Below are 55,096 nucleotides of genomic sequence, written 5' to 3' on the forward strand. Positions count from 1 at the left end.
TCCTGGCCACAGCAGTGTATTTCACTTCCCAGCTTCTATAGGGAAATAAATGTATATTGGACACCTTCTAGAATAACCTTAAACATTACTGTCAGCATTGCAAGTGTAAAAATACTGTGTGTGCTCAGTAAGTGATTTTCAAAGGCTTTGACCTTCCATAAATGAAATCCATATTCCTCAGAACTAAGCAGAGATAGGAAACCAGGCCTGTGACACATATTTGTGTTCAACCTTGCCTGTTTCAGCATCAGACCAACCCTAAGAAAGTGCAGAATAGATTTTTTTTGTCATAGAAAAAAACTTTATACCCCTTTTTTTTTAAATTTTATTCCACATGAAAAACAGGTATTTGTCCCCTTGATGAACTTCAGAGACCATGAAGAATTTCATCCCTGCATGTCCAGTTGAGGAAGTTACACCTGAAAACCTTGAATTTGGTGAATTCTGTGAAGAAAGAAGCCAAATTCTCTGGTGAAACACCAGCTACCATTTGGAGCTTCTGTGGAGGTGAGTAATGGGCCTGCGACGGGCCTCTCTGTTCCCCTGGAGGTAAGTCTCTTGTGAAGAATATAGCAAACAGTGGCACAAATCAGAGGAGACCATAGTTTTTTTTTCTCTCTAGAGCCTTTATTGTCATGGAAAATCCACACTCTAGAGTACAGCTTCCTCTAAGATGCAGGGTAGCAGCTAAGACATGTCTGAGGTGTACATGGGTGAACATTGGCTGAGGCCATCAGAAAAATCTCCCACTTTGGTACTGGTTTTATATTGCTAGGTCCTTACTACACACACTGAACAGATAACCCTGATTATTTTGAAGCCTGATCTACCAAACAGTAAAGGGGACAAATTAAGGGAAGAAGTTACATAGTGTTTAAAACTGATGGAAGAGATTGACTCAGCCTTTCTGCTGCAAATAAATAATTCCAAATAACATTCAAAATACTGTGTACAAATAATCAGGGTAGCATGGAGTTATGCTGTAAAATTCTTTCAGAGTAATTAAAATCAGAGTTAGAATTCAAAGCTAATATTGACCATTTTTTAGAGGTGAATACACAAGCAGATTGGCTTGGGATTTAAGAGTTGTTTTGCCTCAGTTTCTCCATCATTAAATTCAAATAGTGGTATCTTCCCCTTTTCATTTTTGAAAGATTCACAAATAAAATGTCTGTTTGAATAGTAGAGGAAAAGTTTTCACTCTGAGGACAGTCAGACATTGGAATGGCCTCCCAGGGGAAGTGGTGTATTGCCCTATTCTGGAAAGTTTAAAGTCTCAACTTGATGGGGTGCTGGGATATTTCATATAAACAATAATATTAGAAGGGTTGGACCCTTGAGGTCCCTTCCAACTTGACACTCTGTGGAAAAGCACTGCTCCAAGAACTACCAACTGTATTGATGGTTGAAATTAATTTGAAATCCCCCTCAATATAAAAATATGTTTAAAAATGTGTTTACCTTAAGGAACCCATGCAAAGGGCCCACCTCTAAGAGGTGCAGACACAGAGGAGCTTGGGCAACATAAAAGTGTGCACCAAGAAGAAATGGAAGCCTTCCCTCCTTCAGGAGCAGCAGGTGAAGGGTCCTCACACCACGATGGCTCTGAGGGAAGGGTGACAGCCCTGCTGCCATCACCCTTCCTGTCACACCCACACCTTTGGCTGCCCTGGTGGCCTGGAAGCACCTCAGCACGGTTACAGCTGGGGTGCCCAAGCACACTGCCTCCTGTCGGGACACCTCAGAACTTCTATTGTTTGTTTGTTTTGGAGTTTTTTTTCGTCTTTGTTTATTTTTTTTATATATTTTCACCTCAGCACAGCCCGCTTTTGAGGCAGGGCCTGTGCGTGCACTCTGCAGCTTCCTTCCCCTGAGGTGCCTGAGCAGCGAGAGGCAAACACCTGCAAAGGGCACGCGGGGCAGCGGCTGCAGCCGCCCTCTCAGGGCAGACTCCTCCGCACCGCCGCCTTTTAAAGCAGGGCCCGTGAGGGGACGCGGCCGCCATTTTGCGTCCCTGGGGGCTACCGGCCGTGCCCTCCCTCCTGTGGCGGCCGCGGCCCGCTCCCCCTCCTCGCCGGTGAGGTAGCGACGGGAAAGGGAGCAGCGTAGAGCGGCTGGCAGCTCGCTTCACCGCCGCGAAGTTTCCCGGGGGGAATCAGGCGAGACAGGAGGCCGGTAAAGAAAGGGGAGGGAAGGCGGCCTCCGCCGCCATCATGCGCACGGTGCTGGGGTTGGTGCGGCTGCTGGCGGCGAGGGGGTGGGGGCGGCGGCCGCCGAACCGTTGCCTCAGCGCCATGTCCCGCTACTGCACGGAGCAGCGGGGGCGGCCCAACTCTCCCGATTATCGCCTTTATTTTAGTAAGTAACAGTCCCCGGGCTCGGGAAACTTTTGCTACCCCACCTCAGGAGGTGAGGGGTGGCTGCGCGAGCGGGAAAGGGGTGAGGCGGCAAGGGCAGCGGGGTGGCCCCTGGGGCTGGCTGCATGGTCACCCCTCAGCCTCCCGCTCCCTCCCCCCTGACAGGAACGCAGTCTGGTATGGAGGACGAGGGGATTTCCTGCCCAAATCCGCTTTTGGGGGGGATGCTTCCAACCCCCTGAAGAGCCCCTGGGGCTAAAGCGGTGCTGGGGGGGTGGTGAAGCGCTGCCGTGGTGCGGCCTTGTGGGAGATGGGGCGCAGAGGCCGCGGGGTGGTGTGGGATCCCGAGGGCAGCCTTAGCAGTGGGTTGCCTCGCCTCACCTCTGCGGTGTGACAGCCCGGTGACTCGTCCCCTGTCACCAGGCCAGCCCTCCCTCCAGAAACGTCACGGTGAGGAGAAGCAGGCATCCAAAACATGGGGCTAGACAGCAGCAAGTTGCAGCAGGAGGGTATGGGAAGTGCTTCCAAGAGGCTTCTCAAAAGCCTGGAAGAGCCGGGGGTATGCAGTATTCGGTATTGGGCACTTTAGTAAGGATAGTTTGTTTGTATGCCATTTCCCTGGCGCTGTTTTTTGTGCATTTTTTTAGTCCGTTGACTTCGAAGCAGTTAATTCTGACGTGCACTGGTGTGAGTAAAACAGAGGCGTCATATGCCCTGTCCTGTACCCTGTCATATACGTCAGTAGTACTCTTGTACCCTGAGCAGTACCCCGAGCCTTGTGCTCAGTCCCTGGGGGCTGCTGGCACGGGATCTCTTCTAGAGAAAGTTGCTTTTAGTTATGGAGAATAAGGAGGCTACCACTAAACTACTGTTTTCTTCGGAAGGCTTCAGTGAGGCTTCCAGGAGCTGCAGTAGCAATTGGCATCTACTCCTCTTTGCTGAGGTTGTCAAAGTACAGTCCAAAGCTAAATGAAGCCCCTTGTCTGCTTCTCCCTTTACTCTGCAAAGGGGTGCTAGCATAGGAGAAGCTCCTCGAGATTTATGTTAGCACCTTAGATTGTTGTTGATGTTTCTGTTTTGATGCAGTACTTGGTTTTGTATGTTGAAAAGTTTCCAAGTAGTCTGAAAAGTTTAAGCACCTGCTATAGTGAAATTTCTTCCTTTCTACAGTGAGAGCAAGGCTGAGGTGCAGACTAAGTTAAGTTAATGTCAATTTCTGCTGGTTTTGAGGTGTGGTTGTTTATTTCTATGTGGTTTTATTTCTCAGCAGTTATCCAATCTCTCAATTATTCTCTTGGTCGGACTTCAGTCTACTGTGTTGGGGGATTTTCTTTTTGTGGTCATGAAACTCAGTTTTTTTGAAATCCAGTGAAGTCACAATTACTAGAAGCCCAGGTGAATTCACTGAACACTCATGAAGTAAGGTTCCCATGGTGTTATTTTTTCTTCATTAATGGTTGTGAATTTCCAGGGAGGAGAAGAAAAGAGGATTAAAAGACCTCATCTTTATGTAGCCTGTATTGCCAGGTAGTCATAAGAGAAGTGTGGTATTGAATCCTAAAGCAATAAATAAATTTGATTATAATGAATCCTTATCAAACAGTCAAATTCCTTGTACTGTCTGTAGGTTTTTAGTCCTTGAAATTAAACTTCAGAATGAGTTTAACAGATGTGCAGTTGTGGCATATCATAGATTTCTGTCATGCATAACAGCAATGCCAACATCCCACAGCCTATCTTCAGATTTGTAATGCTAGTTCGTTTTGGTTTTTTTTCAGAGAATGAAGATGGTAAATATATTTCCCCATTTCATGATATCCCACTGTTTGCTAATTCCAAAGAGGTATGTATTTATGCCTTGAAACAATTGTTTGCAACATGGTAACAACTTTGATCCTATCCTTCTTTTGGTAACAAATTAACAGACAAATGTATAGTACTAGAAAGGACTGATCTAACTCAGGCTCATTTCTTATGGAATAAAGGCACAGAAACTCTGCTAGATTTTCTCTGCTGAATTCAGTAACATGCAGTGAAACATGATTACAGTGTAGAGAAATTCAGGTGCCTCTTAAAGCCTCCCAGTGATTGAGGATGGGAGGAACCCTCACTGTACCTTGGTCTTTGTGTTTAAGGTGTTTATGTGCTCTTCAATTCACTTTCTACTATTACTCTTTTTAAAGTGGCATTTTTCTATACTTAAAAGTCCATTCAGGAGATACACAACACACACTTGTGTAACTTAGGGTGTATTCCTTTAATTCCCAAGAGGAACTTTATAATTGGAAGCCAACAATAATGCCCAAGAGAGAAGTGGTAATCACACCTTTGGAGAATTACAAGGCATGAGGTGCAGCTGAGCACTTTCACATCTTGTTAGCTACACTCCCTGGAGTTTCATTACAGTAATAATGAAATGCCTGTTTTATCTGTCAGTGGTGGGAACTGCCAGCCTTTGGTTTGGAGTTAGTTTTGCTTATTATGGTCTGCTTGTTAGACAAACAGGTGGGAGGGTTTCAGCCATTTTCTTGATTAGTTGCTGGGTCTCGATGAATGATGTGAATGGTGAGAAGTTGTAGCATGTTTGGATTGAGACTTCTGAACTAATGAAACTATCTCTTGAATTGCTTAAAAAGGGAGATCAAAAATCTGCACAAAACCTTTTTGATTGTCAGGCACTAGCTGTGCTTGCCAATGGAAAAGGCAAGTCTCTTTCAGAGAGGCTTTACTAAAATGCTTTGTTTAGTGGATGCGGTTGCTGGAAAAGCATTTTCATCATGTTTTCTCTGGGCCTTGCTGCCACTGGGTCAAGTTTAAGATTTGGAGGGGTAGATTATAGTCTGATTTTCCTGTAGATTATATTCTGGAACAGAGATGTTTGATCAGAGTGGAGAGGATTTCAATTGCATTGAAAACTACTGTTGTCTGTATTTATCTGAATACAGCATTGCTTCTTAATGTTTTTATACAGTTTTTCTCTTCTCTCTTTCCCTACAGGATAAAGGTATTCCTGCAAAGAGGCCAAAGACTACTGGAAGTGAGGTACTGCTAAACATTTCCTTTTCTTTCTTTTTCTTTCTTTCTTTTTTTTTTTACTTTTCCCTCTATTTCTAACATCTCTTCACTCTTCTGCAGAATGAACTTCCTCTTCAAATGCAAATCTTTTAGGATGAGAAAGAATCTTAATGGGATTTAATATTCTCCTCTTTGAAGGGGACAGAAATGTCAAAATTCTTTTATTCATCATGATGTTCTCAAAGGCAAACTCTTTTATACCACTCTGAAGGGTTCATTATGACTATTGCAGCATAGATATGTTATCTTTTTTGCAACTGCATTCAGAAACATTTGCAAAAAACCCTTCATTATTTAAATATTCATTATGCTGTTGACTCTGAGTAATCTTTGGTATATATACAGAACTTCAGAAATCCTAAGTGTGTTAGGGCAGAAATTAGACTTACTATCCTCTTTTTAAGACTGAGGATATATTGTTTCCTGTACTCATTGGGGAAGCCCAGGGAGAGAGAAAAAAAATCATCTACATAGGTTCAGCATGAACCAGCACTGAAGTTAAGCCATGGAAGGTCTGCTCAGGCTTTTTCTGTGAAACAAGGTTTGTTTTTGTGTCTTTCCAGAAATGCTGCATTTTTTGCAGTGTTTTCCCTGGCACAGCAGTACCTAAAAACTAGCAGAAGTGAAACTAAAAAATGAAACAAACTATGCTTTAACACCACTATGGGTCTGTGTGTGTCACAATCTTTATCTTCTCAATACCTGTTTGGCCAGTGATATTGCAAAACTGTAAGTACCCCTCCAGTGTGCAGGAACTGTCTTAACTGTCTGTGTTCTCAGAGTTTTGCAAATATTTTGTGGTACACTGGTGGTTCTGCTGTGCACTGTCTCCCCCCACACTGCTGTACTGTGTACTCCCTCTCTCTTTGGCCTGTGATTCATTTAAGCTACAACCATAAAATAATTTGGGTTGGAAGGGACTGTAAACATCATCCAGTTTTAGATTTCCTGTTGCTTGATGCCCACTTAAGCAAGTTTTAGTGGATGTAGAATCATGCCTGAAAGATTAATTGTTACAGGGAAAGATTATGTGTCAGTAACCTTTCTCAAAGATCATTGTTTTGCAACATGAATTCATAATTACTGCTCTTATTGGAAGTCAAGTATTTTGTTTTTCCTCTACTTGTGAGTACTGTGACAATACCTGCCAGTTGGGAAGGTGCAAAGCCAATTTTACACAGTGTTTAAAGCTGTTCAGAACTGCATTTGTCTGTGTGGAGGAAAGCATAACAGCTTATTAAAAAAGCACATTTCTAGTACCCTTTTTCTGACCTCTGAGTCAGCCCATGGAGCAGGGGGGAAAAGTACAAGGCTGAGTAGCTGTTGCTTCCTGAGCCAGTGTGGACTCCAGAGCTGTTTCAGACAACTACTACTATGAGAGAATTATGGAAAAAGAGTGAAGGTAAATGTACATTCTGATCTTTGTGGGCTTCTGATCCAAGCAAGCAAGCAAACATGCAAGCTGAAAGCTTCCCAAACATGCTTGTTCTTTGTGTAGATGGCGAAATGCAAGAATACAAATCATACAGAAAAACCTTTTCCATCATCACCTTTGGGAGCTGGGGAGAAGAGAGAAAATAGAGGAATCTGTGTTCAGGAAAGCACTTTCATCTTACATTGGCTCTTCTGCAGCATTCCTCACCTTGGCCTGGTGAGAAATGCATCCCTGTGTGCTTGTATGTAGGGAAACATATCTTAATCAGGAGAAAATGAGTAATTTGGTGGCATGTACTGATTTCTGAAGACCCTGGAAGCACTCTACTCCTTGCCTCTGTCTAGAGATGCAAAGGCTACTATTGATACCTGGTGTTCAGTTCATCTTCACACTGAATTTGGCCAGAATTCAAAGCTGATGGCTCCTCTTGCCCTGAAAACATAATGGCATCTTTAAAACTTGTAGTTTTAGAGTAGCAGTTACTTGTTTCTCTCAAAAAGGGTAAGTTCTTAAGAATGTGTATTAAATTATTCTGAACGGGTGTTCATCAAATGTCAGGTTAGCTTTGGAAAATGAAGGTAATTCTGCATGTGTCACTTCAGTCTGTCTAATCTACTTTAAATTGTTCTTGGCATTCCTGATACTAGAAAAGGTCTCAAAATAGAGGAGTTTCAGCTTTCAGCATTCATGGGGTAGGGATTCAAGGGATTCATGCACGTGGTGAGCTATTCTGCAGTCTCAGCTTGTAGTTACAAGGCAAATGCTGTGGTGTTTCCATATGACCTGTTCTCAGTAGTACTGCCATTTCTTGCAATATTTAAGATATTCCCAAATCTCAGTTAAATTTGGCCTTGCACCCACTGTTGACAACTGATGTTTTTGCTTTCACAGATTTTTTTTTTTCTCTTTGAAGAACAGAGAGAAGCTGTTTTGAGGGAGAAACTAAGCTGAAATTAATCATATATTAAGCTTCAGTTTCAACATTTTTACCAGCTTGCAGTCTGAACCTCTTATTTGTCTTAAGCATTGCAAGCACTTAGAATCCACTCCTACTACAGTAAATTTCACTGAAAGGTATTGAAAGTTTCACATCTCTGGCTGGGAGAATGAATGTTCCCACTGTGGTTACAGTCAAAACTGTCAGAGGCTGATTGTTGAATATGGTCCTCCATGTCTAGCAGGAGGAAGATTTGAAGAGGTCATAATTTTCTTTTCAAGACAAATGTGACATGTTGCTACTCTGCTGTAGTGAAAGAGTTTCTAATCTCCTTGTCATTGTATGTCTTTGGTAAAGTACTCACATGTCATTCAGAGGACTGAGGTGTTCTTGGACACAAGGTTTTATTTAAAATGTCAGCCTTGGTAAGGAATCTATCCAAGTGTTAGAGATTATGGTCTTCTGACTTGCAGATGCCTTACAAGAGCATTTGAATCAAACCAAACCACAAAAACAAGAGAAACAAGACAGCTTTTGTTTTGTTGCATCCTGTGGGTTGCAGAAGCCTGGAATGCCCCTATGGACTTCAGCTGAATTTCTTCTGTCAGGCAAAAACTTCTAATAAATTAAATAGTCAGGTGAGATCCAAGGAGTCTTCAGGGTGGTCATGCAGACTGAATAGGTGATCTGAGAGAGGGTCTCATCCTTAGAACAGTGTTCAAAACTGCTGTCAGAATTGTCTTATGATAAAGGCTGTACGTTTTGTAAGAAGGGAAAAGCTGTCATCATTTCCCATGCAATACAGGTGTAGACTTTGTACTGACTTTGTATTATGTCTTAGCTGCAGCCTCTGTCACCTTTTTGGTTATTAGGCATTTCTTTCAGTACACATAACCTGGGCTGTAGGGTCCATTATGTATGTTGAGGGATTTGCGTGTTCTGAATTTTGGATTATCACTGAAGCTTCCATCCTGATGCTTGAACTTGCCCAGCATTTTTGTGTGGATGTGTCCAGTGGCTGCAAGCCTTGTTGTGGGTTCTTGGAGATTAACAAATACTAGAGTAGAACTACCTTCACTCAGGAGTCCAGTTAAAATCCATTGGAATAGAGTTGGTTTACTGAGAAAGTTGTGTCAGTGGCTTGATCAAGCTTAAAATAAATGGTCCCTCAAACTTCAGAAAGTCAGTGTTTCATTTTCATTCCTGTCATGGTTGTACACTGAGGTGAGTGTGTCCAGTTGATCAGACAATATGCCTGATGCCACTTTTGGGATACCAGTGGATAAAAATTTACATAATGTTTGTGATTCCCTTTTCACTCTACCACAAGGGAGGAGCACTATAACGAGTCTGCAGGCACTTTGCATTTATGCTGGGCACTGCATTCCTTTTTTTTTTTTGTTGTGTGGCTTGTTAATCTATATTGGAAAAGTTCCATTGACTTCTCATTTAGATTCAGTATATTTGGTGTCCAGATGTTGCTGACATCTGGTTTGTTGTTTTAATTGGCAAATACCTTGCAGCAAGTATTTAGGAAGGCTTGTAACTTTTATTTGGGTTTTTTTGTGTGTGGTTTTGGGGATTTTTTGTGTGTGCTTTTTTGTTTGGCCTTTTTTTTTCCTTTTAGACACCATCTAGACATTCACACTGCTGCTGGACTGTAGCTCATATTTTTTGTTTTCATTAGTCCTCAGGTGCATGCTACCACATTCACATGATGGCTGATGAGAATCCCTTCAGGTTTGGAAATGAGAAGACAGGAAAGAAATTGAAATGATAGCTGCTTTTTCTTCTCTGTGTATTGTGAGCTCACAGCTTCTCAGTGAGGGTCAGCAGCCCCCAAATTCTGCCACTAGTGCTTTCAGTCTGTGTTTTGTTTTTATCACTCTACTGTAAAAATCACTAAAGTAATTGTAAGCTTTAGCATACCTCTTCTCACTGTTGTGAGAAAGGTGGTGGTAAAAAAGTGGTGGTATTTGTCACTTTACCTCCTGAGTTTCTGCTCCTCTCTGTTTCTGTTCTTTTATGTTTTGTCACTTTCCTCACTCTCCATAAGCTGCTTCACTTCTGCTTCAAATTAATTGGGCCTTCAGAGTTGAGCATGAAGATACAATCCTTGGGCAAAATCCTATTCAGCTTCCCCCTCCTCAAATGCACCACCTGAGGAATTCAGGAGGACTGGGAAAGACAATAATTGCACAAGAAAGAGGAAGTTAGGTAGGGATTGATTGTTCCTGTGAAAGATGCATGGGAGTCCAGAAGGGCAGGTTATAAAAAGTAGTTTTCAAAATTTCTGAGTTCTTTGAGCACTTGTTGCATGAGTAGGTTGAAGAATATTTGTATGTCTTTTTATCTTTCTGTGGTTTTCTTATTTCAGAAAAACCCCAAAACCTGTTCCTTTTCTCCATGTGAGACTTTTTTGCTTGCCTTAGCAAAAGCAATATCACATACTAAAAATGATGGCCAACTGAAATGGAATGTACCAAGTTGACAAGCAGTGTTAAAACCCCTCAAAAAGCAAACACTTATTTACACCCTGTGGGAGTTCCCATGTAATCTTCTTTGCTTGTAGTTCTTAGGAAATAAAGAGAATCATCTATGCATAGTGTTTTTTTCTTGTGATGTCATTTTCTGCTGATTTTCATATCCAGTTTTAGGAATTGGGAAATTCACTTTTGACTTCTTTCTGTTGCGCAAAAGGATTACGATTTTTTTTTTCCACATCCCCTCTGAAAGGTACAACAGAGTGTAAGTACAAACCTCTGTCTCGTGTTCACATTCACCCAAACAAGCTACGTAATACCCTGGCTTGCAGGTCCCTCCGGGCTGTAAGGTCACTTTCCCTAGCTCAGAGAGAGCTCTCATGGGCTCTGTCCTTTTTCTGAATCTAGGAAACCGTTTGCTCGTCTTTTCTTGCATGCTCCAGGAGATTGTCCTGCTGAAGAAACCATCAGCCAGCAGAGTTGGCATGAGGGGAGCCAGTAGGAACTGCTCCATCTGGCCTGTGTGTAGTCTGCTCTCATGAAGTCTCTTCAACATTAAGTGCTTGCAGAGTTGGATTAAATGTGAACTGCAGCAAGCAGGGATCTCACAGGCAGACCAGTTGTCTGCTCTCATGCTAACACAGTTAAATGGTAAACTTCCCAAAGCAATAGTTTTTCTTTCATGAAAGATCTTATTTCTGTTGCTGTCACTTGAAGGTGTGTCAGGTGGGCTTCACCATTGATTGAGGGGGCAGAAGTGCTCCCTTGGGACTTCAGCAAGGTGGAAGTTTCTTTTTCAACTGGTTTAAAATAAAGATAAAACTATCAATTACCAGATGCATTTGCCATCCAAAACTAACAAGTGAATGGCATATGCAGATGATAATCTGTGAAGCCAGGTGGTGTCTGACACTTGCGTTTCTGTTTGCAGCTGAGGCAGAGATGGTTTTGAAGTAAGGGATGAGGTCAGAAGAAAGAGGTGCTTGGTGTTAGAAAATAAGTGATGGAAAAATTCCTGGATGATATTTATGCAAGGAAGGAAGCAAGATAAAAAAGAGGAGCAAAAAGTCCCTAAAAACCCAGGAGTATTTTTCTCTCTTTCTGTCTGTCAAACGAATCTAGTATGAGCTCTCCTTTCCACATGAGTGAGTCCTGTCTCATCACTGTGAAAATGCAAATGCCCTATAAATAAAACTTTTTGGTTTTAAATGTAAGCACTGCATGAAGTTATTAAGCTCTTGTAAATGCTTGTGGCAGCTTAGCATTAAAGAGAGTACTTTTGGTGAATTTTTTTGCATACAAATTAATCTATCAAGTCACATTTAAGACTCTTGACAATTCACAGTTGACTGATACCACAAATTATGAAGGTCTAGTTTCAGAGCTGACCTAAACCTGAGTGATTTTTTTTTTTTGTTTTTGAGAGCAGCACTGTATTAATTTCAGTACAGTTTTTGTCCAGCCCTGAGAGATGTTTGGTGAAGACCTAAAATAACTCTTGACCAAGTTAAAGCCAAGATTTACAGTGTGATGAAGCCATTTTATTAGACAAAGGAAAACATGCAGTGGCACTGAATAACAGAGGATTGTGGTAGAGGGGAAGACATTGTATATTCCAGGAGTAGTTTGTAAGTTTTCTGCCTGTAGCTACCAGTTGGAACAATTCTTTGACCTGCCTGGCAGTTCCCTAAGAGTTTCTTGTCAGCACTGGCTTTCATGCTGTGCATTTCTTTTTTCCAAGTGTTTTTCTGATGTTTTGGCTCCCTTCCAGCCCTTTCCTTACCTGCTTCTGCATGTATGCTCCTTTGTTCTGTTTGCTTCCTTACCATTGCCATCTTCAAGCTCTTTTTCTGATTACTTCTCTGTTTCAGCCATTCTTATGTACATAAGCTGTGTCTTATGAAACTGATATGAAGAGCATTTCTCCTTTTGCTGTTGTTTTATTTGGTTATTATTTCAGAAAAGTGATTCCATCTGACTTGCCACTTACTGCAGTAGGCAAGTGTGGGCACAAATTGGGTGACAAATTTAATTTGCTGGGAAACTGCTGTCAGGATTGTGCATAGCTTGTGATCTCATGGAAGAAATGCTGAATTGGGATTTTCCTTTGCTTTCTACTTTCTAATTCTGGAACAAGATCATAGAACCAATGGAATTAGTCTGGTAATTTTTGCAGCTACAGGATGCAAGGAACAAAATACAAATATCTAAAGTGTATGGTAGAGTATAGTAAAAAAGTCAGTGCAAGTCTTCAGTCTTTGTATCTTTTTTTCGTAAAAATTTATGCAAAAAATAAATTGTCCTCCCTGAACTGTTGCATTTTTTAAAGTATCAATGCACGTTTTCTTTGGCTGCAAAGAGATGTCACAGGCAATGTGATAATTTGGGGTAATTTTAGTAATCTAGGAGGAAACAGGTTGTAGGCATAGCTGGGTGGTTTGGTCTAGTTGCTGATTTACATTAATACTCCTTGGTCATACTTAATTCTGACACCTTCAGAAGAAGAACCTTACAGTATTTACAGAGTTTTTCTCTTCAGAAAATGTCACTTTAACTTCTTCAGTAAGAAGGGCATGGATTACTTATTTTGCTTCTAAAAGGATGACAGTTGACATGTGTAAGGTTTACTTCCCTCCCTTTCTTCAAACAACTTGAATTCTGTTTCTATTAAGAAGAATGCTAATATGAATGTAAGGTTCTTGTGTCCATGTCTTTCTCTGCCATCACTTTGGATTCATTTTATCTGACCTCAGGGAGATTTGTCTGAGAATGATAAACATCTGTCACTGTTGCATTTGCATTGTTTTTTTTAAAAAATGGAGGGCCTGAAGAAATAAATCTTCAGGGGAAAAAAAACCCCCAAATATTGCTTTTTCCAGTGCTACAGGGGAACTGTCTTATAGAAATGTCCTCTTTGACTAGCACACTTAACCACTGCCTTGCAGCAAACTATTCCACGGACTTCGTAACATTTTGTGAAGAGTAATATTGATACTGGAATAAAAAATATTATGTCCATTTTCACTACTTGTAGTTTTTCAGATTGCTAAAGGGGTGGGGTGAGGAAAGGATGAACCAAGGAGATTGAATATTATTGTGCAGAAGTAATTTTTTCTTAATGTAAAAGCAGCTGTAACACAGATGTGTATGTTGCTGATGAATGCAGAGGAGAGAAATTATCTAATTGTAAAATACTAATTGCCAAGTGGATTTTATTTTCAGTTCTGCCATTGTTTTTTGTTTTAGGTCCTGTTTAATATGGTTGTAGAAGTGCCTCGTTGGACAAATGCAAAAATGGAGGTAATTAAGAAAAATACTGTGATTATATAGAAATTCATGGAAGTTATGATAATGCAGTGTCTTCCAATAATTAGAGTCTAATCAGAATGTAGATTACTCTTTACACATAAAATTTGCTCTATTAGATTAATTTGAAGTTGTGCATACAGACACTTTCCTTGCAGTTACAAAGTGTTGAAGTTCTAATTTTGTTGCTTTGTGCAGGTGAGCAGCACTTCTTGGCACCCCTTTGGCTGCAGTTTGCAGCATACCTGCAACAGAGTCCTAAAGTATTGCCTTGCAGGACATTGTCCAGCATTTAGTCTACTCCTGCTTGATCATACAGCATTCCACTCAGAGGATTTAATTCTTTTTGTTTCTGCTGTATAGTGTGCTAGGCCAAATACTGACAAAGGGTGTTGGAAATGAAAAAGTAATTCCTTGTGACAAAAAAAAAAAACCACCAAACCCTCAACAAAAGCCTCATTGAAAACATCCTACAGGGAGATATTTTGAAAGTAAGGGTTGTTCCTCTGCAGTTAGAATATAGAAGCTGAGTAATACTTTATGTGTAGTGTTGGTAAAACAACAGATTTCACCAGGATACATCCTGTCTTCCTGAGCATTGGTAAGACATTTAAGGATGCTCCTCAGATGCTTTAAGAAAGTTAGTGGTTGAGCTGTGAAGTATTTTGATTTTTAAAATTAATACCAAAGGATCTCCCCAGCTGATTCTTTCAGAATTTTGTTTCCTCCTTTCCCTGATGCTGGAAAACCATTGACCTGTGTTAACCACCATATTAATCATTTCCCCTGTTGCTGTCAAAGCCCTTGCTGTCAGAAGAACTTGTGCCATCATTTGTATGTTTGCTGAACTTGTATTATGAAGTGCAAGAGCACCTAACCTAAGTTCCTTTCAGTGTTACATTTGACCATGACAGTTTCCATATAAATTATGACCTGCTCTTCTGGAATAATTTTTTCCTTGCATACTTCACAGTGTTACTTAAAACCTTAATAAGTTGCTTTTTGAATATGACCCTTGAGATTTAGGGTGAGGCCATCAAACTTTTAATACTTCTCAAACCATGAGCAGATGCTCCCAGATGAATCTTTCTAACTGGTTGGGTACAGAATGAATTGCTTTCCATTTCACCATTCTCTACTTCTCTCTTGTTTCTGTCTCTTTTTTTTTTTTTTTTTTTTTTTTCATGATCTGCTTAGATTGCCACTGAGGAGCCATTGAATCCCATTAAACATGATACAAAGAAAGGCAAACTTCGATATGTGGCAAATATCTTTCCTCACAAGGGTTATATATGGAATTATGGTGCCCTCCCACAGGTAACATTTTTGTTATAATGGTGAAAGTTTTCTGTCTTCTGTGGAAATTGCCTTGTAAATCTTGAGTTCTGCTTGAATGCAAATCAGCTGCAAGAGGGGTGTTTCTCTTTGATGCATTTATAAATTAGGATTTTTATTTTTTTTTTCATATTGGGCTTTCGTGTGCCCATAAACTTGGATCAGGATTTAAGTGTGGGTGTAAATATGTGCCAGGTTTCAGGAAGGAGTTAAACCATTAAGAAATCTCAAGTCTTTAGTCTGTGTCTTTGTATTGTGATGAAATTAAACTTCCATGGTCTGCTGTTGAAGAGTGCTCTGTCAAGTAGACCTTTTCTGCATAAACAAAGCATTTTTTAGAGAAGGCTAATTTAGGGTTTTCATGTATTGCAGCATAAATTTTAATTGGGATTTCCTAATATCTTCAACAAAGAGGGATACAAGAGCTGTTCTTTTTTAGATTAAGCCTCAACTGCCTTACTTAACTTTTCTCTGAACTGTGAGACTTTACTGATCATGACACATTCAGAATTTTGAGCTATGAAAAAGCTCAGCTAATCACTGAAATTTTGAGCTTAATGAAAAGTTTTAAACTTTTTTATTTCTGTGAATAATACATTGGACTCAAATTAGGACTGAACACCATGGTGGAGCTAGAAAAGGCTGTTCTCAGAAAGCTGATGTTTTTATTGGTGTTTTTATTAATGATAGTAACTTAGTTGAATTGTAATTTCAGATTAGTTGGTAACAGCTCTTTTTTTTTTTTCTTTGACAGACCTGGGAAGATCCAAACCATGCAGATAATGTCACAGGGTGTTGTGGGGATAATGATCCAATTGATGTTTGTGAAATAGGCTCAAAGGTTTGTCTTTATCAGGATTTATTTAATTTATGAGGGTTAATTTAATGATTAAGTAACAACTTCTGGAAGAGAAGGCCAGATGGAAAGCAAGGCAAGATGGTAGTAATCTCAAGGGATGACAGAAGTATGCATAGGGGATCTGAAGAGGGTATAGATAAAGTAATGCTGGATTTTTAAAAAGGAAAAAAATGCCAGGATTTGGTACAGTCTATCTACTGTATAAAAGGGAAAGTAAGTCAACATTACTCTGATGTTCTGTGCCTGGATGGTGAGTTTTGTGTGAAGGAAGAGAGGGTTAAGATTTTTGGGGAAAGAAAAATTTCTTTTTCCCCACTTAGTAGTACTGGAGCTAGGAACAGGCTTCTGAAAGATGAAGTATGGCAGAGTCATGCACATAAAACTACAGTGTTAGTCTCACAAAGGAGGTAGATTTGAGTTCTTATGGGTGCAAACAGAAGTAGCTCCCAGGAACCTGCTGCAGCATTGCAGTTATGAGAGATGGAGTGGGTGGATTAAAAAGAGATGCACTGTATAGCATTAGTGGGTGTAGGGCAAAGGTTTAGCTCACTAAAGAGAATTCTGTCTGGAGGCAGCAAAGAATGGAGCAATCTTCTGTGGTATCAAAGATGGAGGTTCTGAAATATATGAGTTCAGAAGAGGGGCCTCTTGGGATCTTAAGGTAAAGGCAAGTTTTATTGGTGACCTCAGTGAAGGTTCCCAAGAAAATGCAAAAAAAAGTTGTGCTGGTATTTCTGGGAAAGGGGGGATAGGGGTGTGTGTTGGAGTCTAGAGAAAGGAACAGCAAGGAGAGATTAAGACCAAGAATTAAGAAAGTAGAGTCAAGTAGAAGAAAGGAATTAAAAAATGAGCATCAGATACTTTTTACTTGCAGTTTGGGATGATGATCAAGGTTTGGGGAAGTGGGGTAGAAGGCAGAGAATTTTTCTTGGCTTGTGCTGTCTACTTAAATGCTGACTGGAGAATTGAGGGTTGGATAGTAGCAATGGTGAGGAGGGTAGCAGTGTTAAATAGATATGTACTTGCAATTCTTTTAGCTGCTGGTCAAACATGTAGTAAAATTATTTTTTCTGTAAGGTAAAAGAAGTTCTATGTAGTGTTTTCCAAATTATTTATGAGTTTATGTTCTGTTTCAGGTTCGTTCTTCTGGTGAGGTTGTTCAGGTGAAGGTCTTGGGTGTTTTAGCTCTTGTTGATGAAGGAGAGACAGATTGGAAGATAATTGCTATCAGTGTGGATGACCCAGAAGCTCAGAAAATTCATGGCAAGTATTTTTATATTTATTAATGCACACTAGTCAGCAGCTTGAATAGTGGAGTGGGACCTAAGTTTAGGCCACTCTGGACAAGAAGAGGCATCCAGGGGAAAGGCAAGATGTTTCTTGTTGATTTTTAAATCAGGTGCTTCCTTCAGGAAGGGCATATGTGCTTTCACACTAAGCTTTTGAAAAGGCTCACTTGGTTTTTCAAGAGGACTGGTCATGCAGAAAATCTTTTGACTTCTGAAACACAACTGCTTTAGAAAGTGACCTCTTAAAATTACAGGCTTATCTCATATGTAACAGTGCATATTTACCCACTTGGATTATGTAGCACACTGCTGTTTTCCTTGTTGAAAGTGTTCCTTTTGTAGTTTCAGGCATTGTACAGCCCTTTTCAGAATTCAGCACATGTCCAGTGTTTTGTCACTTGTAACTGGGTTACGTCCAGGGTTTGTTGCCTGTTATCAACAATTAGGTTTCACCTTTTAGTTTGAAACTTTGCAAAGTAAACTGCTAATGCAGCTCACCTTAATATCAGCCCTGATTAGCACTGCAGGGGGAAATATCCTGTCCAGACTTGTCCTCCTTGTGACCATGCTTCTTGTATTCAAGTGGAATTCAGGTGCTAAAATGTGTCTCTGCGAATGACTTGTGGTGTAACTCTACTTGTAGACTGTTTGTTAATAAGATGACACAGATGTGTTAAACCTGCAGGGAATTAAGTTTTTACAGCGTAGGTAAAGTGCAGCTTTTCTCTGAATAAATGGAGGTTCTTCCCTCGGATGCAGTGTCATTGGAAATCATGAGAATTAAGTGAGGAGGTTTGTCCAAATGTTAGTGGTTGTTATGAGAGCAAAAAACATATATGCCAGCAGGCAGATATGGTCAGAGCTTGCTCTTTGCTGAGCAAAGGGAGCACAAAGGCAGAGAGTGGCTTTCTCTGGAGGAATAGGGCTATCCAGTAGCTTTTTAAAGAAATTATGTTTCTCTGGCTTTGAGGCTTTTTCATGGTTTTTGACTGTAAAGCCTATTACTGGACTGGCCCTTCATTCTGAGTTTTCTTTCAGGTTGCTTTCACATGGAGAATACTTTGCTTGTGGGGAAAGAAGGGGAGAAGAGGAAATGAGGAAAAGGAAACTGTTGGGTTGATGCTGATTAAAATCATTGGGCAGATGAGTTACTACATAGTGTTTATGGCTTTAACTACTATGGCAGTTAGAGATTAAGAAATTCATCTTAAGCAAATAGTAAGTAATAGTTTGCTGTTAATGCTAGTATCAATTTAAACCTTTCCATAATGTGCAGTGAAATGCAATATGTGTCATGCATAGTTACAAGACCAGTAATTAGCTCTTTATTTCTATACACTGATCTATTTAACTCTTACCTTTTTTCTTAACAATTTGTGAGAAGCTTTAACCATAAAAATAGGTTAGAGAATTTAAAAGGAGTCTACTAAGCAGAGGTAAAACTGGGGCAGTTTATACCACTGGATTCAGTATCTATTTGAAAGCCCTCCATTTTGTTTTGCGTTTTTGCAGGTAATGACTGATTTGTATCAGCTGTATTAGCTTTAATGTGTTTGGGAGATAAATAAGGATTAGTCTTGTTTTTTTAAAAAACAAAACAAAAACAAAACAAACAAAACCCACACACTGTAATGGGCAAAACCATTGCCTGTAATTGATTCCTGTGTGCATTCTTTCTTGTCAGGGAATAGGTGCAAAAATTGAAGACTAGAACTGTCATTCTGAGGTTCAGAGAAGTGCAGAAGTATTAAGCCAGTTTAATATGGTTTTTAATATGACTGGAGTTACAGTCCAGGATTTCCAAGAGGATAGAAAAAGGAAAAAAAAAAAAAAAAGCCTTCATCTGCTTTCACAAAATGTGAGTAGCTTGCAGTGTTTAACATCAGTCTTTCTTCAGTCTGAAAACAAACAAATGTGTCAGAGTAGGCCTTACAATATGTCCTTTTATACTTGTTTTTTCCCTCTCCCCAAGTATCCCTTTATGCTGAAATAATTAACATAGCAGCTACAGATAACACTGGTATCTCCCTCAATAATTGATCTGCTGCTGTGTTACTGTGGTGGCCTCCTAGGGAAAAGATGAGACTAAATGTTGCCTTCTAAGTCTGCCCAGTAATTTTTTGTGTCATTTGCTAAACATTTTTGGGCTGGGAATCATCACGTTTGCTTTCAGCTCAGTATGTGCACAACCCCCCCTGAACATTTGGAAGAGTTAATTCTGAGACACCAGCATGGTGATCGCTTGCAAACCTCATCTTGAGCCCACACAGTGCGTTAACTCCTCTTGCTTCTTTAAGCACACCCCAGGCGCTCTGTGTATTCCCCTTCTGGGAGTGTGATCATTCTCCTAAGTGCAATTGATTTTTCTGAGACTTCACAGAACTTAAAACTGAGCAGTCCAAACATCTGAGCAGTTCTCATTGTTTATTCATAGCACTCCACTGTACTGTGTCCTGCAGGCATTTATTGATAAATACTGGTTTAAATTGGAAACCCTGCCTAGAACTCTGTCTTTCACACAGAGCAATGAGAAACTCTAGTTTATAGTGACAGTACACAGGAATGATAAGCAATACTTAGCACCTTCTCAAGGGGGAACTGGATCACCAGTGAGAATAGCAGTGTATTTTTGGACTGACTTTGGAAGGTAATCTGTGTGAAATTATGGATTTCACACAGCACTTTGTACTGGCAGGAATGGGGACAGTCTCATTCCAAATACAAGCTGTATATTAGATGCAGGTATTTGTATGAGGAAGTTTATTTCAGACTAAAACTAGAAAGCTTCAGATTTATCTACTTCAATAAAAACTCTCTTTTGTGGATACATGAAGACTCTTGTGTTGTCTTGCTGCTCAGGCAGTTGCTAGGCAGAGGGCCATTAGGAGGCCAGCAAAGCAACTTCAAACCAGGCAAGTCTGGGAAAGGGTCTTAAATCTACACAGAAGTACTAAATCTTAGTGGTGTAATAGGCCTGGCTGTTACTCCTTCTATTGCTTTCTGTTTGGTTTGGTTTCTCATTTGTTTTGTAAACCAAACAAGGGGGTGTCACCCTCTACCTCAGTTACCAGCTAGAGTGCATGGAGCTCCTCTTTGGGATGAATGAGGAGTCAACCAGGAGCTTATGGGCCAGGATTAAAGGAGGACAGGGGCAGAGGACATCATATATGGGGTCTGCTGCAGGCCACTTGAGCAGGATGACTGAGCCCATGAGGCCTTTATTAGACAGATAGGAATAGCCTCACATTGGTAAGCCTGGGTCCTTACAGGGGACTTCAGATACCCCAATATCTGTTGGAAGGACCAGACAGCTGTAATTTGATCTAAATGTAGATGGCAGCTTCAGGGTTGGACAAGAGGCTTTGAAAATGGCTGGCAGCTGAAGCAGGAAGCAGCTTATAAAAAGTCGTGACTCTAAAAAGGTCACCTTACCTTTTGTGAGCAAATTGGGCAGATGATGGATGCTGGGTGACATTTTGCAGGAGATTTACTGGTCTGGAATCTTAGTAACTGGTTTTTGCTATTGGTCACATGAAAGATGCCTGATCTGTTCAACAGCAGCAAGTGATTTGTACCTGCTTTGTTACACTGCTGTTTGCTGGCACTGGAATAGTTAACTGTGAATTGTTGTCATGCTTTTTCTCCCATGTACAACTCGTTGAGTTAAGCAATGAAACCCTAAGAGGCCAAAAAAAAAAAGCATAATGGATTCTCTGTACCATACATTGTTCTGGACCTTTGCGTGTGAGTGTGCTGAGATGCAGAGCAGCAGCAGAGGCCCTGAAAACCTTTGTTGTGAATTTGTGTAAGCATTCAATATAAAGAAATTAATTATCTCTGCTGAGGCTCCCCTCCTACCCCCTCACACCATGCTGCACAAAATACACCAAATGCCTTTATATGGAATGTAGCTGTTGCTTCCTGTAAATGTTTATAAGATGTTATTAAAAACATATGTCCTCTCTTCCAGCAGACCTTGTTTAGAAAGCTTGCTGCAAGCATGTTGTTTTAGCTTTGCTTGCAAGAAGCAGCATCTGTTGTACTAAAAATGGTAGTTTTGTACAAATGCTTTTGTTGCTCTCTTTTGTAAAGCCAAATAGAATTGGAATCTGTTTGCAGTGGCTCATTCCCTTCACAGGGCGCTAGCAGCAGTTTGTGCCAACCTCTAATGATTTTCCTTATTGAGACAAAAGTGCAAGCCTTAATGTGATTAGCTATCTCTTTTTACCCTTTAGTGTTTAACATTGGTGCCTGGAAAAATGAGACCTATGTTTGTGTATAGACAGGACATCCAGACAGTGGGGATGTGCTGACAGAGGCCTGCAGGAGCCTGACACTGCTCTGTCACTCTGAGCAGGGCTGGCTTGTAGAGATGAAACCACAGTCTAGGTGCATGCTTGCTACTCCTTTACTTGCTCAGCCCCTTTTGACATCAGCATGAGTACATAGCTCTGGGGGAAGGTAAGCAGCTGGGATCAGAAAAGTGTCACCTAAATTTATTTTTTTTTCCTAATATGCAGCTAGCTTCTATAGCTGGTGCAGTAATTCACTGTACTGCTTATTGGTGGTAGTTTTTTTATTGCAGTGTTGCACTTTTTCCTGCTGCTGGCCAACAACTCCCATTATAACACATTTCTTTTTTTTTTTTTTCCTTCAAACATTTAAACTTCATTTGGTGCCCAGTAGCTGTCTTTCATAAAGAATAGTGAAGTGTGGGGATGAAGGGGAATAACTTGCAAGGAACCAAGAAAATGAAAACAACCACTGTCCCCCTTCTTAAGTCCTCAAAACCAGAATGTGCAGCAGATAGTAGTTAAGGGGCCATATAATGCTACAGCCTGATTTTGTACAGTCATTTTACCCTAGGCAAGGTATTTTGCAATAGAGAGACTGAAAATGAAAGAGATTATTCTGTCCATGAAGATGATCATCTCTATCTTAAGGAGGTAATGAAAGCCTGCCCCAAAGCCCATTCTAATGTTTTGAGTCCTTTAAGGAAATATAAACAAGGCTATAAAGCAAAGAACAGGTAGGAATGGGCCTAAGTGTCAATACACAGTAAAACACTTTCTGATGAACAGATTTTATGGGAATAGGAGGCAAATAACAAAAGAGGAGGAACAGAGAAGTAGAGTTAAGAGAAGGCTGCAGGAACAAGAAGAAAAGCAACATCAGTCTGAGAAAGTGTGGCTGAATTTAGTGTCTGAAAATGGAGACCTGGACACTGCTGGGAGGCAGGGAAATTGCTGCAGCAGCCTGGTTTGTTTTACAGTCTTGAGATAGTGTTCTTTCAACAAGTACTTGAAATTGTGGGCTCAAACCTCTCAAGAGAAGGAGATGACAAGGGCTCAGGATGGGAGGCAGGATGTTCCCTTGCTCAGAGAGGAGAGGAAGGTGATGCACAGGAGCCCTGACACTGATTTGAATAGAAGCTGCTGTTTTATTAGTGCCCAAATAAAACATTCTGGCTCTGATAAAGACACTACCCTTTTCTAAATCATTCTTTCTTGGTTGGTGTCACGCACCCACCCCAGTGAAAGGCTTCTTGTGCTTCTAAACATGCATTCCAGCTGGAAGACCTGCCTCTAGCACAACCTTATGTGCCCTTGCCTTTTTTTCTGGGATTCTGCCAGTGAAACTCCCTAATCTTCCCCAGACAGATGGCCAGCAGCCAAGTTCAAAACGTGTTTTACTCCAAGTCTAGAAACACATAGCACTACTAAGTGTGTGCAGAGGCAAAACTTTGCATAGAATTTTTCAGATTTTCATAGTTTGTTTTTTGGGTACTGTGTGATCCAGTGGAATTTGGGAGTGGCATCTATCAGCTTATCTTCCTCTATAGGTTTGGTCCTACAGTTTAGTCCACATGTCATCTCGTGATGGTCTACAGAGAACTGAATGATCTCTACAAGACTTTTTCCCTTTTCTTGCTGTTCTCTTTAGAAATACTTGAGTGCCTTTGTTCAGTTTCATAGACTAGAATTTAAAAAAACCCAACACACTTAGGCACTTAAAGGTGGAAAGCACAGGACTAGGTGTCAATTCTGTTGGTTAAGCAACTCTGAAAATCTGCTTTATGGGTCTGGAAAGACAGCAAAGTATCTATCAGGAATCACTGCCATCCAGGAGGTGTCAGTGAGAGAGGCATCATTTATGGGAGAAGAGAATGAAGTAGCCAAGCAACATAGAGTGAGAGCAAGAAACAGGATGAGATGCCAGGGAATCAGGAAGGGAGAAACGAGCAAGTGACTTGCCAAACACCAGAGAAGGAGAATAACACCATGGAAGGTGACCTGAGCAAAGTGAGATTATGAAATAGCAGGGAGACTGCATGCAAAGCACAGCAACAAAAAGACAGCTCCCATTTCCATCAGAAGTGACTGTGGGAGGGAAATAGATGGAAGGAGAAGGATTACACCAGCTACAAAAAGTGCTTGGCTTCCAGAAAGGACAAAACCCTTTATTGTGTCAAAATCAATTAAAATGGTATTGAAAGCCTTCCCATGTGAACATACTGTCAGGGAGTTAATTTGCCAAGGGACTAATAGGAGCACCTGATTGGAAGTGACAGGAGTGGTGGTCTCAGAGGACAGCCTGGTATCATCTGATAAGCACAGCAGAAGTAAACGTTTAGGATCAGGAACTGCTTCTTTGCTGTACAGCAGTGCAGCCCTCAAGCAGAATTACTGTGGGACTCTTTAATCTCTTTCTGTACCCACTGGGGCAGTGTTCATCCCTGCCTCCCAAGGGTGTCCTGCATATGGCATGTGTTTTATTTGTGTCCTGTCTCCTCATGGGAGGTTTATAGAGGGAAAGGTAGAATTGGTTTATCATTGTGAGTGTGCAGATATCAAAGGATTATCAGTAAGTTAATGTTTGGGGCTCCTGGCATATATCTATCTTGCATCTAATGGGTTGAATTTGGAGCAAAAGGATGCCTTTAATATAACTTGTGAGCAGTCAAACCTGTATTTTGTTCTGAAGTGCTGGTTTAAAAATCCAAGGGTTGAAATTGTTTTTACTAGCTATTCTTTCATTATCAAAACATGTTTGTAGTCCCTGCAGGGGAAAAAAAATAAGTCACTGGATAATCTAAGTATTGTGAGAGGCACCTACTGAGATGAAAGCTTATAAATACAGAATTTTCTTCCTCTCCTGTCTCAAATATGGTCCTTTAATTCATTATCCCCTTGGCTCTTAATTAACAAAGGGCAGGAGGCAACTGATTTATCTATTTCGTGTGGTTGTGAAATCATAAGATATCCACTATGGGAAACTAATGTGATAAAGAAGTTCCCCAATGACTTCTAAAGTGCTCAGTGAAATCAGATTGCTTGCAGATCCTTTATGAGACTGTAAAAATTAGTATTACAAAAAATGTGAGTAAAAATGACCAGTTTTTTTTATTTGTTTGTTTATTTTTAACCCACAGATATTGATGATGTCAAGAAGCACAAACCAGGTTACCTTGAGGCTACAGTTGATTGGTTCCGATCATATAAAGTCCCTGATGGTAAACCAGAAAATCACTTTGCTTTTAATGGACAATTTAAAGACAAGGTGAAGATAACCCAAAAATAAAGATCCACCTTCCTGCTTATACAAGGGATCTTTGAGTACAGTTTGTTAGGTTAGGAATAAATAATGTTTTCTGTCTTTTTATTCAGGGAAAATGCATGGGTTATTAAAGGAAGTCTGCAAAAAAACTATTGAGCCCTAATCATGACAAGACTTACACATCTTGTATGTAGGGTTTTTTCACAGCATTTTCATTCTCCCTGTCAGAGAAATGAACAGATTGTCTTTTCAGGTATCTTTCTGGTCCTGATTAATACATTTTTCTGTCATTTTTTTTTTAAGGCTGTGTGGTTTAAGACAGACAATAGATTGCAGATTTTTTCATATTTGGTATTTGTTCAAGATACACTTTTTCCTGGTAGTTCTGTGTAAGTGCATTTGAGCTGTTGTTGCCTTGAAGGCTGAAAAAATATTTTTCTCTCTTTTTTTTAAATAAGAAATGAATGGCATTTAAAACTATTAAAGTGAAAATAGCCAGTGTTTGAAAGGAGAGTAGACCTGGGTATAAACGTTGCTGAAGAAAGTAGCTGGATTTTTCCAGAGGAAAACGGTGTGATTTGACTAAAAGTGCTTTTCAAATTGTGTGTTGCACACTCTCAGTAGAATTTTTTTGGCAAAGAATCACAGGTTTATAATGAATGGTGTCCATGTGTCAGCTATTTCAGTCTTGCAGTGTACTGCCAGTGTTATTAAATGCCTTGTCACCAACACTGACTTTACATTTTTGGCTGATTTTTTCTGGCTAAAGAGATGCCTTAAATCCTTCCTGCACAAAACCTGTCTTTTTTATCAGAATTGTCAGGCTTGGTAACCTGATTCCTATCCTAAAAACTGCTTTTAGAGATTTTCCTGCTCTGTAAAGCAGTGTTGCCCTGTAGCAACAGTTTAACAGACTATATCCCTGCCAGGCCATTGGAGTTCAGGCTTGGGACACTAAATCCTCTGAATATTGTTGGTTGGGAGCACTTGAATAATTCTGAAGCATTTGTAGAGACCCAGGATGTGGTGAGGCAGCTGTGGCTGTGCTCCAGCAGCTCTGGTGGAGTTCCCAGTGTTCCAGTGGCATTTTGCCAAGTCACTCTTTGTTAGGAAATGTCAATGGCAGTTTTTCTGCAAGCCACTCAAAGATATCATCACCTCAGTGCTGTGGTCTTATTTTACTTTTTTTTTTAAAAGCTATTTCATCTCCTTTCTGCCTCCAACATTGCTTTTGTTTTAATCAAATAACTAATGCAGAAACTTGACATTGTTGCAAATGCTTAAATATACAATTGGGCAATTAGTGAAATAAATGCAAATCTTGCCACTAGAGGGGAAAACCTTAACTCTAATGTACAGGTGTGACAGAGGAGTCATAGATCATACAGTTTGTCCTATTTACAGTTTTCTTACAGCTGTAGGTGTCTGCATCCAGTTCTGATTTCATTCTTGTCATTCAACCTTTTTTTTTTTTCTGGCTGTGGTCTGAGGGAAAATCCTCACTATATTATCATTGTATTTGACAGAAAGTGAAGTTTCTTTCCATAAAATGGTGTTATATTTTCCAGAAAGTTAATGAGACCTCAAAGGAGGCCTCTGAAAATAACACATGAAAGAGTATGTTTTAATAAGCTAGTTCTGTGGCTTTTTTCCTGTTAATAACATTTTAAATATAAATTTTTTCCCTGATGTAACTAGGATTTTGCTGTTGAAATTATTAAATCCACCCATGAATACTGGAAAGCTTTGCTTCATAAAAAAGCTGATGCAGGTAATATTAAGTGGTAAGTATTCAGTTGTTTTTTTTCCCCCTTTGTATTGTTCTAGTACTGGTGGTATTCAACATGTGGCAGCTCTGCATGCACTGCTTGGAATTTTTGAGATGACAGGAAAACTCATGGTTTTGATTGATAATTACCTGATAATAGACCATGATTAACTAATTGCATCTTGTATGCTGATGATTTACTGGAAAGTAGTTCCAAAAATACACTGATTTTATACAGGTGACACAGACTTCTTAAAGTTGTGAGAAATGTCCCCAGAGTGTTTTTTCTGGATAATTTGGGGAGAATCTCAGTATCCTATGCAAATTTTCATGTCACTGTTTATCCTTAGTCTAAAAATCCCTCAAACCCAAAGACACAAGGAACACCCCTGTTCTCATCCAGTCTCCCTGGTCACTTTGTGTTTTTGACTTCCTCATTTCTTGGAGATACACATTCCTGAGCTCTGTACATTAAGGTGTTTTTAATTGTGTACTTAATTACTCCTTTCCACTGATCGATAAAACATGGCTTTTGTTTTTCAGCACAAATGTTCTGGTGAGTGGCAGCCCATTTTGTTGCAGTGAGGAGGATGCCCGATCCATTGTGCAGTCAGTAAGGACAATATTTACTTTTGTTTCCCCACCCTTATTTTGTTTTTTAAGGCAATTATTAGAAAAAGAAAACTCAGAGCTCCAAAACTGCCACAAAGTAGCTAAGCTGAAATGACCCTTATGCAAAAATTTAAGGCATAAAGTAAAAGAGCACAAAGATTATGGAGGAGATGTAAGCATTATAATAGAAACTTTTTATTACAGGGGTCTAGTTGTGCTTTCTGTCAGGTTTATTATGGTTCTAGTAGGGAATTTTTGGCTTGCTTTGCGTTTTCTCCCTGTGCAGTGTTGTGTCTTCTGATCCTGAATAGCAAGATGTGACTGCTGTTTGTATCTAGCCTGTTGTCATCACTGTCTCCCTTGTTGCCATGAGATACCACCCAGTATTAGCACTCATTGACTGCCTGACTGTAGTCCCTAATCAGTAAAGGGATCCTTTGTTTGTCTATTTGCATAATTAAATGCATTGCTGTAAGAGAGGGGGATGCTTTCTGAGTGTTTCTTAAAGAATGCCAGTTATATTCTGAAAATTAACATAAAATTTAAACAAGCAGGGTTCCTGTTCAGGCAAGAAAAATGTCCTGCAGGTCTGGTGCTTTCATCTGCAAATGCTGGTGAAGGAGAATTTCTGCTATTTTAAAATTTACTGCTTTGGATGCTAGAAATTAAGCAAAATAACCAGAAATTACATGGGGAAAAGTACTCCCAAATATTGTGCCTTTTTTTATTACTGTAGTCACAGTAATTATGCAAGTTCAGGTGTCAAGGAGCCAGCATCCACTGTCTGTGCAGTCACCAGTCCAACAATATTTCTAGTAAGAATGTGTTGCCCTGGGTGGTGTTTTGTCACAGGCAAATAAGACTCCAAGTTGCAAAAAAAGGTTGATTTAAGAAAGAAAGAGGTGTCAGACTTAACTGGTTTTTCCTATTTAGGTCTCTTGTCTTCTCTAAAAGTACCTTTATGGTTGCACTTGTGAGTCTTGATTAATGGGACTGTTAAGTTTTAAATTAAAGAAAAACGAATTCTGGAGTTGAAGTAAGCTCTTAGACATGTCACAGCTATAAGAAAATACCTCCTCTGTACCTTCAGTTTTACTGAAATCTTTAGTCAGTGTTCAAATGCAACTGAAATTTCAAGTTCAAACATATTTGGATGGTGAGAAACTGCAAAGGAATATTCCTTTTGTGTTCTATGCTGTTTATACTGTGAAGCATGTAGAGTAAATAATTATCTGGTTAAACCAGCAGTATCTGGACAGATAATTATTTTGTCTCAATAAGAAATCAGAAGTTTCCCTGTTCTTTGAAGGGAGGATAGTAAAGCCAGTTCATGAAACAGGTACCTTGAGTCAAACTTTCATCTTTTTTGTATTATGAGTATTTTTCTTCTGATGAAATACTATCACTTCCTAGATTTTTATGCCTCATTATTTTCTTTAAGTGGTTTAGTGCTGGTTTTGTGGAGTTGTCATCACATACTCCATCATTCTGCCTCAGTTCAGTCTAAGGAGTTTCATTGTTTTTGTAGGCTGCTGTCTCTGGTACTTTTTAGGCAGGGGAAAGATGCAAGACTTAAATATTTTTCATACTGCATGCAATTTCTGGCCTACAATAACAAAAAAAGAGTAAAATGCTCTTGAAATATGAACAGTGGACAGTCAGACTGAATGTAAGCAAGGAGGTTGACTTGCATATTTTAATCAAGTATTTTTTGTCTAGTCTGCTGTGGTTGTCAGGCATGCAGCTCTTTCAGACTGAAGTGAAAGTACTACATGAGTGTTGGCTGCAGAATTTTAATGGCTGTGGTAGTTTTAAATGAAAGCTGCCTTTGTCTGTCTGGGTTTTTGTGTGTGTGTGGTTTTGATTTTTATTTTTAAAGTAAAAGCAGATACATTTCCTTCTAATTTATATCCATCTATTGACTTCTAAATAAAACCCCCAAATGAAAGGTCAGGTAGAGATTTTATGTGCAAGTGCAGGGAAAAGCCTATTTCAGCTGCTGCAAAATTTCTGAGCTACTTGTGCAGTGAGGGCTGATTACCTTCAATTCTGTTTCCTGGGTGAGACTCCAATTACAGAACTTCTAAGTGGGTGCTAATAGCCTTTAATCAGGTGCTTCAAGTTCTCAGAAAAACTAAAGAAAAAACCCAAAAGGCAACACTTAGTGTTGTTATGAAGCAATTTTTATGGTGAGAGAACTAGTGAAGTCAAATGGAAATCAAAACTTGATTCACTTGGTTAAACTACCATTCATTCATTAGTTTGTTTTGTTACCTATGAGCAACAAAGAAATTTTCCTAGTAGTTGAGGGGGCTGGGGAAAGGCATACCCAATCAGGTAGAATATCATCCTGTGGGGACCACAAGGTTCTGTTTTTATTAATATATTTTGACTTCAGCAGTAAAATAACTGTGTTTGGGTGCTACTTGTGAAAATAATACTATATATGCTAAATACTAATATATTGGTTTGGGGTTTTTTTCTTTCTTATTTTTTTTTAGGCACCAGTATCTGTGAATGGAGATTCTGTTTCCCCAGAAGGTACATTTTTACCCTACTGCTCTGAAATTACCCTGTCCCCTTTTAATTAGAACATGAACAGAATTCGTGGCTTGTGAGAGAAGATTATTTTTGAGTATGAGTGAAAAAATAACCCACATAAAAAGATGAGAAGACCAAATTTTTTCTGTCATTGATCATTGAAAGGAAATGCAAGACATTTTTAAGGGGGAATTGTACTTATTTTTCAACTGTGAGTTCTAAGGACAAAATTCTCTTTTCACTGTTGTGACTCTTTTTCACGTTAATAGAACATTGTTCTTGTTCAAGAAACAAGAATGCATCCTACATTTTAATTTTTAGCTAAATGCATAGAAAGAAAGATTTTTATATTGGCAGGAACTCTAGAGAAGACGTAAATGCTCTTTGAGATAGGCAGTGCTTACAAAAAACACTACAAGAAAGTTTGTCCTGTGTAGAGTTGCAGATTATTTGCAAAGTAACAGAATCACAGAGGTGCCTCAGTTGGAAATCTCTGAGATCACTGTCAACATCCCCCTGAATAAAATACATGGATCAGCATCTGTATCACCCACTAAAGCATGTCCCAAAGTGCCTCATCTACCTGGTTTTTAAGTACTTCCAGGGACAGTGATTCCACCACCTCCCTGGGCAGCCCATTCCAATGCTTGACTGCTCTCTGAGTAAAGAAATTGTTCCTCAGATTTGGTCTAAACCTCCCCTGGTGCAACTTCAGACCATTTCCTCTGGTCCTATCATTCTTCACTTGAGAGAAGAGCCCAGCACCCACCTTCTTACAACCTCCTTTCTGGGAGTTGTAGAGAACCATCAGGTCTCCTCTCAGCCTTTTCTCCTCCAAACTAAACAGGCTGATAGGCCTGTAGTTCCCCAGATCCTCCTTCCAGCCTTTCTTGTGGATGGCACTGGCAAACCTCCAGGCATCTTGGACTTCCCCTGTTTACCACAGCTGTTGGTAGATGATGGACAGAGGTCTGGTGAGCTCCTCTGCCAGCTCCCTCAATATTCTTGCATGAATATTGCAAGAATTCAGTATTCCCACCTGGCCCCGTGGACTTGTGGGTGTCCAGGGGCCATAGCAGGTCCTTTACTGCTTCCTTCTGGATTATGGGTGGATTGTGCTGCTCTCCATCCTCATCTTCCAGCTCAGGGGGCTGAATACCCTGGGGGTAACTGGTCTGACTAATGAAGACAGAGGCAAAGAAGACATTAGTATTTCAGCCTTTTCCTCATCCTTGGCTGTAATGTTTCCCCCTGAATCCCATGAGGGATGGATATTAACATCTGTGTAGCCCATGTCATGGGAACAGAGTTGCATTCCATTAGCCCTCATGTGGCATGCCAATAAATAGCATTTCTTTACTGAAATAGTGTATCTCAGCCCTCTGACATGCAACTGACACAATGTGCTGATCTTTGATCTTTTCCAGAGATGGTCACACTGATGTCATAACTTGGTGCAGGATTGTTTCAGCCAAACTGTTACACTGAAGTGATATTTTGAGGCTGTGCTTTACAAAGGCTGGGGATAGAGCTCACCCAGAATAATGTTATGGGAGGGGAGATAGCTGAAAAGGCAGACTGTTTATTTTTCAAGTGTTTTTACATGCTAGTTATATGGAACTAATGTCATTCCTGGTGTGTATTTTTTTCATTTTAGTTGATTCCTGGCTCTTTTTTCCCAAGTGATCATCAAAGTGTCCTGAAGCTTCATCATCACATCTTAAAAGTCATCTCTTTTTTGAAGAGAGGCAAAAGTAGTAACTGTTGGGTTCCTGTTGACAGAACTTATCAACTTGTGTAAACCTTCTCTCATGTAAATAAACGAAGACATTATAAAATTAATGTTTCCTTTCTGTATCTTTGTGCAGGGTGGAGCAGAGGAAAGAGGAGGGCTTGCTTGCCTGTTTGCTTCTGAGTCTGAGAGCTCCAGAATTGCTCTTACCCACTCAAAAAGTGTAGTATCAAGTGACAGGGGAGGTATCTCCAGCCATGTTCTCTAGATTCAGACTAGTCCAGCCTTCAGCAGACTCTGTTCATTTAGATCTTGGGGCCAAGATCTGGGGCCAATTTAGATCTGGCCACCCTGATGGTTATCTGTTTCAAGTGGCCAACAAACTATGCTGAGCAGTCTGCCAATTCTTTCACGTGTGGCTGTGCAACATTTCCTGACCTGCAGTCACTTTTGTGCCCAGTTGTCTCTTCATGTTTCAGAGAGTTATGGCAGAGCAAACTTGCTTTAAAAAACAACCACAGCTTCACTCCAAAGAGTAATACAGCTCGGAAGAGCTAATGCCATAACAATTGAAGTAAGGATGCACGTGTGCTCTCTGTTCTGCATCCTGTTTTGATAACTTGTGGGTTTTATCAGGCAGGAAGGACTTTCCTTATGGAAAGCTTCCATTTTTAGAATTATGTATGCCTGAAGTTCTTTGATAGGTCCTCATTCAGTGAGACAAGCTTAATAATGAAATGTATAGAATAGAACTTTGTGCTTTCATGGTAAAAATATCTACCATGTTTTTCTACTGCAGGATTATATCTGGCTTGTGTGTACCCATGATGTTCATTAAGACCAAAAAATAACCACCCCAGCTGTTAACTAGAAAGAGAGGAAATGATGATAATATAGACAGACAGATTTATGCAGCTTGTTACTGAGACCAAAGGTGAGTGTTGTCTGCTTTGTATGATTACTGCAACAAAAAGTTCATGTTGCTGACACTGGAAGGCAATGGAAGATAAAGAACTTGGGAAGTTCTTGCCAGAGAGGACTAACTTTTCCATACAAAGAATAAGTTATTAGTAAGAAAGCTTTCACATTTAGCAATGTTGCTTTGATTTTAGGAGATGATTTTCCTAGTTTGTTTAGTGACTTTACTCTAGAAATTTGTATAAGCACTGGTCACTTGGCAAATCTCAGTTTGAGCCTCAGCACTTGAGAGTAGATGGAATTCTTCCATCTGCTGAGGAGTTTTGCATGGTTTTATACACAGTTTAGGTGTGGTATGAAAAAGTGCAACATAAACCTGAGATATTAAGTACTGCATTTTGGTTTTTTAAATCAAGACATCCAACATACTATTACAGTACTTATTTTCCATATGTTCTTTGGATGGCTTAAGTACACGCAGCATTATTACTTACAAATATAATGACTTTTTGGGTTTTGTTTGTTTGTTTTTTAGAGAGAGTAAATGCTTCTTTTGTGTCTTGAGTTCTTAGGCACATCTGGACAGTGAAGGGCACTGTGTAAAATTAACTTACCTTCCTTTTACATTGATCACTGGTGTGAAAAGGTGTACACAAATGGAAAACAAGTATTTATTACAAACTTACCAATTCTGAACCATCAAGAGTAGGTCAGAAGTTTCTTCAGATAATTTATAGTGGGTTTTGAACTTTATTGGTTCCACTGTATTGGTTACATGTGGTTTGAAATTCAGAAGTAGAAAATGAATTTCTAGATCACATTAGACTTCGTGCAGGAAAACTACAAATAGTACTTATGAAAGCTGAAAAAAAAAAGTGATTGGAAATGGCCAATACTATCATCAGTTTGAAACTGTTAAAAGGTTTCTTCCATGTAGAGTACATAAACAGGTGAGTATATAAAGCAGAGTATATAAACAGTCTTTAGACTGCTTTCAGCATGTGTTTATATACATTTTCTAAAGATGTTTTCCCAAGTGGTAAGAAATGAAGCAGTGTTATGTGTAGCCTTGCTGCTAAAATGTACTTAATGCTGCTGATGTGGGTTTCAGAAATTAATCTTAATGACATTGCTGGCATGAGATTGTTTGCTAATAAGAGGGTTAGCAGGATGGGACAGAGAAACTAGAATATATTTTTTACATCCCCCCAGGAAAAACAAGTCTATGCAATAAACACATTTTATATCTTAGCTTTTTTTCATGTCTTCTGTTTGTTTGTATTTATGTGCCTGTTCTGTCATATTTAAATTTGGTTTCATTCTAGTGGGAAGTTTAGTGTAGCAGTGTCCATTTCTGGGTACTTCTATGAAAAGGATGTTTTTATATCTGACACTAATGTCTCCTAGAAATAAGTCTTGAAGAGAAATGAAAATATTCTTTTCCCCCAGTAAATAAATCCAGCTTAACTATTTTCTGTTTTAGATATATAATACACATTATGTACTTCTTTCCAGGATAACTTTGCCATCTCCATTTTCTCTTGTCTGTTTTGGAAAGAAAGAAGAGATTATTTTTTTCCCCTCCCTTCACTACTGTGAGGGTGGAGGTTCTTTTTTTACATATGGGATCAGTTGCTGCTCAAAATAATACCTCTTACTGACATGGAGTCCATACTTCATTCCCCTCAATTGAAAATTGTACTTATGTGGAAATAATGTTCATTTTTCTTTGAAGCATGAAAATAACAGGACTGTGGAAATGGTATGCTATTGTCACTGGTAAAATGTTATTTTCATGCTGTTAGTAACAAAAGCCATCCTCTGAAATCCCCCAGATGAACAGAAAGTAATCCTGAAGTGTTTTTGGAACATAACTGTTATGGAAGGAGAATGCTTTACCATAACTTCCCTGTGCTTCCCACTTTTATTAACACTTGAGAGCTGTGGCATAAAGCAGTCCTAAGCTGACCATATAATTTCATGCTTCTCTTTGTTTTTACTGGATTTAAATCTTTTTAATAGGTTGTAGTTCAATTTTAGGCCTGTTAAAAGGCAAAAGCAATGTAAAATGGTTTTTTCCCCCTTAGTGTAAAACTAATTTGTCCCACATTTGGTAACCTGGGTTCCAGCCCCTGAAGACAAGAGACCTGGGACTTAGAGAACAAAGAGGTGAAAAGTTACTTGGAAGAGAATAAAGAATGGAAGCCAGGTCTGGGAGGTTCAGGCAAATTAATAAGTAGATCATTAAATAGGAGTGACTAAAATGCTGTAAAACAGTTTTATTGAAATACTGCAGTAACAATGCCAGTTTTATGTGACTGGAGAGGTCCACAGGATCCATTTGCCAAGAAGAACATTCATCTACCACACAGAAGCTGGAATCACACCCCTCAAGTGCTTGAAAGTAATCTTTAATCTTCAGTCTTTTAATCTCCTTGGTGGGGGGAAACAGTGAAAAGCAGCAATTGTATTTATTTTTGAGCTGACTTTTGGGTTATGCAGAGAGGGCCTGGGTGCTCAACAAACCTTGACTGGTGACTGATCCACAATCCTTTGATTTCTCAGAGCTTACTCCTCTTGTGCTGCAGGAGGATAGACATTTGCAGTGCTCTCTTCCTGAGTGTGATAGTGGGGTCTAGAGGGCAGGCCAAAAAAAAGCCAAGCTCACTGCAGTAGATTGTCACTTTCATTATTTTTCTGCTTTGGCTAATTAATTAATTGATAATTATTGCGGCAGCAGCTTTCAAGTGTTCTGGAGCTATGGGCAGAATTCATAGGTAGTGCTGCAAGTTTTTTTCTCATTCTTGATCTGATAAGTTACAACTGAATCAATCTTACCAGTGATTCAGTATGCTGAGTCAGAAGTAAGATTTTTGTTGATGATTTGATCTGCTGTAAGGGTCAAAAAAGGCTTTTCCTTTGTAAGGGAAAAATGCAGAAGCCAAAAAGAATAGCACAGTTCTCTGCATGAAGGTAATGTCATATGTACAAGAACACTGCTTTCCTGCTTCAAACATCCTCATAAAGTTTCTAGATTCTTCACAGATGTCATCAAGTTTAATACTAAGTTTTGTTTATTATCTTTGGAAGAACAATGCTTGCACTACCCAGGTATTACAGCACATACTCTTGCCTGAACTAGATTTTATTCCTCATATGTGATGTTTTGGGAATCAAGACTCTTGCAGCCCTTTATTTGTGCAGTTTTCTGACTCTGACAAACCCTGTAAATCTCTCTTTTTGTGTCTATAAATAGGGACAGTGTCTGTTTATGCTACAGTAACATTGTGGGCATTAGTTGCTTAAAAACATGAAACATCAAGGAAGCTTTATTACTAACAGATGTCTCTGTGACCCTATAGGTTGGCAGCACAAAGCTTCTCAGCATTCAGATGAGGTGTTTTGGGATCCTGTCAAAGTTTATATGGCTCTGTGTTGTGTGTGGAAGGGAAATCCTGGAAGAAAAAAGGAATCAGGGTAAGAGCAGAACAGCTGAGCAAGGGTCATTGTGAAGTACATGTGAAAAGAAAGTTGTAGCTTGTTGTGCAGCTCAGTGGGAGAAAAAGAAGACAATGGGAGGACCCAAATGAGGGAAAGGGAAATAGCATCTCCTATCCTAATATGAGAAAAGATTTGAGATTCTTGTTTCTGTGGGCCAGAGTGTCATCAGAACATCTTTGTTACCTACCAATCATGTGTTGCTCTCAGATTATGATAATCTGTTCTGTAAAAAGAGTCTCTCTGATTTACTTAGCTCTCTATCTTCATCTGGAGTGGTTTGTGGGACCTCCAACAGAAATGCAAATCAGCCTTAGATGTGTTTGTTCAGTTCACACTTCTTGGAAGAAGTGTCACAATGCTGGAAAATCCCATAATGATGTTCTGTGACGTGCCAGCTCTTGGTACATACGTAGTAGAGCTAATGTGAATCATACCAGTATGCTGAAGGTCTGCCTGAAAGTGTAATGTATGCAAGTGGCACAGCATGTGATATGTTTCCCTGATCTGGTGATCTCATGTAAAAACAAAAGTTATTTTTTCAGAGAAGGCAGAAAAAAGAGCGGGGTGGGGGAAGGGAACGGGGGGGATGGCAGAAGGGGAAGTGCCCTTTACCAGGAAGGGACCAAGATACTGTAGCAGTTAATGAACATATGCACACCAGCTCCTAAAATTCAGGATTTTTTTTCCCTTTAACTTAAAAGCCTAACCCTTGTCTAAATAGAAGTTTATTAAAATAAAATAAGTTTGGCAAATTTTTTTTTTGTGATTAGTGGTTGCAGAGTAAATAGAGATTGCTGACTCATTTCCAGTTCTCTTGTGAAATGATCAGGTTTTACTTTCTGAATGTTCACATTGTGAATTTTCCCATTTAACAATGTCTGTTTAAAATGTCTATTTTAAAATTCTTCATTTTGAAACAAGGCTGTATTCTCTGTCCTTTGACCCATTAAATGATAGTGTATCATAACCATGAAATGCTCATTCTCTATAGCAACCAGGAAGCCATGTCCTTGATTTTAAAGAGGCTATTTTCTAGAATTTGAATAATGAAAAAAACTTTAACTTTGCAGCCATAACCATTTCCTGTTCTGTTAGAACCTGTTGTAGCCATGAGCAAAGAGCATTGTAGCAAGTATGTCAAAATGTGGATAGCACCTCTAAGAGCTAAACTGTTCAGGGGAGAAGGGAGGTAAGAGTTGGGAGGACAATTAAGTGCTATTTCTGTTTTGCTGCTGAGAGAATTTGAGGAGCAGTGAACTTCAGGGGGTTACTTAGGGGCAGTGGCTGATCTGTGAAGGGGATTAACTCTCCAGAGACTTATCTTGACCCCTCAACCTCTATAATATCACAGTGTTATTGGTTGACAAACAGTTATGTGGAGCAATAATGGCTACTTGTAACACAAAACAGTCATGTAAGCAGGACTGTAGTTTAAGTGATAAATTCAGCAAAGCTTAAAGTAGTAAAAACATAGGGTTTTGGGACCTTAGATCCATGCTGTTTTCTCTTAAAGTCTTGCTGGTCTATGTAACACATGTTGCTGAGGCACAGAAAAGCAAATGGCTCAAGAGGTTTCTACCTCAGATCAGATGAGGCTTGAAAAGATTTACAGTTTTGATTGTGTAACTAAACCAAGGGTATTTTTATAGAAATGGCTAAGGGTGGGATAACCAGTCTAAACAAGTCAGCAGTTCTGAGGAAGTGGTAACTGAAGGCACTACTCTGTTCAGCCAGGAAAAATGGTCTGCTCATAGACCATGTCAGAATGGGGACTGCAACGCAGGAATAAAAAATCTGTGCTTTGTTCTAAGCAGTAATGAAAAGGTTATTGCCTGCCTTGTGGCAATGTGACCTGACAGTGAGGCTGAGAATTTGAAGCAGCATTCAGTCTTCAAGAAAAACCCAAATCACTATCAACAACCTCAAACTCTGGATGTTCATCACCCCAGTTTGGAAAGAGGATGAGAGAAGTCTTTCTTTTTACAGTTCTCCTTTCCATATGAAAAAGAGAACCATATGAGAAGCACAGAAAGGAGAAGTTAAATGGCACTTTTATGGTTTGTTGGCAAACACTAGGCTATTTTTTTTTCCCCTTCCCTTTCCACTTCCAAAGTTGTTAATTCTAGTTGAGCCCATTCTGGATGATTTTAGAGAGGGCTTACAGGGAGTTAGCATGATAACATGGTCCAGCCACAAATGATTTCTGCAGAAGATGGACCTTTGGCATCCCATGTGGATCCTGGATGCTGTATGGGTGCCTTCAGAAGAGTTCTGCCTTTTTGTTGAGACAAGAAGGCAGCAGAAAGAGGTGCACCATGGAGAATGAGAATCTGAGGAATTTGCACAGAGAAAAAATGATTTGCCACATGAGATTAGGCAGTAACATGTGGACAGTTTTCTCTTTGCAGAGCTGATGGTTTTGAGGCTGGGGATAGTGGGTGGTCAGGCAAGGTGAGGGCTCGTTTTTGGAGGGTACAGATTTGTAGGAGAGAGCTGGAACTGGAGTTGTCTGGATATGCTGAAGGAGAGAGGAGGCAATAAGCACTACAGAGTTGATATATGTGAAAATGAGAGAGATTAGGGTTCTAAGAAGACTGTGGAGATGAAATAAATGAGTGGATTTTTCTGGGGGAATCTTTTTTTCCCCACCTTGTATGTTACTGCTCTAATTTTATGCTTGTGAAGAGAAGCAAATGAAAGAGACCTTTCTTTCCCTTGTTTGTTTCACAGTGCCCATCAGCTTTTCTCTATCACTTGGCAAAACCCTGTGACACACACTTCGACCACAGCAGCTTGTGTTCTCATTCTGAGAATATGGTCAGACTGTGGTGCTGATTAGAAAGGGGTTATACAGATGGCAACCTCAACTTCCCCAGTTATTTTAGGCCCCAATCACTTCTGAAAGAAGGATGAGCTTAGGGGGAACAATTGATTCATTCACTTAAAGCCATTAGGCTCTCAAGTCATCTTGTGTTATTTTCTTAGTTACAGCATCTTCTCAAGAAAAGATCCTGTACAATGCAGGCACTGACCCAAGAAGGAAAGCAGTAGTTGGAAATACATAGTGTGGAGTGCCTTCATGTTTGCAGAAACTTCAACATTTGGTCATGCATTTGCCAAGGTTTTCCAAAGAGATTTTTAAGATATTTTTCCTGTAATCAGCAGTTTTGTCTAATTCCTTGTATCAAGTGAGAACAACGTATTTTTCATTAGGGTGATCACACATCGAAGTTGATTTGAATACACAGTGGTGCAGGCAAAGAAGAGAAGCTCAGACTTCTAAGAAAATATATTTGGGGAGAGGGAGTTGCATAAAGATTGAGTTAAAATGAAAATGTTAACCAAAACATTGGGCTTAAATTTTCCTCTTTAAGTGGTTGGCAAATTGTCTCCTGTGTTCCAGATCCCAAATTTAAAACGTAGTTATGCTTTGTGAAACAGAAGACTTACTACAGATGTTAATTTCTGTATGTGATAGAGCAGTTATGGCAGGAGTCAGATTTACACCACCAGGAATTCCAAGTTTCATTGCAGACTGAGTCATGTAGTGACCTTCAGGTGACTCTGGGTTTTTAAACTCCAACATAACAGAGATGGATCCTGAGCAGTAAGGAATGGCTGCAGCTTCCCTGGGCTCTCCTTGAGTTTGGCCAAGATGGGTGCAGAGGGGCAGGGATGGGCTGTCCTGTACCACTGGGTACCCCAACCTTCAGCCTGCCATCAGCAGGCATAGCTCAGCTGCTGCTTTCTCTGGAAATCCTCTTCCTTCCCTTCCCTAACCCTTCCTGGCCTGGCAGGAGGGGCCAAGAGAGTAATCTCCAGAGCTTCTCCCCCTCTCTGCCTGTGACAGGAAAGGGGAAGTGATGCAGGGTGTCAGCTCTGAGGGCTGCTTTCCTGGAAGCATGCTGCTTTCTGTGGAGGTGGGAGTTCCTGTTGTTGCTTTTTCGTCCACCCCCTCCCTGCCCCTGATGCAAGGCTTTTTGTTGGATGTCCTGAAGTTTGCTTTCTTGATGTTGAAATCAGTTTGTGACAAATGGTTCAGTACCCTGAGTGGGAAAACTGTGATTTGAATCTCTAAGAGGCTTATAGGAGGTAAGGGAAAAGAGAAGGTAAGATGAGGAGAAAAGACATCTTCATTCAGACCAACTTGCAAATTAATGCCATGTGGCAGTCAGAGTACTGAGCACAGCTGCATGGTCACAGGTTCCACATCCTCACTGACCAAATAGTTTGTTGCTTACCTCAGATGGACAAGTCAGGGGAAAGGAAAGGCAGAGACCTCCTGGGCCCCACTGTCATGTGGCACATCAGAGTGTCTGGTGCTGTGCCTCATGCTGGGACATGTGAAAATAGTCAACAGTGGAATAGCTTCGTGTGCAGAGCCTGGTTCTGTGAAAATCCAGGCCTAGAGGGCAAAGCAGCACACACAACTCTCATGCAGATGAGTAGATGCTGCAAGTTTACTAATTTCCACCTTCAGCATTGACTTTCTTCATACAAAGAGATGTGGTAGCAGGTCTGGGACTGCTGTCAGGCTCAGGAAAAAGCATTCAGCTGCATGGGCAGTATTTACTGTCCCCATTTCCTCCAGAGAAACAGCTGTAGGTAGGAGTGGTTGTAGTGCACATCACCTTGAACTGTTTTTACATGTAGTGCATGGTGTGCATATCACAGGTTGGGAAGTCCTGACCTAGATAAAGGGAAGGCTGTGAATTAATGCTTTCAACCTGTTTGGAATTACAGTGCCATAAGTGAATGCTGCCTCTAAGAGGACTTATTACCAGTAAGATGCAGCAAGCTGGTGGTGATCTACATACTCTGTTACCAGCAGAACTGATGAATCAGACTCACTGTTTGCATGCTCTGAACTTGAGTCCACCAATATAAAAAACACATAGAGGAGGGGAAAGCAAACAGGGAGGTGGCTGATTCAGTTCCATCACATGGGGCTTCACAGCGCACATCAGAAAAGGACAGGAGAGGCACACGTGGCTGGATGTGGTGATAGAGCAATTCCTGGAGAAAGTGTGTGTGAATCTGAAATCTGTAGAGTTACTGAGACATCAGCTTTGCTTTGCATAACTGCAAAAAGTGGAAACTGGAATAAGGGGTCAGACAGTGGCTAAAGGCAAGTCCATCTTTTCTGAGGGATGATGAGGCTGGGGTGGATGCTGCCCTACCATATCAGGGGTGGCCACAGCTGGTTCTGTGGAAGGGCAGGAAAAGTAAGAGGTTCCTCACTCCTGGCTATGTAGCATTTTGCTGCCATCCTGGAAATCCTCTAAGGCTTCAGTACCTTATGCTGAACGTATTTAAAATAGCCATGGTTATTTCATGAGGCTCATACAACATGCCTACTCTGTTATTTTTCATAAAATACTGCTATGTTTTGGTAAAAGAAGAGTGGGATTATATTTAAGAGCTCACAACCAACTTGTTTCAGATGTCTCAGGCTTTGTCATATTTGTTTAAAAAAAAAAAACACCCACCAAACAACCTGAAAAACACAAAGTCCCCTGAAAACAAAGGTAATTCTTTTCAGTAGGGAATTTTCAAACTAAGCAGCTGTTTTTTCAGCTGTTGCAGGTATTAAACAACAGCAAGAGAATCCTCTGCTATGACCTGTCACAGGAATTAATCCTGTCTTGATCATGGTGAACAGCTGGGTTCATTGCTTCTCCTGCAGTAGTAATCATCAACTTCATGACTTGTTACCTGCACAATGGCTTGTCAAAATTTTAAGCTAATGGTTTTAAAAAAATGAAATAGTGAAATGCAGATGTTTAAGTGTATCCTCGGGATTCATAAATTATGGGAGTCAGAGTGAACTGTTGTTAGGAATGATGTAGGTGTTTGGAACTGACCTACTCTGAAGATATTTTTCTTTCTTAAAAAATGCTAAATGCTTTTTGACCTTTCTCCCCAGTGCAATGCAAATGACCACCTAATAACACCACTTCACTTTTGTTGCTCTTTTGTGATAATAAATAACATTTACTTTTCAGTGGTACTTGAATTATGCAAATCGAAGTCTCACTAAGAGCTTTTTTTCAGACCCCCTAAATCTTCAGTGTAACTTATTCTTTAGTAAATAGCTCAGGGAAGTGCAACAATGACAAAGGATGGGCAGATGTGTTTGGATCCTCTCTTTAACTACATATATGCTCTGTAGTCACTTAAAAAAACACAAATGCCAAAAAGCAAAAAACTTGGTGGCCTGTATAGATGTTAAAAGATGGAAATAATGATAGGAATTGCTGTGTTTTGTTATCGTCAATAGAGGATTTGTTGCCAATTTACTTCACTTAACAAATATCAGTGGGACCAGTCCTGAAAAATCTTACTCAGAACATCCTGTAGGCTTCCTTTACTTGGAGACCAACATGTTTACTTCTGGCTTGAATCTGCTCATTGTTTAGATTGAAATCTGCTTTGCATGGTCAACATTGTTGAAAGTAAGTAGCTACCCTTCTAACTCCTGCACTATCAGCACAAGAATAATTACAATCACAAATAAAAAGGCAGGAAATAACGTGCTTTACTTGAAACAAGAACACACAGCTTTCATGTTCACAGATTATTTTTTTTTAAGGTTAACAGTTACCTTCCCTTCTCTTTCTCCTGCTTTCAAGTCAAGACAGAACCCTACCCCTGAAAACCACCAAAAACTCAGCAACCAGCAAAACTGCAAAGCTGAGAAGCAGGCAGCTGGGATCACTAATTGCTAGGACAAATTAAAATGGATTTTTCTGTGTAATTTCTAGGGTCTTATTTGATATGGGGGGACTGCGATTGAATTATTGCAGCATTACAGAAATAAAGGCACAAGGACATACTGGCAGAGTTGCCAGAGCAGAGACCCCATGTGCTGCAGAAATGTTTGAACTGTGTATGTGGCAATACAAAGGGATTTCTAGATGATGTCTGCTCACCATCAGGAAAGCCATTTCAGCTGGCTAATGGCACAGGATGGAAGTGTGGAAGAAAATAGGAGGAGGAGGAGTGGAGAGAGCAGAGTTGTGAGTAAGGGACTTGGAAAGAGAGTAGTGCTTTGCACCATCCTGTATACCCTGAGAGCAGTGGGATAGCCAAAAACAGGCTTTGCAACAGAAGTTAGATGTCCTTCATACCATGCTGGTCCTTTCCCTTTGCCATCATCTTGACAGTATAAGTTTTTTAACGAAAACTAGGGTGTAAGAGCATGAGACACCTTAAAGATTCAGTAGGTGAATACTAGTTCTGTAAAGCAGAGTCTGTCTCAGAGGACTTGATTATCCAACAGGAATTTGATCTTGTGCTCTGTTGGTTCAGTGATTTGACATGGAGAGCTGGCATTGTTATTTAGGGTGTTTTATGTAAACCAGTATGAGCTGGTTTATCCTGTTTGGAGTGTAAGCTTGTTCTCCCATTCCCACAGCTGAATCTAACAATTTCATTACAGAGAATGCTTTCCTTGTCTCTGAACTCTTAAGTATAATCATGAACAAAACACCCATGACCTCTGTCTTTGACCTGAGGTTGTCACACTTTTCTTAAAACAAGACAGGTGATTCTGCCTTGCCTTGCTTTGGGTGGTTGTTCCCCATTATCTTTGGAAATGAAGTATTTTTTTCAAAAAAGGATGGTGGTATCTGAAGAACCTTCACTGTGTCTTTGTTTCTCAGGCTGTGATCCTGGGTCAGCTGTAAGACATGGAACATTAGCCCAGGGAGGATGGAAAGTAAAATGCTCAAACTGTACAATGTATGTGCTCTCCCATATGTCAGCAGATCAACAGAATGGGAGCAAATAGGCAAATAAAAGTAGTAGGCATACAGAGTTTTAGCCTCATTTTTTGCTGGGAAATTTAAATAAATAGCAGGGCAATAAGCATGGCCTTGGATACTGTTTCATTTCCTGAAGGGCCTGATAGACTTTTGGTTTATTTATCTCTCAAATGTTGGGAAGCATTGTTTGGGCTGGAGCATTGCTGTTGCAGGCACTGGTCTGAACCAGAGGAGTTAACATAAAGCCAGGTCCTCTGTCCCACCTGCACTGCAGGTTGCTCTCAGAGCACCTGCCAGTCATGATTTGCATCTGCATGAGGGTTTCTTTCCTGAAAAAAAAAAGCAAAACAAAAAGCAAGCTTCCTTCCAGCCTGCTACCCTGATAAAGCTTATCAGACAGCAAAGACATAGCAAGGAGAGCTCATAACTCCTGCTTCTCTTTGCTCTTAGAAGCATAGGTGACCATCACTGAAAATCTTGTTGCACTTCTGCTGCTTATGGGACATCTAGTAGCAGTTATTAAAAAAATAAAATCCAGCTGAAGCATACACAAAGCCTGCACTGATATTTCTGTGGGCTGACCAACCAATTTTTCAGAGTCCTAGTTGTATATAAAATGCGTAATTAAATGTTTAAACAAGAAAAGAAAACCAGTCCAATTTCTCTGGAAAGCTCTAAGATGTCTGAGGTGGTGATTACCTTCATTTAAGAATGGATGGCATCTTTCTCTTGAATAAGCAGCATGATTAGCATGAGAAATAAGGGTAAAGCACCCTTCTTAATGTATTGGCTTTTTCAAAAGTTTTGGCTTTTGGTATTTACTCTGATAGCCCTGAACTTTGAGGTGTCAGCATATTTCATTGGTTGATTTGGATGGATGCCTTCTGTCTAAGCTAAGACCAAGCACTGAGGCAATGGTAATTTCAAGATGATAATGTCTTTAGTTAAATACACCCAAGACTTCATGTTTTTAAATGTAGCTCTAACCCATTTGTTGCAAATTATGGCTTTCTGTGTTTGCACTGCTGTGACTGTTCTGGTTCCTGATGTGTGCTCATTAATAGATTATTTCCTTGTTAGCTGTAGGTAAAGCTTTGACCTAGAGCTGATTAGGGAAAAGAACTTCTGTATCTATTATCTTTTCTCTCTCTTCATTAGTATAATTGTGCCCTAGACAGAAATCTCAGACAGGCTGCTGTGGAGCCACAGAAAATGTCTGGACAGTAGGGATGGGAAATTGCTGTTGAGCAAGGGATGGCAGTGTCAGAGGCATTACAGCATTACATGGAAAGTAACCAAACCTGCAGAGAGAGTGTTCCCTTCCTAGCCACCCAGTTAAATCCAATTAACTGGGAGGAATGCAAAAAGAAGGTTCTGTCACTTCTTCTTATTTTTATTTTTTAAGATAAATGGGCACGCCTATAAGTCAGAGTCATTGCAGGGCAGAGTATTTCAATTTAGAGATGGCAGCCACAGGTAGTGGTGAGGAGGAAAGCATCCAAATGAGACCACTCTGGTTTTGACACAATACTGCAGTTTTTCAGTAATGTGTTCTGCTGCTCTCTGTTGACTTGAACTGGTTAAGAGTCATGGCCACAGCTGTGTAGGGTGGGTGGGACTGGGAGGAATTCAGCACTGGGCTGGGGGCTGCTCCCCACTGGTGTCAGGAAGGTTTCTTTACCCAGGGTGCCCTGGCTGGCTCAGGTGCAGAGGTCAGCTGCCTCTCAGTTAGGGTACAAAAGAGAAGTGTGGGAGAGGAAGGCCCTTTTCAGTTCAGAGGGTAGCAGCTCTGAGAAGGAAAGATGTTAAGAAGGTGAGTTCAGTTTATTTCCTTGGGTTTTCATAAAGCTTCAGTGCTTTTTGGATGCAATGTTCTGTTCTCGAGACCCACAATCAGCATCGCTGAAGTTAAGGTTGCTTTAGAAAGAACGTGGCTGAGGTGCTGGTGTGTCTGGAAAGAATTAAGCAGCTTAATTTGCAAGAAACATTGCAGCTTAAACCTTGAAGGAGTTTAGGGTATGTTGGAGGGCACTAACGTCTGTCTTTTTCTTGCCTTCTACTCTTCCCACCATGTTTGCACCTCAGAATAAGTGTTGCTTTTCCTTGTAGTGCCACTGAACTGACAGGATTTAGCAGGACAGTTGTGTTTTACAGCCATCTCAAGTATCACTGTTCTGGTACTGTGGAAGTGTAATTTCTTTCAGAATATAAATGGTAGCTGTACCTAGACACTTCCCAGCAGGGCTTTAAACACAAACCTCCATAGAAAAGGAAAGGAGATTATGGTGGCAGGTCCAGCAAGTGTCACTTCATCCTTGGGCTCAGGGCTTGGAGTCTCCACCTTGTGCCTTGCAGTGGAGGTGAGAATGGGTGTTTGTTGGGTGTGAGCAGCTTTCACCTGTCCTGAATTCATCTTGCAAGAGCTGTAGTCTGAGTGCCTGTATCTGAAGGGGAGAGGGAGGCTCTAGTGTTGGAATGACAATTGCTTGAACAGCCTCTTGAAGAGATGGGAAAGCTCAGGTTCTGGGATACTGTTAGCTTAAGTGTACCTTGCAAATGACAAGTGATAGCTGCTTTTTTTTTTTTTTTTTTTTGTATTCTTGTTTTCATTATAGGACATGCTAAAAAAAATATAAACTCATTAAATGAAATCAGAATCCAGCTGGAAATGCAAAAACACTGGGTTGTGCTGCTGTGTCCTGTGGTGTAACTCTCCATGTTTTTTCTGTGCTCCACACGTGATAAAATAATTTGGGAGAGAGTGTGGAGTCTGTAATCCTGTGTCCCTGGCTCTTTGCCTGGAGGTGTTTCATAAGCAAAACCAAAGATGAGCTGTGATGTGGGGTGTGTCAGGAGTTATGATGTGAATGTGAGGCTGTGATTAAGCCTCTTGTGAGAAAGTGAAAAAGCTTGTGCAGGTTATCAGTGGAAACAGGAATTTTGTGGAGGAGTCCACTCTGGGGTTGAACTGCTCCCAGTCTGGTAAATGCTCTTAGAGCTAATGGTTGTCTGATTTGTTTAATAAAGCATTGATAGGGCTCCTCTGCTAGTGTCATAATTAACACATTTTGGAAGGAGATACACGTGGTTGAATACAAGAGCTGGTATGGCTGAATTAGGTTAGCATCCTGGGGCCTAAGAAAACAGGTAAAACCTCTTTTCAAGAGGAATGATGCAGTTTCATTCCAGATTATCCCAGATAAATTTGAGCTAAGTAAGCAAAGGAGAAATTGCCTGCATCTGGAAACATTTCAGGCTTTCAGCTACCTTTTTCCTAATTTTAGGAGACTGAGTTCCAGCTAAGAAATGTGAATTGGTTTGTTAACTTGCTGTTACTGACCTTTCTCTCTGTTTACTAATGTTGCTAATGCTTTCAGTGCATTACAGCAAGAAATCACAGCTTATGCTTTCTTCCTGTGGAGCTTCCAAGCATTTGCTTTCCAGTGTGAAACCTTTCCCTCCAGCTGATCAGAAGCAGAGTGGTTACAAGTGCAGGTACTCAAACCAGGAGACAGCTGTCAGTGATCTGGAAGCCCAGGAGGGTTAATTAGCAATGGTTGAATTAGGCCCACATTTCAATGGGGACCCAGTCCAGTGTGAGCAAGGATGGCATAAAGCAAGTGGAGGAACTTGATAATCTTAACTTGTTTAGACAACTTACTGGCAGTTTACCAACCAAATAAAAAAAACCCCTGCATGCTGCCTGCATCCAGAATGACTCAGGTCATTTTACAAGGTGTCTGTTGTGGTTACAGAAGTGTATGGTTTTTCTTCTTGGGAAAGATACTGAAAAAGAGTGAGACTGACTGACTTCTGATGTGCCTGGAAGTTCTGACATTCACTCCTGGGGTTTTCTTGCCTTCTGTTTTATTGTTACTTTAAAGAGTATTACTGTTTTCTAGACTTTCTGAATTTAACTTTTTGATTAGTGATCCAGTTATTCTGTCTTCCAGCCGAAGGGAATTAGTCAATCCCCAGCTCCTTTTTCCTTGTCTCATTTTCAAGGTGCCTTAAGGTCGAGTACAAAACCCCACAGCTTGGGTGTGGCTCCCATGTGAGAGTACTTGAAAGTGATTGGATTGATTTTTGTTGTTCACTGACTTTACTTTGAAAGCCTCGAAAGTCAGGGGCTTTAATGTTCATGTTTTTGTGTTTCTCTTGAGATGAAAGGGTCAAAATGCATAGCAATTAATTTTGACTTGCACATATCATCTTGGTTTAGATCCCATTCCTTGCCCCTGTGAAAAAAGCCTTTCTATTAACTATCTTACAGGTTACAGCTATTATAAAAAGAATGTTGGCTTCTGTAGGTATGGTAAGCAAGTACTGAGTTTTAAGAAGGGAGGTAGAGAGGATTTCAATACAAAGAGAGGAGGGGAATAAGGAGAAGCCATAGGCATGAGTTCCAATCACCTGGAAACACAATCGGGTGCACCAAGAGCTGCATTTCAGTTGCCTGGAGGGATTTGGAAGCTGCAGAAACTTGTGTAGCCTCAGAATCTGTACTACTTATACCCCAGGTTTTGCACTGTACTGTAGATTATTTGGTGAGCTATAAAAAATTGTATAAACAAGGCCTGCCTTTGTAAATCTGTAACTGGAGGGGTTATGAGTTTTGGATGGTTAATGTGGGACATACAGAAGCTGAAGTACCTCTCTATATTCCAATAATCAGCTGGCTTTAAAAGATTTCAAGCTGTGCACTCTGAAATCCTTGGAAGGCTCCAGGACCTTTTAGCGAAGTTGGCCATGTACTTTCCATAACTTCAGGATGGTGCTTAACTCTTTCCCTTAAGCCATAGCAGAAAGATTGTAGGGGAGAGGAGGGAGAAGGGGGAAGGGGGTGCTTGCTTTCTGCATCTATGGGGTTAAACTAAAAGAGAATTTAAGAATCCTCACCTCTAGTTTTCTTGCCCCGATGGACTACAGAGTGCATTTGAGTAGATAATACCATTTTTTCTAGGGCCATTTGCAATCCCCAGCAACTCTTTAGAGATCCCTGCTGGTTAGATGGGATGCAGCCCATGGGATACAGCCTGCAGAGTTATAAACCAAGTGATAAGATGCACATTTGGGACAGTTCACTGAAGATGGCTTGGAAATGTGTGTTGGGCTGTCTTGGTTTGGGTTTTGTGCAGTTATTTCTGAGCAGAGCAATTGTAATGCTGCAAGCTACTCCTTTGACATTGAACTTGCTGTCCAAGACAACAGGAAACACTGTTGTTAAATTGCTGGCACTTCTCTAACTGGAAGTTGATTTCCAACCAGTAGGGTTTTTTGGTTTTTTTTTTCCTCTTGCAGCTAGCCAGTACTCGATGTGGTATGATTAGTATCAGAGAAAAAATAATTCTGTATGGATTTTTATTGGAAAAAAACCAGTCAACAGATTCGCATCTCTGGGGGGTTTACTTTTAAAAATTTTTTCCAGACATGACAGCATCTTTCCTGTCTCTTGCTGATGCAGATAGAATTGTATGGGTCAGAATGAAATATTGTATTGATCATATTATGAAAAATCAATGAAAAAATTGCCCTGGCTGTCAATTCTGTGCTTCCTTGTATGTATGCAGTGACAGGTTTGACTGCTCACCATTGTGGCAGGCAGGAGAATACCTTGGGGTGCCCAATTATAGCAGCAGCAAGAGGAAATTCAGAAGAGTAATTTTGGCTTCCTTCATTGCCTTTATGTTGTCCTCTGAACGAGTGGCCATTCCACTCCTTTCATATTTCACAGCAGCAAGAGCCCTAATGGCAACTTTGTGCAATTTTGACTTCTCACGTCCATGAGATTGAATCAATGCTTTTCCTTCCACATTTAGTAAAACAATTTTCCACGCACGCTGAGCAGCTATTCTTGTCTGTACCTGCTCTGAGATGGGCTAGATGAGCTGCAAGGTTTTATAGAAAGCCATCTCTTTCATTTCTTTCTCCCTCTCCCCCTCTCCTTTTTTTAATAAACTGCAGATTGACAATGGCACAGTTCTCCAAGGGAGGTATTTTTAAGGCAAAGATGAGGAGAAGCCAAATGTTTTTGTAGGACTTGTATATAAAGCAGGAAAGAAGGAAGTTAATAAAATTAAAAAAAAAAAAACTCCAAAAAATAACAGTTGAGCTATCCTAGTTCAAGGATACCTAATTCAGGTGCTTTTACCATAGTATCTGAACACTTCAATTGTTAGTGGTTTTCTTGCTGTAACATTGCCTCTGTGTTTTGGAACAGTCACTTTTGCAAGTGAACTGTGACTGGGAAACCCAGTTAAGGAGCTTGGGTATGTGAAGCAGGTTCTGAGCAGAGTTTAGATGCTCAAATCCATAACTGCTATCTCTATATTCCCTCTCAGTCACTGCTTACCCCTGGAGCTGATTCATCTCTGAACAGCTGGGTTTGGGTTTAGCACTCCCCAGGTCTGCTCAGAATAGGAGTTCTCCAGCATAGGTCCCAGGGAATCATGACCTGACCCCAAACCAAAGTGTTCCTCTGCCTGAGTTCTGATCAGAGTGGACTCCCAACAAGCATCACACCTCTGTTTTGTCTGCTTTGAAAGTGTAGCTGGGAAGGAAAGAGCCTACTGGGGAAGATACTTGCCTGTGAAGGGGAAGGCAAGGGTCAAGTGCCACCTCTGTGCACCATCTTTTGATGTGCTTTTTAATATTAACATCACATCCATGAGAAGAAATGAGAACAGGCAGCAGATCTCTCCATTCCCTTACTACAGAATCACACTTCCCCTTAGGTGTAGTTCTCTCCCTCTGGCCCAGCAGAGACATTTCTATGGTTTGGGTTGAGTGGCAGGAAGAATCTCCTAACTTCAGGATGGTCCTGTCTTGGTTTATTACTCTCATGCTGAAAGTTTGAACCTCTTCTGGCAGTCATTCAAAAGGGTTACCATGCTTCCTAGCAGCCACCCAGCTGGGTTTTTGGAACACGTTTGCATGTGTGGTAGGCAAGAGGTCATGTGTACCATGTAATCTCACTTCTTAACTGTAATTGATTGATCAGTTAACTGAACAAACAAGGAATTTGTTTGCTCTTTACCAGGATCTGCTAGGGAATTCTTGCCAGCAGCAGGGCCCTCCATGGATCAAACAGCATCTGCTCACTGCTCAGCCAAGGTCCAGGGGCAAGCAGGCAGGCAGGCATCAAATCTGCAGCAGATCTCTCTGGTTTGTTTTTATCAGTACAAGTGTAACTCATAACCCTCACCACCCCCAAAAGAGGGCAGTGGCTTTCCAAGGGTGATAGTTCATAAATAACACCAGGGAGATACCTGACAGAGAGATCCCTTGCCCCCCTTTTCTCTCCCCTTTTCCTCTTTGTACTGCATCAGTTTGGCTGATACCACCCAGCACCTCCTCAGTGTCATTGCCTTGATAAGGTGAGTTCCCTCTGTGCTACTATTAGTTCAGCTGCTATTTGTTGCCTGGGGATATGGACAGGAGGAGCCCAGGGTATCCTCTGCAAGATGTGTGTGTGTGTTGTGGCTTTGCTTTCTCTTTTTCCAAGCTGAGAAGTTTGTGCAGCTTGGAGTCGGGATGAAGGTGGCAGTGTCCTGTGTTTGCATCCTGTGCCATTGGAGTGCTGAGGTGCAAAGGAGCAGTCATTTTCATCTTAAAAGCTGGGAGTAAACACTGCAAACTGCAGCCCTCTGACAAAATCCATTCTTCCTTGTGGTGTGGAGAGTGTTAACAGCAAGGAGACGAAGAGAGGGGAGATTTGCCAGGGTTACTGATTAAAAGACTATAAATTCTTGAAGAGCAGGCAAGCCTGAGGTTTGAAAATTCTGCCTTGTATGGTCCCTTCCAGTGGCTTCTCCTCCTGCCTTAGGAAGGCTGTGTGGGTGCTGCAGAGGTTCAAAACCAGATCCAACAGGCAGACTGGATATTTTAAACCAGGCCTGAACTGAAGGGCTCTCATGCAAAATAAATGTGTTTTGGGTGGTGGTGGGAGGAGGAGGGAGCAGCTAATAGATGTTTTCCCCTTGCTTGACATCTGTCACCTCCCCCCAACCTTTCCTCTGTTTATGGCAAACCATTTGCTCCCATTAATTAGAGTTGGGTTCCTGCCATCTGACCAGCTTTATGCCTGTGCAAATGTCACCAGAGCCAGGACTACACAGGTGGGGAGAAGAGTTGGTCAGGGGAGATCTGTGGCATCTGTTAGGGGAAGGATAGGCAGGGAAAAATGCCAGCCTCTCCCAAATTGGGCACGTTAGCTACAGCAATAATTGACATGATGGCTGGGAGCCCCAGGATGCCACTTTTCTCCTCCCTTTTCAGAACAAACTGCACTTTAAGCCATCCCCTCCAGTTAAATCTCTTTACCAAAGTGGTCTGTATGAAGGCTTACATACAAGGAAGATAATGGTGCTGTCATTTTTACAAATAGTCACAACAGGAGCAGAAAAATAAGAAGAAGATGATTATGCCTGAAAATCCAGTGAGCTTCCAGCTGCTAATGCAGTGGAAGCTCAAAAGAAGCTGAACTACAATCCCAAGCTGTTCCTGCCAGGCACTGGGCTGGCTTTTCTGGCATGATTTAGGAGTCTGCAGCTGTGTTGTCATGACATTATAGGGAAATGTGCTTCTGCTGGGATGGTTTTCCTTGTGATGAAGACAAAATATTTAATGTGCTAGTTGAAGCAAATCCTGAGTGGGAGAAACAGGTTTACCTTGATTAGTTTGGCTGTATTGTAGAAAAAAAAGCTTCAGACCCTCCTGTGGCCTTCTCCAGCAGCCCTGTCTATGCTGACTTCATGCACATCAGGTTTCCTCACTGCTGGTTAGAGGTGAGGCAACATCTGTAAGTTCTGCAAGATTCTCTCCTAGTATAATATTTGTCCAAATTAAACTAACTTAGGAATCATTTACAGGTCAAAGTAAAAGGATCCATGTAATACATAAACTCAGTTGGAAAACAGAATGTCTCACCTAGATAGGAGGGGGAGCGGGAGCTGTCATGGTTGCTCTTAGAGAGTAAAATTGTCAGTCCTCTGAGACAAAATGGCCATTTACTCAGTGCCTCAAAATTATTAGTTGTGTCAGCAGTAGGTAAACATAGTTGAGTGTAACAAACTTCACAGATGCTTCTTTAAAAAAAAAAAAAGTTTGTGTCAGTTAAATAGCAGAACATGAATTTACTGCTGAGACGATGATATCTACAAGTTCTGGTGCTGCTGGACTATCTACAAGCTTCAGTGTGTTTGGGGAGTTTTTGTCACACAAGTAAAGGAGGTCCCTGCCCTGAAGCTGTGCTGGCATTCAGAAGATGCTGTGCTCTTCTGAACAGCTGACAGGCAAGAGAAGGTGCATTTCTATAAGGTCTGTTTTGCAGCTAGGTGTAAACCACAGGCTGCCCATTTAAATCCAAGGTCTTGTCCCCCTGCTTTGAGTTTACTTGAGTGAAAAGCTTTGAGGTTTTTAAAATATTTCTTTATTTGTATTTGAGATGAGTTGTGAAAATGTGTGTATGGGGAATCTACCATTCCTCACCATTTCATAATCCTTGCTGCCTTCTGTAAGATGCTTTGCTTCTCCAAAAGAAATCCTTTTGAGTGTTTTTTTCCTTTTCCCCACTCTTCCATGCTGTATAATTCTCTGTATCAGGAGCACAGTCACCTGTTATTCTTTAAATTTTGCCTAGGGATTTTTCACCCTGGCTTGGCTTGTCATCACAGCCTTTTCAGTCATTCCCATAAAAATCCTTGCTGCTTTATCCTCTCTGTGAGACATCCACAGGCAGAAAGTGACAGAACAGATGGGGAAAAGAAGAGGAAAGGTGAGGCAGAAGCTACCTCTGGGAGCTGGATGCTCAGCTGGGCACCTCCAACTTGAGTGATCAGGGCTCAGCAAGCAGCCTATGGTTTGGGTAGTGGTGGAAAGAGGTGCCTTGGTCCAATCCCCCTGAGGCACACAAGCAGCCTGCCCTTGCCATGGGCAGAGCTCCTGTTTGTGGGAAAAGTCTGGTTGGACAGGAATGGTTTGACTTCCCAGTGGCCTTGGCTGGAAGCTTGTGGTGGCATTGTGAGCACCCCCTCTGAGGTGAGGTCTGTTGAAGTGCACTTTGTTTTAGTGGAAGGATTTTCTACTAGGGAAGGCTGAAGGACCTTTGTTTAAAGCAAGTGCATCTGTTGGTTCCAGCTGTCTAATGCATGGGAGTGCACCTGTGCACAGAAAAGAGCAACACTTGGCTGTGGCAGGGTGCCAGCCTGCTTCCAGACATTCCCACCAGGGAATATGCTGAGAGCCAGGGGGAAACATGATGGGATTTTTGAGTTTTAAGTAGAGATGCTTAGCTGTAAATGAATGTACTGAGTGGGGCAGCTTTCCCAAGGGGTGTGACATTGATGGATAGGGTAACCAGGGCTGACAACAAACTTGGGGCCTTAAGAAAGCTTGAAAAGCTTTTAAGGACCGATTTTGCACAGAAACATTTGGCAACCATGGAGAGAGCAATTTCTGTCTCTTCCCATGGAAGAGAAGATTTCAGGGTTCAGCCCTCCTTTCCCTTGAAGTTAAAAGAAGGGAGTGTGAAAAGAAGCTTCTCTCTGGTGCCTGCAGGAATGGATATCCTGGTATTGATTCAGACACTTTCTTATTGCTTCTGCTTCTGTAGATTGCATGTGAGTTAGATTATACAGAGTTTTAGGCTTTTGGAACTTTTCCTTAATCATAGAATCTTTTAGGCTGGATAAGATCTTCAAGGTTAGAGTCCAACCATAAGCTTAACACTGCCAACTCCACCATTAAACCATATCTGTAAGGTGTGATCCACATATCTTTTAAATACCTCCCAGGGATGCTGACTCAAAAACTTCCCTGCACTGCCTCTTCCAGCACTTCAGAACTGTTTCAGTGAAGAAATATTTCTTAATATCCAATCTAAACCTCCCCTGGCACAACATTAATGCCCGTTGGAGCATCCCACCATTTAGCAGTAATTTGAAATAATTGAAAAAGGCATAAACAGGTAAATAACCCAAACAAACCAAAGCACCCCTTTATCCTGCCTCTGTCTGGTGTGTGTTTGTGGCTGTGAAGAAATTCTAACAGTGAATATGCCACATCCATCCGTGTCCACAAACATCAGTAGGAAACCAGCAGCAATGCTCTACACCCTCTTTCTGCCCATAAAACTGCCTCCCTCTATCACTGGAAACTCAGGTTTTATGGAGCCTGCAGGCAAAATAGGAATCTTAGCCTCACAAACTGTTAGAGGCAAGAGTCAAAGCTGAAACAGGAATAAAGGTGATGTCTGGTTCTCCTGCAGGCCCCAGGGATGGGTTTTGTTTGGTGTGATGCTTGAGTTGGGACAGACAGAGGTTGGCTAAACCCATGTGGGTCTGCTGCACTGGGAGGTTTGGGTTGTTAAAATGAGAGAGAAAGACAAGTTTCTGCAAGACAGAGTGCATTAAATAAATATAAATTTTATTAAAAACACCCACATCTCAGCATTATCGGGAATGATATAATAATAAACAGCTTTCAAATAACCTGCATTAGATTACAATACTTACAGTATTTATAACCATCCTCAGATTCATTTTATAGACATACCAAACATTTCATGAAAAAATAAATGAAAAAAAAAAAAAAAGTAGAACATAAGCATAGAAAATGCACACAGAA

General features: G+C 40.7%; 1 protein-coding gene across 2 annotated transcripts; it reads left to right on the top strand.

Annotated features, from left to right (window-relative positions):
- The first annotated feature begins 2,086 nt into the window (after positions 1 to 2,086).
- Positions 2,087 to 31,387, top strand: PPA2 (inorganic pyrophosphatase 2). Of its 2 annotated transcripts, none has more exons than XM_030450037.1 (12): positions 2,087 to 2,175; positions 4,136 to 4,200; positions 5,355 to 5,399; positions 13,534 to 13,587; positions 14,791 to 14,910; positions 15,683 to 15,769; positions 16,924 to 17,050; positions 24,509 to 24,636; positions 26,332 to 26,417; positions 26,945 to 27,014; positions 29,515 to 29,554; positions 31,212 to 31,387. In XM_030450037.1, the coding sequence occupies exons 4-12, from the start codon at positions 13,546 to 13,548 to the stop codon at positions 31,238 to 31,240; spliced, it is 729 nt and encodes a 242-aa protein (XP_030305897.1). In that variant the 5' UTR covers positions 2,087 to 2,175; positions 4,136 to 4,200; positions 5,355 to 5,399; positions 13,534 to 13,545; the 3' UTR covers positions 31,241 to 31,387. The 2 variants fall into 2 exon arrangements, with proteins under 2 accessions (XP_030305897.1, XP_008503276.2); XM_008505054.2 differs by lacking the exon at positions 2,087 to 2,175 and adding an exon at positions 2,196 to 2,358.
- Positions 31,388 to 55,096: the final 23,709 nt, after the last annotated feature.

The sequence above is a fragment of the Calypte anna genome, chromosome 4A (assembly GCF_003957555.1).
Source record: "Calypte anna isolate BGI_N300 chromosome 4A, bCalAnn1_v1.p, whole genome shotgun sequence".
NCBI lineage: Eukaryota > Metazoa > Chordata > Aves > Apodiformes > Trochilidae > Calypte > Calypte anna.

Coding starts and splice junctions, on each gene's coding strand:
- PPA2 (XM_008505054.2), top strand. CDS start 2,214: ATGCGCACGGTGCTGGGGTTGGTGCGGCTGCTGGCGGCGAGGGGGTGG. Junction 13,588..14,790: donor GGACAAATGCAAAAATGGAG/GTAATTAAGAAA, acceptor TGATCTGCTTAG/ATTGCCACTGAGGAGCCATT. Junction 14,911..15,682: donor ATTATGGTGCCCTCCCACAG/GTAACATTTTTG, acceptor TTTCTTTGACAG/ACCTGGGAAGATCCAAACCA.